The 72089-nt window shown below is 48.0% G+C and overlaps 1 protein-coding gene across 2 annotated transcripts; it reads right to left on the bottom strand.

Annotated features, from left to right (window-relative positions):
* Positions 1-21203: 21203 nt before the first annotated feature.
* Positions 21204-57885, bottom strand: LOC119390638 (uncharacterized). Of its 2 annotated transcripts, none has more exons than XM_037658246.2 (3): positions 57784-57885; positions 52071-52420; positions 21204-21925 (listed from the first exon to the last, which is right to left on the bottom strand). In XM_037658246.2, the coding sequence occupies exons 2-3, from the start codon at positions 52317-52319 to the stop codon at positions 21647-21649; spliced, it is 528 nt and encodes a 175-aa protein (XP_037514174.1). In that variant the 5' UTR covers positions 52320-52420; positions 57784-57885; the 3' UTR covers positions 21204-21646. The 2 variants fall into 2 exon arrangements, with proteins under 2 accessions (XP_037514174.1, XP_037514175.1); XM_037658247.2 differs by having other exon boundaries at positions 52071-52392.
* Positions 57886-72089: the final 14204 nt, after the last annotated feature.

The following is a 72089-nucleotide window of genomic DNA, read 5'->3' as shown; positions in this document are numbered from 1 at the left end:
CCTACTTCAAGTGACATCATGAAACTACAGTCTTTTGATGTACAGTCAAGCATGGTCTGCATATCATTTCAGATAGCTGACTAGCACATGTCAAAAAGCTTATGAAGAGCAAGCACTGCCACGAAATATTGCAGTGTCAGTTTCTCTGGAGAGAAAGGCTATGCTTACAGGCTTGCCGCATGAAATGACGGCACATGATATGTGTTGTGTGCATCATTTCACAAGGCTGACGATCACATGTCAAAGCAACTTGTGAAGACGTGCTCACACTACCACAAGAAAGTGGAGTATCGATTTAAAAACACTTATGCCCTACACTTGTCACACCAAAAAGATGACACGCAAGTAAAGAAACGCGAAACAAAGAACAGAAAAATGAAGAAAAGTTAAAACAGAAATAAAGTCTTAATGTTCATGGCCGACGAGGTGGCTACAGCAGCAGTGAAGACTGGGGAACTCCAGGCCCAATGGGAACCAGGATATGTTAGGGGTGCATGCGATGCATTAGGTAGCCGAACGCATGCCTCTCACTCCATCGACAAGCTGTGGATACTGCAGCTAGAGAAATGCACATAATGTATTACAGGCCACTTAATTCAAGAACACACAGGAAAATAAACTAATGCTCCATCGGTTTCATTCGGATAGGCAGCGATGACAAGGAATTTGTCATTGAGCTGGAGAACAAATCCAACCGTTTTTTGTTATTTATACGTTTAAACCAGGGCTCAACCACAAGAAGTCAAATAGATTTGAAGTGTTGGTTTCACTTATTTTGTTCCATGAAAATATGACCCTGAATTGACTCCTCTTCTTCCGAACCTCGTTACAAGCACTTCAGGGTAGCATCGTTAAGTCCCCACACTTGAGCCTCCTTTACGTGGCAAAAAAAATCTCAGAACTTGGCGAAAAACTCGTAGCACTTCTAGCCAAACACGCCAAAAACAGGCCTGCCGCTGCTGGAACAGCCGGATAGGTGGCTCCGTAAATTCTCCCCCCTTTTTTTTCTTCAGAGTTCTCGCCGCAACACGGTTAAGCAATGCAGCATATATCATATGGTTCTCTGCCGACTACAACAATTATACTTATCAAATCTATTCGCTATATCATCACAAATGAAACACCGTGGTGTGCATTTTAAGAAAAATGTCTTACGCAACAAGTTTCTCCTGTGCAAGTTCGTTTCAGCAGAAATGTACGTAAAATGCACACGGGAAACAACTGAACGTAACACGTCCATGTACGCTGTAACTACGCTCGCTCACGCACTATCGTTCACGAAATCAGAAGGTGAAGCTTACTAGATATTAGACGATAGAAGTACAGAAGCTTCCGCAGTTTGTAACATTTTTTTTTTGTTTTTCGCTACCTGTAAGAACCAAAGCAAAGTAAACATAACGCAGCAACGGCATGCTCGGCATTGTTTACTCACCTTGCGGCTGGAATTCCATGTTTTCCTTGTTCTTCGCAGCTTCCGATATTCCCATACGACGAAAATACTACTACCCCGGTAGTCGCGATCACATTCTTTTCGCAGCACTATAGGTGACAAAAGAGAAAACACGGCTCGCAGAAACGATCAGCTGTTTTTCTCGCAACGGCCACCTTAGGCGACTTGGATTGAATTCAAAAGCGACATCGATGTGGCTACGACTCTGAAAATACGTTTGTTTTGCGTTTACTTCGCAATACGCTTGATTAACCTTAGCACCAGAAGCTCATAAAACAAATTTATTTTCATTTGCGTACGATTGTTCTTTTGTCACACGCTCGCGGACGAAGTAAAAGAGTTATACGGCCCCTTTGCAGCCCTTAGCCAAAAAGTCACTAAAGCCCCTAAATTTTCCCCCTAAAAATACCTACAAAATACTAGGGATTGCCCCCGAATTCCTACGTCAAAAACGCCAACTGCCGCACTTGTCTTGCTCAACAAGCTATGGGCGGCTATGAGCGCTTTTCATTGGCCAACTTCGAAAAACGTCACGGCTTGCGGCGTGGGCGGTGCCCCAAGCGTGACGTAACAGGGAAAACGGAATACGGAACACGGAATAAAATTAAATTATCTGCTGTGTGGTGAAGGAGCTGGAGACGAAAGTAAGATCAAGGCAGCTACCGTACGTCACACCTCGAAGCAACGTTGGACTGCCATCATTCAGGAGAGAAAGGCCATGATTCGAGGCGAAACATGCCAATCGTCGTCCTCTTGCGTTTGTCCTTGTACTTCCCCACGCTAGATGATGCGAATTAAAATTTCCTATAATGACCCATGGAGCAGGACGTACAGTCAATATAGGTTCTAAGCTTCGTGAATTAAAAGTACGCGAAGGCGAAATGTAAACCCCTATTAAAGTAAACATGAGTTTGCTCTTTTTAACAGTTAGACACACATACTGATTGTCGTCATCAGGCTCAGTTGGCTGTAGCAAATATGTGAGTTCACGCCGAACATAAACGATGATTTTGCTGCATGCTCGATTTGTCAAGGACATGACAGCTTCGTACCCCGATAACCTGACTGGTTTCGATATGTTGGACTCGCAAATGACGATGATGGGGAAACCGTCAGTGTGCACAAATTTACGAAAATCAGAAAGGCGCGATTTGAGCCCTCTCGCATTCCACTGTATGACGGACGCTGTCTTGACTTCCGTTCGAAAAGAAGGGTGGTTGGTAGCCATGGCTCCACTCAAGAGATTCAAGCACTGGGCTCAAGGCGTCCAGTATTTTGACTGCACTCCGTGCAGGCGTTGTCCCCGTGTCCAATAAGACCTCTCGAATGGCGCTCATGAGGGAACAACGCATAGAGATCACTTGACGGTGTGCCCTAAGTATGTCATTAGCGGCGGGTGGCCTCGAGAGGGCGCGTCCCCTCCTGAGGTTCTTTGGCAAGTAAGCGGTTCGGAAGCGCAGGCCATTCCTTTGGGGAAAGATTCCTATCCGCTGGTGTCTTTGAACTGATTGGCCCATTCGTAGTTTGTCTGTGTGGTACCGCATGGGAGTGGGCGCTGTCGTTTCGTGCATGAGCCTTTTTTGAGGTCGAACGATGGCGCCGCCACCCGCGCCGACGTCGGACTGCTTCAGAAGCCTCTCTATGGGTCGAGTTGTCTCTCGCCATTTGTTTGAGAACAGCACGCTCCTTCTTGATGCGTGGGTAGTCTTTCGACGAGGCAGCGTGAGAGCCATTACAGTTGGCGCACTTCAGAACACCGGAGCGGCAGGTCTCTTCCGCGTGTGGTTCAGTGCACGGGGGGCACAATAACGAGTTGGGGCACACGCCCTTGACGTGCCGTAACCTGAAGCACTGATGGCATTGAAGTGGCTTCTGTATGAATGGGCAAACAGGGTGTCGGAAATGCCCGACTTTAACGTGGGATGGAATACAGTTCCGCTTGAATATCACTTGTATACACCGTGTCTGACCAAGACGGCGCACTTGCGTGATGACGATGCCCTCATTTGCCGGTTTGATGAGGGTAGGTAGGTCCGCGTTGGGAATTGCAACATCGATGTCGTAAACCACACCGGCTATGGATGTACCGTCCACTGGGATAAAAGGACGCATTTTGATGCCGCCTAGCTCCGTGATTTGCTGAAGTTTTGCGAGCGCACTCACATGAATCACGTCTATAGCAAGAATATTTTTTTTGTATTGATTCTAATGTCTTTAATCTCATTGGGCCCCTCACATTCTAGATAAGCGGATAGGGTTTGCCTGTTCAGCAATCGTAGCTTGCCTGATTCTTCCGGCACGCTTGGCTTCACAGTCGCTGTACTTGCAGGAGTTGACGGAGTCGCGTTGAAGATCTTCCTCTTCGCCCTCTTTCTCTGGACGGGGATAAAGCCGTAGTCTGATGTGTCATCTCCCGAGACTGAGTACAGTTCTGTTTCCTCGGTGTCACTGAGGAAGCTTACTCATTTCCTTGCGGTTGACAGCCGTGATGACTTTTGGGCAGGTGGGCCTCGGGATGGCTCCGCGTCCATGGCTGCGAGACGGGGAGGCGATGCACCATAAGAAACCGCAGATTTCATCGAAAGCGCAGAGAGCACTGAGAGAAGCGCTCGGTTATTAGGTAGAATTTATTGAAAAACCGAGTTGCCAGGTGTGTACTGAGCAAGTCTGGCAAAGCGCACAGTGTTACCACGAGGAAACAAGAATTGAATTGGGAATCATTGTCGTGACGTCGACAAATATTGAGGCTGAAACAATTTTTTTTCAAACACAATACAATAAGCTAAGAATTATTAAGAAAGCTTACCTAAAGTACTATACTAAATTTCTTAGCGTAGCGATTACAGTCTAAAAATGCGTGATACCCGCACAAGACGTGCATGTTCACTAGTTCCTTTTTGTTTGAAGTGTGTAGCGGAATGGAACAGGCTGTCCGAGTAGCACGTTTGTTGTGAACGTGATGAATTGCTTGTATATATGCTATACCACCGTGCTGTAACGTCCAAGGGTAATGCGGTGTCATTCTCTAATAAACAGAGGAGATCCGTAAATATTAAACACTACACATGTACCTACTACTTTGCGCGGTTTGCGCAAGGTGGTAGTTACACGTGTAATTGGCCGATTACATAAAACATAGAAGATAGGAGCGCGCGTGGAATTGCCCCCCACTGAAAAAGCATCGTCCCGACTCTTATAGACGTCAGACTCTGGGGTTTCCAAGATGTGTGGCGCCACCTGTCGGAGAAGTATTGAGTAGTGCATAGACCGACTCTCTCGTACAGTTTGCTATGGGACCAGGTGCAACTAGCGAGTGCGAAACAACGATTGAGCTTAATATCGCGTGTGTTCGCGCATTTAGCACTCAGAACGAGAGATGTGAATTGCTCTCCGCTAGTCGGACGCGCCACCGAACCGTCGTGAAGTGCTTGCTGGATCACTCGCCTGGACGACGGCGAAAACAGCAGCAGACGAGAGCCCTCCGCACGCTACGAAGAAACTCCGCAAAAGACGCACTGTTGCGTTGTGAATTGCCACGGACGTAAAAGACTGAATAACAACGTTCAGTTTTACCGATTTCTATAGTTGTCGTACGAAGAAGAAAGGCGAGAGCGCTGGATACGGGCCCTTGCGAGCGTGTTGGGCAAGCGATGTACCCGCGTTCTCCACAGCCGGTGGCATGAATGTGTGGCTCTGCTGTTGTTTTGCGTAGCCCTGATGCAAAACCGTGGTAACCTTGACTATGAAGCTCAGCAGAGGCTCTGACTGCGGTGCTTGTCGTGTAACACGAAGTGAGCAGCTAGAGGCAGACTGGAGACGCGTGATACGCACACCGCGACGAGTTGGTCGTCACAACACAGCATCGCGGACGTATGTACGTTTTGAAGGCTCAGAGTTCTGGTTCTAACTAGCTAACACCACGTGCGTCATACAAGTAAATCGCAGAATGTTGGTCGTGACCCCCTTCAGGTTTGTTTCGGCCGTTTCCTCCGCGGTTGCCGTAGATATATCTCGGAGGCCATGGTTTTGCCTTTGGTTGTACCCCGCGAAAGTGGACATGCGCGTATCCCCATTTGCAGCACATACAAACGGAAGACGACCATCAAGAGACCATTTGAGGATGAGTAATAAAACACTCCAATGCACAGGGAGCGAAAGATGAATTAAGGGAGAATGCAACTGAAAAGGCGAAAATCGCCGGAGCCATTCGCCCCTGATGAACCGAGTTTTGTACCACTGATCGTAAGATGCATAGCTAAGTAAATTGATCGTGTATGTAGGTACTTTATCGCTGTGGTATACGTATATACCCGATTTTAACGCTTTTAGGCTCTAGAGAACGGATGTCGGAGGGCTTGCCTCGAACTCGGTGTCGTGCGATGCTCGCTTGTACTTGCGAGTTGCAGCGCGCGGGAATAACTAAAACTTATTTTGCATTGTACTCCCAGTTCGCTTTGATCAGCTTCCTTTGTTTCTGAAACGTGGATTGGCGGAAGAAGCTTTCCAGGTCCTTGATTTTCAGGAAACCGCGCCTCGACACCAACGAAAGAGGAGGGTTATATTGCGGCCTATGCACATTCGCTTGCGGGCGGCTCTCCTTGCACTACCCAGTTAGTGCCAGGGCTACGATGAGGGCGTTGGTGGCGGTGTTTCTCGCAGCGCCGCCTGGGCAGAGTCTGACGTCTATAACAGAACATGGAAGGCAACAAAAATATGCATACACAAAACAAAGAACAATAATAAAGAAAAAAAAATAGAGTCCTTAGGCTCGGCAACGCGTATAAAACGGCTTGAGGCGCACGACATGCACGAGTTCAGGTGGTGTGTGGCGCCGCTGAAAGTTCGTAATGCCTAAAATCACTGGAACGGGAAATGTGCCGCGACCGTCCTGCCCGCCGCCATATTTGGTCCAGCGCGGCCGAAGCTGCGGTGGCGCGGTGTTGATTTCACGCGGAGTAACGCATGTTTTACGCATTGCGTGCGCTTTTGCAGCCCGGAATGAAGCATACCGTTGTTCTCTAACTGATTAGGAAAGAAATAGCGGCAGTTTTCACTTGCCTACACGCGCACGCACGCGCACTAACGCGATAAAGAAATGCGAACCGCGCTGCATTTACGCGCTCGGCTGTCGGCATTTATTAAAAGGAGTGGTGCCACAAAAAATCGGACACATTTTGACTGTTGCTTCACACTAATGGGTGCATATAGGTGCCGTCTGTACAATATCAGCCATAAATACAGGCTAGAAAGTATTATAATTCAGTTTTGAAGTTTGTGAAAGTGCCGAATCGGAAATAGCAGCAAAAAGCGATCGTGTCAGCGAGTGGGGCCTTTTTGCAAACAAGGTACGTCACAAGTTCTGGCCGGGTTACGAGTGGCATGTGCGAGACGGACAACGTTGGTAGCGACACCTGATGATGCATAGCCTAACCAGAGATCTATAAAATAACATTGCAGCGACTTACCCGCTTACTGACTCTGTGTAAAGCATTAGCAGTGAGATAATTAGCAACGCACAGTATACTCATTGCTTTTTTTGCGATAAGAACAGCAGCGCTATTATTTTCATGTTACCACCTGGCATTCATGTTCGTCATAGAGTCGCGTCACGCAATACCGATTGTGGTGCATATCAAGCCAGCGAACCGGCCGCAAGTGCACCATGGGCTTGGCATGGAAATCATTTCTTACATGACATGCTTGCCATTTTTTCATGTTACCACCTGGCATTCATGTTCGTCATAGAGTCGCGTCACGCAATACCGATTTTGGTGCATATCAAGCCAGCGAACCGGCCGCGAGTGCACCATGAGCGTGGCATGTAATTGATGCCTTAGATGAGATGCTTGCCAATATTTTCATGGTTCACACTGTTACTTATGTTCGTCATACAGTCACGTCACGCAATACCAATCTGTAGCAGTCAGTTTTCCTGGCGCACTGATCGTTATATGTGAGCCCAAAGGTGTCAGTTTTACGCCAAACATAATTAAGAGCTGCCCTGGCAATGTTATTGTGCAAGAACCTTCTGCGGCAACCACGCGAAACAAGCTACACTAGTGCAGCGGAGACGCAAACATTCCCCAAAACAACATTGGCGAATTCTCAATGAAACGCTTGCCTCACAAAGGCGGATATCAGTTGTGGAAACAAATTTTTCGCGCCGTATTCTGTGCAGCCACAAAGCCCGTCGCTTGGCATCCTTTTTTCCGCTGGGAATAGCAAAGAGGGCTTTGCCCGTTTCCCACCGGTTGCTGCACCCAAAAGCGCAGCACCCAGGCCTTCTTCGATGCCTCGACAGGCTTAAGATGAAATGTCAAAATGATACGGGATGTCGTAATGTTCCTGCACGCTTTTTTGAGGCTCTAAAAACAATCGCCCTTCAAAGCACCGTGCGTCGTCAAAGCACCCTTTGTGTGGCGAAGCCGCCGAAAGGGCGCGGCGGTGAAGAGAAAACGAACGCGGTACTTTTCCCGTTCCAGTTACTTTAGTAATGCCATCCGGGATGACCTCGTAGCCCAGTGCGCCGAGACGTCGAATGAGCGTGTATGGCCAGTAGTATCGCCGAAGTTTTATTGCGATAGCAATTATATGGATAGTCTCGGCTGGTTTTTGTCCGTCCCCGTCGCCGCCGTCATTCACCGTATATGTATAAGTATGTATATATATATAAACGCCCCGGAGAAAAATATTTCAGAAAAACGCTTCCGAAGCGCGGAATCGAACCCAGGGACCTCTCGCTCGGTAGCGCGTAGCGCTAGCCACTACGCCACGGAACGCAGATCGTCTACGTAGCTGACGGCGAGCGTTATATACACACCCTTTACCGCTGGCCGGACTCAGAGACGGCAGGCGCCTATAAGCGTTTCTTCATTACCAGCGAGATGGCGCGAGGAGCGCGCTGGGCGAGGAGCACGCCGATGCTTTTTGCCCTACAGGGCGTGGTCGCCTTCGTGCGCTTATCTCAAGGAAAGAAGGGGGCGGGCGCGGGGTAGAGCGGGGGCTTGTATGTCTTGTGCTTTCCCCACGATGTCCGCGCTGAAGTCATAGAGCGTACGACCGTCACTTCGCACGCTGCAGCGGCCGCGTTTGCGAAAGGAGCGCGCTGTTCAAACAGAAATAAGTAACAGCTGCGACGTTTAGTTCGCACTCGTCCTGTGTATACCTGTTCGTTCGTTTCGTGCGTCCTGCTTTATTTGAACTGGTGTAGCGCATTACGGGGAAGAAGAAACGGCCGAGCAGACCGACACAAGAGGACAGAGCGCTACCTCTTGTGTCGTCTGCTCGGCCTTCCTTAATCAAGGAAACCGTCTATGAATGTGTGGCGTGTGACGGTGCGATGGTGTGCCTAATCTTGGCGTTGCGTTAGGGTGTTTTTAAGTGCGAATGCACTTTATAAGCGAGCCTGAATCCGCCGTCCCATAGCAACGGCGCGAGGAGCGGAGAGGAGCGTCTGTAGCAACGGCGCAGCGACGTCACGCCCCACGTGACTGCGCGCGCTCCGCCCTCCGCTCCGTGGCTGCGCGCGCCCCGCGCATTGCCTGTGGTGATGAAGGCCGGCGGCGAGACGCCGAACGAAAGCGTGCGAAGCGAGCCGAGCACCCCGAAGCCGATCTGGCGCGGGGACGCGCGATGCGTGAGCGAGCGCGGGCCCTCGAATTCGATCGGCCGGACGCGCGCTTCAAGCGAGACTTCCTGGACCGCAGCTTCGAATATAGCTGCGCGGTGTGCGATCGACTGTGGTTCGACAACAACCTGAGCCCCATCTCGGGCGTGCGCAACGCTGCCAACAAGTTCAACGCGTTGCGGGTTCTTTGGAACGAGTTCGGAAGACAGATCATCATCATCAGTAAAAGTGCTTTGCACTTAAAAACGGCCAGACCTCCGTGGGTCGGTTGGCGCGTGCTCTCTCGCTGCCGTCTCCTTCGCTCGGCTCTGCAGTTTAGTCGCGCGCGCCCCCTCATAGCATCACCCCGTGCTTCGCACTTCCTCATACTCCCCTTCGGGGAAATGCGGGTTTTTTTGTATGCTTGCGCAAGTCTACATATTTGATGCATTTTCACAATAAAGCTCAGTTGGAAGTTAGCGCTCTGTCCTCTTGTGTCGGTCTGCTCGGCCGTTTCTTCTGCCCCGTAATGCGCTATACCAGTTCAAGTACGACGAACCAACTCGCCCAATCTTCAACACTTGTGTCCTGCTTTATGTTTCAGCAGTGCGCTTCAAGTATTGAGCTCTGACGCATGATAGTTCGTGCTCATCCTGTGTGCGTTCTTTTCGTACGTCATTTGGGCTCGAGCAACGCGCTGACAATTTCGAGCTGCTTTCCGTTCTTCGCGTTACATTACAATTTATTGCTATCGCATTCATTGCTTCGCCGTTGCGGTGAAACTGTGACTTTTTTTCGCTGAGTCCACGTCATCGTGTTGGTGTCCAGAACGAAACGTCTGCATGTTGGTATTTCAGGATGCGTCGTCGAAGATTGCAGCAACGGCTGTCGACCCTCTGTTCATTCTTGATGCGCAGGCGGGCGAGCTGCCGAGTTTCTTCGGCGCGCAGCATGTGGGTAGCAACGTCGAGATTTCTTCATCGCTGATGTTCGGGAGCATAGCGTAAAGCGTCGTCTGAGATTTTCGACGCTGAAACTCTTCGAAGTTTGACATTCCAGACTTTCTATTGAGACTACATAACCTAAAGCCGCCACGCTGCCCCGTTGATCATCTCGCAGGCTTGATCCAGCGCTGTTGCGAGTAGATCAGCTTGCGGTCGAAGCGTGTTTCAAAAGTCAGCTTTGCCGCATCACCGAAACGCTATGCGAAGAAACATACCGTGAATCCGAAGGGGCTACTGTCACGGTTTGGGTCAACACCACCTTGGTAAGGAGCGGAGAATCACATGTTCGGAGGGGGGGGAAGTGCTCGCCGAGGCATCAGTGCTCCCTAACAGTGCGCCTGCAAACTATATGCGATCGGAAGAGGAGCGGTTATCGCTTCAGCTGCCCCAAGCAACAAGAAGTGCGTCATCACACGGCCACCATCGTTTTCGCTGACCGGTGGCCTGTTGACACTTTCCGGTCCGCGGGAAAATAGGCCATTTTTGGGTACTTTAGTAAATAATATTTCTACTGCCGCACTACAATATTGATAGTACATTGTATAGTATAAATTCGTAGAACAAAAAAATGCGCTTTCTAACAGTATTGTATTTAAAGCAAAAAATGCTAAAAGTATCGCAAGAAAAACAACTTTAATTGGAAAATAACAAAAACGAGAACACTCTGTAAGTACATCAATGCTGCTTTGCACTAAGCAAACATAAAAACATTTCGAAACGAACATTTCGACCGAAAATGTCGTATCCAATGTTTCTGAAAAGCTAAGCATTCCATCTGTAGCCGTTATTTAGATACAAAATAAAAAATGCCACCACCTCCCCGAAGGGAATCGTGAGGAAATGCGAACGCATTTCTTGCGCCGAGAGAGGGTACCGTTGCCGTCAGACATTCGCCTTCACTGACTTCTGCCATCGCCTTGAGAGGCGCCCAGCCAGCGAACGGTCGAGAGTGAGGCGCGAGCGGACGGGAGAGTGGGGCACAGGAAGGAGAGAGAGCGAACGGCGAGAGAAGGAGCGGTGAAGCACTGCACCTACCCTCTCCTACACTCTCTCGCACCACATGCTCCGGTTGCTAGGGGCGAGGATAAGCGCGCGCGCCCGCAGCTGTTGCTATGGGAGAAGGCGCCACGGACAACGCCGGATGCCTGACATAGCCCAAGTGGCTATAGTGAACCGCGCAAAGCAGTTACGTGATGCGGTGAAGCACAAGTTTGCGCAGCGTATCTTGCAGATAACTGAAAACGGCAGATAACATTCGTTGTCTGTTCTATTTTTGGCTCAAGAGTATGCACCCATGCATATTCATTAGTTGTGTTTCACATCTGGGTGGTTCTTGCTCAGGTAACGAACAGCACGAACAAATCGACGGGTCAGACGAAACACCGCGCGGCACTACGGAGCACCATGCCGAAGTCCAGTGCGGGTCCCCTTCTCGCTTTAAACTCTACTTGTTGAGCAGCCGCCGGCAAGCTGTCCCTCACAAACGGTGTTCACAACATGCAGATAAGAGCCCTGACCTTTAGAACACGCCAGCTATCTTTAGAACGGAGCCTTTGTTGGTTTTAGACATGATTAGTTTTGGAATACACAGTCTTCAAGTGCGTCCGCACATAAGCGATAAATAGCACCGGAATAGTTTCTCGGCAACGGGCGCCGTGGCACGGAGAATCGACGTGACAGTTCGAGCACATCGGGAACTCACCACATTGCCTCTAGGCCGACGGATGCCAACTGGGCGCATTGCCTGAACAGCGGCAGACGGCGCAATTTCTACGCTATGAGCATGTTTTAAGGCGAAAGCCCTAGATGCCTCATGAAACACAAAAATTGACCGTCGGCTTCTGCGGGGTAAGCACGGATCAACACGGCGGGATCATCACGTGATGACGTAATCATGACGTCGCATAACGTGACTTAACATGCACACGTAATGACACGATATCGTTGCTTTGCACTGACCCCGTGATCGCTCCACCGGTCACGGAGGATGTGCGAAATCAGGGGGCGTGCAGAGAGCTTGGAGTGCCTCCGATCCTGGAACGAGTGCAAGTACCACGTTAGGTGCAGAAAGCTTTCGGAGGGGCGGATCAGTGGATTGACTGAATGAAAAAGTCACAGCTTCGTCGCAAAGGCGAAGCAATGAATGCGATAGCAAGAAATTGGAATGTCACACGAAGAACGAGAAGCAGCTCGATACTTGCGCAGGCATGCACAGGGCAAGTGTGAACTAACAACTGCCGCAGTTGTTACGTCTTAGTGCTTGAGCAACGCGCTGCAAGTGTCGACAATAGAGAATCAGACGCTCTTAGATGTCTTTTTCTTTTAAACGACGGCGCGTGGAGTAACGCCCTGCGTCTCCTCCCACACGGTGTTGATGTAAGGGCTGATGTACGGGCTGATGTAAGGTGTGTCCGGTGTCTTCGTTTTTTTCCCTTCCACATCACGAGTGGGAACAGAAAAGGGCCACTTTGTCGTGCGCGTCTCAAGGGCAGTTTTAAAATTGAAAGAAAATTAGGAGCGTTTCGTGATAGAAAACACGCTCAAGCTCCTCCGAGGTTTGCTTACCACCAGCGGTAAATGGTGCGTATAAATAGTACGCCGTTATTTCGCCGGCGCATGCATACGGCATGGTTGAGTTGTCTAATGCAGCGTGCTGGGGAGCGAGAGTTCGATGGTTCGAATCCCCGGTCGGGTGCTTCGGAATTTTTTTTCTCCTGCTTTATTTTTCTTTGTGCCTTTTCAGTAGATATACATACTATATATATATATATATATATATATATATATATATATATATATATATATATATATATATATATATATATCCGGGACATGACGGCGACGGCAAAAAGTAGCCGAGAGTGTCCATATAATTGCTATGCCAATAATACAAGAAGACGGCTTTCGCCTTCGTGCTGTGTAAAGAGAATGCATGAGGAAGCCTGTGAGTTCTTTCTTGCCAAAGGTAGGTGGCTGTGAGTGCTACTCTGCGCACGCTGTGCATTGTTATTGCTGCATGCCTTGTCGCCAAGGGAAATTGAATGCCGCGGTGCTGAATATACTGTTGGAGTTGCGTTGAATCTGTTCCCGCACGACGTTTCTGAATAGTTTAATCGCTTCTGTTAATAAGTGCTGGTATATGTGACACGGACGCACTACCCGCCGTAAATATTCACTGAAAGCATAGATAAGTATTTTAGCCTGAAAGGCGCTCGCCTTGCACACGAATTTAGCACTGCTCACTACACTTGGAATAACGTATAATGAAACCGAAACTGCTGCATCTGTGCTAAAAAAAACCAAAGAATTAATTTATACAGCCATCACGTTGTGCTCTGACAGAATCAGCCAGGCGCGATAAGTTGCATTTGCCGATGCTTGCTTAGCGTGTATTTTGTGTCATTAGGTAATGTAACACTGAACACTGGCTATGCGAGGACTGTAGTTCATTCATAATTTTTTCATGTCGGAAATAATGAGGAAATGTTAAAATCCACGCCTATGATACTCAAGAGTGATTCGGGGGAGAGGGGAGTCACCAATAAAGTACGAGTTGAAAAGAAATTCGGCAGATCCCACGTACCGTGGGAGTCGATGTTATGCGAAGCATGCTGCGGGAAGGTGACTGTGGCATAATTTTCTTACTGAGTGACACGTCACAAAACGACGCTAAAGATTTGTATAAATTTTATAGGCACACATATATGTTGAAGAGCCGCATACGTGTTATATAACCAGTTGTTTACGATTGGGTAACGCTGCCAACGGCAACGTGGGTATTGCCAACACCAGAAGCGGTAAGCTTATATGTAGTGCTTATACTTGTCCGTTATGATGAAGAACGTACGTACGTTTCACGAACCCGTGCTCATGTCTGGAAGAAGTTCTTGACAGTTCTTGAACAAGGTCATCATCACCGTGATCAGTGAGCACCAGCAGCTGATCATGACTTGTTATAGAATTCGGTCGTGATCGCGGTGACGCGGGGTCCATGTGTAGTGAAGTATGTGATATAGTAGAGCTCTTAGAATTCGTGGATGCCTCGGTCATTTCGTCGACAAATTGTGAGTCGATAGATCCGGCGACATATCAGAACCTGAAGCCACCCTTCGCGTTGGTGGGGTGTAGGCCGTCCAGGCTGGTGGGCCTGGATAGTGCCACGTAGACCAACATCAGTGGATGGCGCTTTTATTCGTAGACTACCTGGGCGTATGTGGCCTACGTTGCCTAGTCTACAACGCGGCTGTCAATCAATCTGGCATCATCCCCGGTCATCATGAGGCCATCGCCCAGCCTCGTAAGAAATGAAAGGACACTGCGTCATTCTGGCGGACGAAGTGCGCTTTATGGTGCGGTGATGTGGATATCGTATGTAACTTTCGTTAATATATTCCTCCGGGTCGAGCAATGCTTCAATATAGCTTGCTGAATCATAGGAATACAAATGTATTGTTTATTAGACTGCTATAAAAGCGGAGCAAACACTGGAACCACAGACGTTAATCTGATATGACGCCTGTACTGTAGGAGTACACATCGTAGAAGTATCATGTAGTGCTCATTGCTTTCTTGTAAAATTAGATAGCAAGCACCACAACCACAAGTGACGTTGCACCGATATTACGCTTGCGTAGGCCGTTTTTCCTAACAGTTTATAGACCTGGCGTGGCTCAGTGGTAGAATGCCTGATTGCCACGCAGAATGCTTGGGTTCGATTCCTGCTGGGATCCAAATTTTTATTCGTTTCATTCGTCAAGTCAACGCTGCCGATGTTGGTTTTTCTTAACGCTATCGCTTTTAAGTTACCAATGTCTGTTCTCGCCGTTCCTGGGTAGATATAAACTGTCAATCACCTGTGGAGCATACCCGTACACCGCGGCCCGTGGCAGACGGGTATGTGCCACACGTGTCTAGTGGAAAGGGTTTGACGACGTACGCGACAGGATTTCCACGTTATTCATGTCATGACCCGACAATCATATTCGTCAAATTCTCTTACCCTCTCTTGCCAAGTTTGGTCTACACAAGGTTAAAGAGGCGATCATGAGAGCACCCAGACGTAGGCGGCTAGATAGATAGATAGATAGATACGTAGATAGAAACGCTCAAAGTGCCAGAGGTTCGGTAAGAAATGCTTCGCATTGAATAGCTGGCTGCCGCCATCGCCCACTGTGAGTTTGATTTGCCGCGGCAACGTTCGAAAGTTTAGGCTGTTGTTTCACCAACAGTTCGTTGCGTTTTTGATTTTTTTTTTCTTGTTGAGCGCGGCCAAGCCAATCGCACAATCATTTTGCGAGGGGAAAGTTACTTGCCGACAAAACTAGCCCGCCTGTGGTTTTAAAGAGATTTATTTCAAGAGCTGCAATCAAGGTAACACTGCCGGCATATTGCGAGGGCAGATAATTATCGTGGCGCTGAATGCCGAAACTATTCTTCCATTTACGGCAGGTGGCGAGACCAAACATCCAGTAATAGCAGAACATGTAGTGATTTGTGGCATGATTTTCCTGCATTGTGAAAGAAGTGGCTTAGTTGTAACAAGGGCTGACTAAATTTATTTCCTTGTACGAAAGCAGCAATGTAAGGCACATCATTATACTGGTTTGCCTAAACAAGACATCTATAACTAATCTCAAACTGCATTTCTTAGTGACGCTTTTGAAATCTTTTCAAGTTGCTTGAGAAATACATGTAGACGTTTTGTAGACGTTTCAGTTAGAACCACCGAGGAACTAACGTAATGCAGTGGTGAGGGTTTTCTGCAGACCTGTTCGTCAAGGCAAAAGATCGAGCCCAATGCCAAGAAATGTAGAAAAGTAAATAAGCTAATTCACTGAGCCATGCATTTTGCTGCTCAGTGCAATTGTGGTGACTGTTCGGCCTGATAGCACATTTGGAACAAAAGCTGGGAGTGAACAATTTATTTTCTGTGGTTAGCTTGTGTGCTTTCTTTAACCACAATGTTTTCGAATGGCGCTACAAGATCATTAAAAGGAAAATGTTTAACTGACAATTATGCCCGACATCTCTGTACCTGCCACCCATCACGTACACCGCCGTCTTTCTATCCGCCATCCATTCACCTACGCTACCACACTCTATCTACCCACCTCGCCCACTATTCACCATCCGAAGCAACTGCCCACTATCCAGGGTTGCCACTGACTTTCGTGTAAATGTCGCCAAACGATGACCCAAAAGTCGCCAAAAGTCGCCATTCTTGTACAAATTTCGCCAAAAAAGTCGCCATTCTAGATATGTGCGGCATACCTAGTAATAAAAATTTCCACTCACGTATAGCCCCGTAGAATACAGTACCATCCAAGACCCTGAAGTTGTATTGACGTTTCTCAATGCCAGTCGTATCGCCCGCTTCACCATGGGAGTGCATGGTGCTGCTTCTCGAACTAGCCGCAAGATGTGCGTGGTGGCGCAAGGGTGAATGAATGAAACGCTCATGATATTGTTCCATCCCTGTCCGCTCGTGTCAAAGGTAAAAGTGTGGTAAACCTTGGGCGAAAACCGTGAAAGCATTGTTTGTAGACAGCTTTACGTACCCTTATATGAATTAAAAGTATTAAAAGGTTTATTGAAGGTAACACGACAGAATTCTTACAGGAACCGACCATTAGTGAGTCTTACACCTTTTCATTGTGAACTAATATGATACCGGACGCCACCGACCCTTTCTTAAAGTCACCTATATCTACACGCGTGAATCCGATGCTTTATTAATGAGCAGGTAGAAAATGTAAAATATTATATAACAATTGTTTTCATTGCACACGCTCACCGAGAAAGTGGGAAATATCTCATTAAATATTGCAGGAATAGCCGCGTATCCGCCTCTCTTCGCTATTCCAAAACGGTCTTTGCGAGCTGAAGGGGGGGTACTGCAACAGCGAATAAGTCGCCAAGCTATTCAGAACAGTTGGGGCTTTGGCTGAACAAATGGTCGGAACACGCGGCCAACCCGTCGTCTAGCTACTTCAGAAGCGAAACTTCAGAGAAGCTTAAAGCACCTACAGCCATAAACTTATAGTCAAACACTGCCCCTCGCGGTTTCCAAGGCAGTCCGCCAACTTACATTTTGCTAGAATGTCGCTGGGGGACTTTCCAGTACCTCCTGAATCTAGATGAATTGATGAGATACACACGAGTCACAGGACGGACATACCGAATGACGCGTAATGTACACATTCTACTCGTGGGTCTAAACCCAAGAAAAATACAGAGAATGTTGCCGCTCATTCGTTGGGAACACACTGAGCTTAAGATGCATAACTCAGTGGAGACCTATGCCGAAAATCGCCAAAAATTCGCCATATTGCCATTCATACTTTTAGGTCGCCACGGGCCTCTCAAATTCGCCAATATGGCGAAAAGTAGCCACCATTGGCAACCCTGCCACTATCCAGCCAGCTAGTCCACTACCAACCCGCCACCTACATACCTTGCTCGCTACACACTATCCACCCACCACCCATTCACTACATTATTCCACTATAATGTCAGATGGTGGTTTCCACTATTTCCACTATTTGTGTTTTAAATGCGAAGCATTTCTTAGTGAACCCTAGGCACTTTGAGAGCGTTTCTATCTATCTATCTATCTATCTATCTATCTATCTATCTATCTATCTATCTATCTATCTATCTATCTATCTATCTATCTATCTATCTATCTATCTATCTATCTATCTATCTATCTATCTATCTATCTATCTATCTATCTATCTATCCATCTAGCCGCCTACGTCTGGGTGCTCTCGTGATCGCCTCCTTAGCTTGGGTAGACCAAAATTTGTATGGGAGGGTAAGCGGGTTTGACTGTCTGGTCATGACATGTCTAACGTGAAAATCCCGTCGCGTACATCGTCAAACGCTTTTCTCCAGACACGTGCGGCACATTCCCGTTTACCACGGGCCACGGTAAGCGGTATGCGCACCGGAACCCTTCTCGCCGTTCCTGTGAAGATATAAACTGTGAATCACGTGTGGCGCATACCCACTTACCGTGGCCCGTGGTAAACGGGAATGTGCCGCACGTGTCTGGAGGAAAGGATTTGACGACGTACGCGACAGGATTTTCTCGTTAGTCATGTCGTGACGAGACAGTGATATTCGTCGAACCTTCTTACCCTCCCATACAAATTTTTGTCTACAGCAAGCTAAGGAGACGATCACGAGAGCACCCAGACGTAGGCGGCTAGATAGCGAAGCAAGGTCTGGGTACGGGCTAGTTGGTATTCCATTTTTTTTAAATTGTGCTAACAGCGCAAAGTAAGACACGAGACGGAGAGCAACGAAGACGAGCGCTGACTTCCAACTAAAATTTTATTGCGAACAACAGGCAATTTATGAAAAAACGACATGCGATAAAAACAGCATATGATAAAAGATCGACGCCCCCTCCGAAACACGAAGCCAACATGATCAAGCACTCTAAAGCACCAAAACGGGAACAGCCTGTCAAAAAGCAACCTAGCGCATGTGTAGGTGCAAGAAAGCAAGTCCTTTATCAGTCAAAGCTATCGAAGGCTTACTAACAGAGCCACCTTCAGCGATTGCTGCGGCCTCTATGATGAGTCTTGTACTCTCGTTGGGATGCCTTGCTAATATAGCCGTCTTTTCAAAGATCGGAATACAGCCGCATTGTGCGCAATGCACACCTAGAAAGCCCTCTCTCCCTCTCCTCACTTTGTTGTTGTGTTCCTGCAGTCGGATATTCAGGCATCTACCTGTCTGCCCTATGTAAGACAGACCACAAGACAGAGGTATCTTGTACACTACCCCTTTTGAACAAGGAACGTACTTCTTGTTATGGTTAATGCTACATGAACTACGCGCCTTGGCAACAGGATTAGTCCTAACACAAAGCTGTGAAAGTTTCTTAGGAGCCGAAAAGACCAGGTCAACACCCACTTTTTTTCCTATTTTCTTCAGTTTGTGGGATACGCCATGAATATACGGAAGAACGGTTATTTTTCTGCGGTCATGTGATGCAGGCTCGACGCTCTGGGGCCCATCACCTGACTTACTGCGCAGCTTTTCTGCGACTGAAACCAGAAGTTTGTCAGGATACCCGGCCGCCTTCAACCGAGCGATTTGCGAACGGAAACTTAAATCAATTGAATGATGACAGGACTTTACCAAAGCATTATGCAGGCCGCCATAGGCAATTCCTCTTTTGATTAGTTTCGAATGGGCCGACGCATATGATAACAGAGGCTTGTGTGCACGTGGCTCATACATCCAGCATGCATGATGCTGCAAAAAGGATAGCTTCAAATCTAAGAACCTAAGCACACCATTCGTCGGTAGTTCATGTGTAATTAAAAGAGGGTTGAGGCATTCCTGAAATAAAGCCAACGTCTGATGAACGGAGGTTTCAAAAGAGCGGTCACCACAATCAAACAGAATTAAGTAGTCATCTACGAAACGAAAGCATTTCACAATTTTTGTATCGCACAACCGAGAGTCGACGTTTCTGTTGACATGCGCCAAAAACAAATCACTCAACACGGGAGCGATGCAAGATCCGATACTTATACCACTTTTTTGAAGAAAGAACATGTCATTCCACTCGGCGAAGGTTGAGGTGAGGTAAAACTGAAGCACTTTTATAAAGTCCGACGTAGAAACACCGCACTCGTTTTGAAACGCTACAGCGTCAAATCTTAAGATCGCTTCTTCAACAACTTGCAACAGTTCTTGATGTGGTATAGAATAATATAGATCTTTTATATCTATGGACATAGCGTGAAATGTGACATTGGAATTTTGAGACAGGTATTCAATGACATCGGAAGAACCTTTGACTAGAAATGGGTCATCGACCTCAAGCTTTTTAGGATGGCCCTGAAGCCAGCAGGAAAGGGTATTCTACCACGTGCCTTTTTCTGAAACAATGACGCGAAAAGGCGTATCAGGTTTATGAGTTTTTGCTGAGAAAAACATCATTAAGGCTAACCCTTACTTTTTGTCTACAGACTGTGCAAGACCGCCCAGATTAAGATCCGTTAACATGCGTTTTGCCTTAGTTTTCACTTTCTTGAGATCAACGTCTGTTCGCTTAACAAACACGGCATCTAAAGAAGCTTGCGCTTTTTCCAGGAAATTGCTTCGAGGTGTGACGAAAAACCCACCTTCTTTGTCAGCAGCTGTCAGACACAGCGTCTTCTCGGTGAGGTAAGATAGCACTCTCTTAATGGGAACGGGGTCTGGACGAGGAGAGTATAACCGGAGCACATCGACACCCTCTGACACGCAACGATCACTCTCACTTTCCGGAGCACGTCTAGACACATCACGCACCAGTGTCAACAGTTCCGCTGGAGAGTTCTTTCCCACAGTGGCGAACTTGGGCCCAAGAGCGAGAGTCTGAGTGACGAAGTCCGGAAGGGTCACTCCTGCGTCTGTGTGTACCTGTTGTGGTGCCTTGGGAGTAGGCCTGTTGTTCGCAATAAAATTTTAGTTGGAAGTCAGCGCTCGTCTTCGTTGCTCTCCGTCTCGTGTCTTACTTTGCGCTGTTAGCACAGGCTAGATAGCCACTGCCTCGCGCAGCCCCAGCCTCGGCGACCAAGTTTGGCCTCTCCAGCAGGCCCGCGAGGCGGCGGTGAGGCAAGGCCTCGACGTCCCCACGTGAGAGACCAAAGACCCGGTCGGCGAGAGCTCTGCAGGACTATCAGTAAAGTTGCTACCAACCAACCAACGGCGAGAACATATGCTGGTAATTTAAATGCGAGAGCGGAAAGAAGAAGCGACATCGGCAACGTTGACCCGATGAATGTGAAGAATAAAAATCAGAAACCCAGCAGGATTCGAAGCCAGGCATTCTGCGTGGCAGTCAGCTATTCTACCACAGAGCCACGCCACGTCTTCAAACTGCTTTGGAAAAAGGCCCTATGCAGGCGTATTGTAGGTGCAACGTCAATTGTGGTTTAAGTGCTGGCTATCTAATATTATAACAAAGCAAGAAACATTGCATATGTTATCTTATGATACTGGCGTCATGCCGGGTTAACGTCAATTGCGATTATAGTTCTGGCTCCGCTCTGAGAGTACTCTAATAATTACGAGTGAAAAACAGCGCTAAAAAGACGGTACAAGAAAGGACACGAGACCACGGCCCTGACTAACAACCAAATGTGTTTTATTCACCATAAGTGTATAAAACATAGGAATACATAAAAACATACAAAATGGTCTTTAAACGAAAGTGTTGTTGACGTGCCTGGTAAGCCCACGATGAGCACACAACTACTAAAGTTACAAAAACACGCAAATACAATCGTAACGCTTGGGTCAAAGCGAAAAAATCCAGCATAGAACTACTCGGTGACTGCTTTGCATAAAACAGATTCCCACAAGGCGAGTGGTCTGCCAAATGTTTTCAATACGTATTACAATAAGAGAAAAGATGGCGAAACTGCGACAGAAAAAGAATTTAGGGCATTAACTTCTGTATTGCTATGTTTATAAACAAAAGGCTATAATTGCGAAACTGCGACAGAAAAGAAATTTAGGCCATTAATTTCTGTACAGCCATGTTTAAAAAGAAAAACGCATGAAGGCGTGCGCCTTCTACTCCCGCTTGTTCCGACAGGACATGTAAATGAGGACGCCGATCCCGCAGACTCCCACGACTGTCCCACCAGCGAAGGCTGCCGGTTGTATGTAGTTGGTCACTACTGTGCGGGCGTCGACTTCGTCAGCGGGCATTTCAATGTCAAGTTCACGCAGCAGGTCTTGGGCCCATTTCTGGCAGTTGTTGTCCGTGTAATGGTACTGGCCGGAGTCGCCCCTCTTCCTCACTAAGCTGTAAATGCGCTCTTCTGGAATGTTGCGCTTTCCAAGATATATCTGCAAAAAAAAAAATCACAGCATATCCACGGAGTGAATGATGATGAGTGGGCGAAGCTGCGGAGGTTCATCGGTAAACAGTGAATCTTCCGTGAATTCTGCCCAGTACATCATCACCGACGTGAGATCGGGCGCGTTTATACTAAAGGTTCGATGAGAGTTATGACGACTTGCAGCTCACTTTAATTTTACATGTACGCTGTGAATTTTCATTGTTTAGAAAACCATTGCTTTAGAAAACATCTGGCGTCTTTCGTTAAGCAGCTGGCGTCTTTTCGTTTTGCTTTAGAAACATCTGGCGTCTTTTCGTTTTGCTTTTAGAAAACATCTGGCGTCTTTCGTTGGTTTATTTCATCAATCAACGGCGTTTTGAACAAAATTTTTATTGTTTAATCACGCACAGGAGAAATCTCACCAGGCGCTACCTTGGAGGTAAACAATGGCTGCTAATGGGAATGAGAGACAGAAGAACTTGGCTTTTAGTTAACGCGCACGCTGCGAATTTTTTATTGTTCAACAACGCACAGGAGAAATCTCCCACCGGCACCACCTTGGAGGTCAAGATCTGGTACTAGCGTTACGACTGGTTACGCACTACGACTACGAGGGACGAACGGGTGCCGCTTTAAGGAGCTTCGCCCCTAAAAGGGAGGAGAGTAAGAGACAGCTTAGTTTCCAGTACTCAAGTTAGACGACGCAAATAGCCTGGGGCACAAAGAACGCAAACGGAGACGACACAACGCGCGTGGAAGGTGTGTTTTGGAACGCTGAGACATCATACGGCGCACCATCTGCAAGTAGCCATATTGACTGTGCAAGAGCTTGACTATGCGTCAGACGACCAGAGGCATCCGATATTTGCGCATGTTGAGTCCTTGCTTCACGTTATCTAGTGCAGCCGCTACTGCGCTCACGGTCTTGTTTCTTATATCTATCATGGCACACACTTTAGATGTACTTCTCCTGTAACCTGTGAAGACATTACTGCTCAAATAATGCTTCTGGCAAAGAAGTGCAAGCAGTGAGCGGTGGTGAGTGGTTAACTTGCCTTCCTAGCCTTTGTCTGCGGCACACATCGCCTATGTTCATCCTAGGCGGAACAACTAAAACAGCCTTCGCGCCACGTTAAACGCATATTTGCAAATCACAAAAGAGACGGGCATGCTGCGATTGCAAGGATTGAAAAAAATTAAGGCCGCTTCGCACTAGTGGTTCCAAACGTGAGGGAAGTGCGGAGCTGGGCAGCCATGATAACTTAGACATGATGATTTTGCGAGTGTTTATAGCGGACGTGAGGTGATTAACTGATGTACAACATGCGCATTTTGGTTTTTGCTGTTCTTTTCGTTTGTCCTGAGGCCAGGATTCCGGCCCACGAGAGGCTAGTTCCCGAAACGTCCACCACGTGCCGCATAACTTTGAACCCTCCCCCTCGTTCTCGCTTTTCTCCTCCCACTACCGAGCAGACGGGCTCCGAGAGGAACAGCTTTTCCCGATGACTGCCGTGTCAGCACGGAAACCCCCGCCGCGCACTCTCCACACCGCCGCCGCCCGCAGCACTGTGAACACAGCGCCCGTGGCGCTTTACTGTTTGAAGCGTAATCGGGTTGCCTTAGAACGCGTAGTTATAACGCGAGATTCAGTAAAGAAGAACAATGCACATGCTGCGGGGAAGTTAAGGAAAAGGCGGAGCATGTTCTGATTGAATGTGGAAATATCCACCCAGGTGTACGTTTGGGCGCGAGCCTACATGAAGCCTTGGGTTTTAGAGACGACAGTGGAAAGCTGAACACACCCGCGATCGAAATAAATAAGAGAAGGTTAGAGTATTGGTGGCAGAAAATTGGAGAGAAAGGACAAAAATAAATATTGGGAAAAAAATGACATTCTGCCGTAAAGGGCAGAGAACTGGGCTGAGAATTTACGTTTTTTTTTTCGTGTAGTAAGATAGATTTAATTGAAGTAGAGACATTAGGCCAACACTAAGAAAAAGAAGAGTAAAGGGAATTTTTTTTTTGTCGAGCCTGGTGGCACACTTGTCACCGCCCCGTTATAAAGGGGACGCTCATAGCATCCATCCATCCATCCATCCATCCATCCATCCATCCATCCGTGGGGTGGTTTCCAAAGAGACAGGATTCACTTCGATAAGAGGTTTGGTCATGCGGTGGAGTGGCGCCTTCCCCGCTCTTCTCGCTGTCTCTGTCCTTCCCGCGCTTTTCGCACTCTCCTTTTTGGCCACAGGTATGAACACACATACAAATGGTTTCGCGAAGTCGTGGGGGGCTGTTCTTCGATTCGCTACTCGAGCTAACCGTGGTTTCGAACAGCGGCTGCAGACCAGGCTCCCCTCTCGCCTTGGAGCATGGGTCTGGTCAGCTATTGAGGGCCCGAGCGTAAACATCATGTCAGTCCGAGACTCATAAATCTGCGGTCCGAAGCCCACATTCGACACATTCTCGGAAAATAGGCGTCGAAGCCCCCCCCCTCCCCCCCCCCCCCCCCTGGGCACGTAGGCGCAAAGTGTCGCATTTCGCCTGCTGTGCCAGCGGCACGGCCGGGAGCTGTTTCGACGAGTTCAAAGTCGCGTGCCTCCTCTTGTATTCGAACAGCATAGCGCAGCGAAGGGGAACTCGCCCATCTGCGCGGCCCATAGAGGAGGAGGAGGTCCCTTCTTGTGGCCAACGAATACACGTAGGACAGAACACTAAAAATGAGCATAAAACAAAACTCACACATGGGGAGCATGTATGGGGAGGACAGTCATTAAAGCCCTGGTTAATGGAAGCAAAAAATTATAAAAAAGAAAGAACGCGCAAGCCGATACACGTATTGGTTCGCTACCTTCGCAAGAGAGAAAAAAACTGTTTAAGTAAGACTTTGGTCTGGGCGAGTTGGTTCATAGCAATGGGAAGGCACAGCGCAACTGAGACAATGGACAAGAACACGCAACACAAACGAGCGCTGACTTACAACTGGATTTATTTTGCAACCAACTGCCTTATAAATGCGCTTAAACTTGACAAATGACACATCGGTAGTCAAACAGAAATGGTCGTTTTATCAACCACGATATACTGACAACTTGGTTTTTGCTCCTTCCAAGAGCCAAATGATCAACATACCAAGCTAACAAAACCCAGAAATGGACACTTATCAACACATGGCTGACAGCAATATCACAATGCTCACAATGGTACAAATATTCAAACCGCTGGCGCAAGAAGAAAAAGAAAAGAGAAAAAGAAAACTAAAAGGCACAAAAAAGCGGGAGAAAGCAAGAACATATGCATTGGTGAAACACTGTCGCCCGCCAGTTTCACAGGAAGCCCGAATGGATCGCGGCCATCGTAAAAAAAAAAGTATCGGCCGGAGATCTTGGCTCGTTGAAGTGAACGGGGGTACTGAGCGAGACACAGCGCGCTTAGACGGTACAAAAAGTTACTCGAAGCACACAGAGCCCCGCGTGACACATGCGTGCAGACCGAGCATTCCCTCTTACAGCCAGCTGCAAGGATGCGCCCCCCCTCCCCCCCCCCCCCCCTCACACACACACACACCTTCTATGTGTGCTGCCGGACGACACTTGACACCGCGCGCCCGGGGACTGACTGACTGCCGGGGTGGTGACACCCGCGTACTGATTGCCTGTCCTTTGTGCTCCTCTCCCCGTTTATGGCCCACAACGGACTCGAAAGCCAGCACTCGGACCATTCGGACCGCGCTGCGCGCCAAATGCCTTTCTTAAAAGTAATAAACTCCGTTCCCTGTTACGTATGCCTGTTATTCCGGCTACCGTAGGCATAACACAGTGCAAATAGGGTTATTTATTCCTAAAAAATTTAACCTCCCCGCCTTTCAGCGCTACATCTCTATCTCTTTTAACTTACTTCCCTTAATGTTTTAATTTCTATCGTTTGTTTCAAGAGTTGCGTAATAAAAAAGCCCAAGTGGATTTATTTATTTATTTACCCATCTTGATCAGACTGATTGTTTGAGGTTCCATGTCTGGCTTCTGCAGTTTTGTATTATTTTCACTACGGTTGGTTTTGGGGGCCACTTCTTTTTACTTTTTACGCAAACAACATAACCTAGTGTGCACTGTTTCTTTATAACTTTTGTTTTGTTTTGTGTATTATGGCTATTCTTGGGATTGTGGACCGTATTTCGTGTTGCTTCTTTTTCTTTTCTTTTTTTGCGTTGTGAATCATCGCGTTACGCTGTTACACTGTTACGTTCACTGCACCGCCCACCCCTGCCCAAAGTCTGGCACTCATACTGGCAGTTTTTCCCTAAAATAAATAAATAAATAAATAAATAAATAAATAAATAAATAAATAAATAACGTTGAGGCATTGAATATGAATCTCGGAGCTTTTCGCTGTACTGATTCAAGTTTATCTATGTTAGCTTGCGTGTGCGGATCCCAGACAGCCGATGAATATTCTAGTATTGGTATTACGTACGTTTCATATGCGAGTAATTTAGTTTCGCCGGATGCCTTAGCGAGTGCCCGTCTGAGGTAGCCTAGTTTTGTCAAAGCCTTTTTCCCTGTATAATACACATGTTCGTTTCATCCTAAATCAGATGTTGTGACAAGGCCAAGGTACGTATACTACGAGACAAAGGACAAGGGTTGATTGCTTAGGTTGTATTGAAATTTTAATTGATCTTTTTTGCGGGTTATGGTCATCGCCATAGTTTTTCTCGGGATAATGGTCATCTGCCATTTTGCGCACCAATCTTGAATCATAGATAAAGAGTTATATAAAAAAAACCCGGTCGCTGGAGCGTTAACTACTTTAAAGCACGCAGTCATCTGCGAAAAGCCTTAGATTTACTGGTATATCACGGGTGATATTACTGATATAAACCGAAAAGAAAAGAGGCCCGAGGACTGATCCCTGAGGTACGCCGGATTTAAGCGGCGCGGACGGCGAGTTGATACCACCGTCCGTGGTATCGCGGTCGGTGAATATTAATCGCAATTTCAAAGCCTAATCTGGGATGCATTAGTTAATTAGCACTAACTAATTAGTAGTTAACTATAACTACCATTTAACCTGTAAAGCTCGAGAACGTGCTGTAAATTCAGGGGTCTTTGTGATACAGACACTGAATGTTCGGAAACGTGCATTTCGTCCTTTATTAACAATACCCTATTGATGCGCCATACTATCGATCTTTACCTTAACGAACCCTAAATATTGTTTCGCGGGGCCATAAAAGTACCTTCTACAGGAATCCTCTCTTAACACGCGTACCCTAATTCAATTTTTACGTGGCACCGTAGAGTACACCATCTCAACGCGAGATGGAGCTACGAGGGTTTGACGGCTGTCGCACCCTGAACAAAACCGGCCGGGGAACTTTTTTTTACCACGCGAATAAAACATGCTCTATACCATCATGACCTAAAGACATGCCAGTATCTAAATCCCAGAAAGCAATTAGATATCTCCAAGCACGTCTCCACGGTAGCGATTCAAATGCGGTAAAACGGTCGACTTTTCAGAGAGCGCCCATAGGCGCTGTGCATTATATTTTAATAAGCCGTGGAACTCGCACTATTACAACCACGGTACTGTAACTCCGGCAAAAGAAAGGTTCATACACTTGCTACTTGTAACCGGGAAAGCAATGAGAAAATCGGAAAGGGAGAGGAGTTATTATCGTTTTGCTCTCCGGTCCCATAGAGTGACGCGGGGCCCCGCCCCCAACGTGCGGGAAAGCGCGCCTCCCGTGCGTGAGCCGGAATCCTGGGGACTTTCTGTTTTCGTGTTGTACATAAGGATGTGTCTGGCACAGCGATAAACCAGTTAGTGCGCGCATCACCCTGTGTGTGTCTATTTCTTTTGTCTTTTCGTCCAGTCCCAGGAAGCGCGAATAAGCCATGAAGTCGCACCAAATGGCCCCCATAGCAGCTTTACTGAGCAGCCTTCTTCGGTTTCTCCTCGGTTTCCTCTTTCTTTCCTCCAACTTCTTTTCCTCTTTTCCAGTTTTTTTCTTTCTTTTCTTTCTTCCTTTATTTCTATTTATTTCTATTTGTTTTTATACCTTGTCCATTTCTTTCTCTCTCTTTCTATTGCTCCCTTGCTTCCTCTATTTTCTTGATATTTTTATAGGTGATTCTGCCTGCCTTACGCCAGGCGACGACAGCATACGACAGCCCGGGCGCCTAAAGTGCTCCACGCCTAAAAACTCACAGGGTCTCTTATGTATTTCGCCTCAGATGAAACCAGAGAATATGGCGGTCTGTGACGTCATCATAACGTCATATGGTGTCGTAATCACGTTATTATTTTTCGCATCACTCGTGTTGACGCCGCCAGCGCGGGACGCGACGCTGCCGACGGTCAATTTTCGGGTTTGATGAGACATCTAAGGCTTCCGCCTTAAAATATATTGGTGCACGGAAGCTCATCTATACATTAGTCAACCGTCAGTGTGGTGCAAGTTAGCTCTCCGGAGGAACGCCTACTCGCCTCACGAAGGAGGAACAGAAGAGCTGGGAGAATTCATTGAATAAAAGACACGCGCACTTAAATGTATTTCGCCGCAAGAGGCTATCTAGGTTAGGCGCAGTATCATTAGTCTTAATAAAAAATGGCTGCGTAATAATGGTGGCGCCTGCTGAGGAAGAAAGGCCTATGATCAAAATGTAGCTTAGAATAACAGAGAGCTGATCTAGTTGGTAAGTATTCATTCTAAAAAGACAGGGCGTGTAAACGCGGACACAAGAAAGAAGTCAGGACACCACAAACGCCGACTAACAACTGAAGAGACGCACAACGGCTGAAAAGAAAGAAGGCACAAAAACTTATCTGCGCATGCCCATGCAATAGGCGAACCTATCAATCCGGCGGCGGCGGTGGTGGTGGTGGTGGTGGTGGTGGTGGTGGTGGTGGTGGTGGTGATGTTGCAGCAGGCGGGGTTAGCCTGGCCTGCATGGCCGGCAATCGTTCCGCCTGAGCATCTCCTGAATTGTAGGGGTATGTCACTAAGTGCCGAACAGCCCAGTGTCTCGCAGGAAAGCCAACAAAATTCGTTGCACGCTCTTCCTCGTTGCCGCGGGCCCTTCAGGAAAATGACGTCTTCAAATGTCCGGTGCCTATGACAACCTTTTTGCAAGGTGCGGACCATCGCTGCTCTTTCCACATCAAACTGCGGGCAAAGCCAAATAAAATGTTCAATGTCCCCGATGTCACCGCAGAAGGCACAAAACGGGGAAGCGTATCGCCCAGTCTTGAATGACCACGCCGGGGTGTGTGCGGAGCCGGTTCTTATGCGGTACAACAGCGTCGCTTGTTCACGAGAAAGTCCGGTAATTACACATGCTTGGTGTGGAAACTTGTAGATCGCCTTGAAATGATTGCGTATCGCATCTTTGTTGTTCTGGTAAGTTTTAGGAGTTCTTACTGTTGGAACAGATGTCCGCGCTTCGCATGCAAGGGCATCAGCCTTTTCATTGCCTTCAATGCCAACGTGGGGTGGTATCCACTGAAACTTTATATTAAAGCTCTTGCCAATAAGGTGTTTAATGAGCGGCAGAGATTGCCTGGTGAATGTTTCTTGAGGTAGGCCACGATGCAGTCTTTGTAGCGCCGACTTGGAGTCCGTCAGCACTACATCTCGTGCAGAAAAGGATCCCAATTTTCGCAAAGCCGCAGTGATTGCAGCGCTTTCTACCGTTGTGGACGAAACTACACGATCCAGGCGGCCCGACCATGATACGCCAAGGCAGGGTATGCAGAAGGCCGCTGCGCAGCTATCCGTTTGTGTCCACACTGATCCATCGGTGTACACTTGTAGGTGGCCGTGGTACATGGTACTCAAGTGGTCCAGCACAAGAAACTTTGCTTCCGCGGCTGGAATGGTGCGTTTCGCTGGTAGCTTGGGTACGCTGTAGTTACAGGCAACATCCACAAAAGACCATGGCGGGTCCATAGGCCGTCGTTTAGGCAATTTCAAGCCTAACTATCGAAATGTGTTCAGCGCCGCGTTGAAATGTGAGCCAGTTCTTGCTCTGAGCCGCCGGAGAAGCGCCGTGCCTGCGAAGGACTCTCCCAGTCTTGACAGCTGCGTCAATAAGGCCTGGGACGCCAAAAGGCGGAGCGGAAGACTCGGCTTCATTGGTTACCTTCTTGTTTGAAGCCGCCTGAGGAACTCCCATCGCCAAGCGGAGACCCTTTCTGTGCACTGCTTCTAAGCGTTCGAACTGGCTCGGTGATGGTGATATCAGCGACAGCTGATAAAGAATGCGGCTTGTTATGAGCGCAGCGTTCAATTTAAGCATGGAGATAGGATTGTTACCCCAACGTACCCCTGCCATGCGACGAAGAGCGTTGATCCTTTGCACTGATGCAGTGACTATACCATCAACCGCACGTCGCCATAGTAGCTTGTTGTCGATGGTAACGCCCAGGAAACGGACACTTCTTGCACAACGAATTGGGTGGCCTCGAATATTCAGCGACAGACGTGTTGACTTCCGTCTCACTCCCGGGAAGAGCATGAAGGTCGATTTTTCCGCTGATAAAGACAGGCCAAGTGTCGACAAGTGGCGTTCAATGATTGGAATGGCACCCTATGCTATCCGGGCCAAACGTTTGTGCTGGTACCCTGAGATCCAATATTTTAACTGCTTTCAGAGCTAAGTGCAGAGTGTCAGGAAGGCTGACCATGGCAGCGTTAAAAAGCAAGGGAGATAGAACGCTTCCTTGTGGGACGCCGAGGGAAACGCGTCGCTCTTCGCTCGTTACATTTCCAAGCTTAACCCGGACAGAGCGGTCTCTGAGAAATTCATGTACGAACTGCATTTCCCGACACACCCATGGCTTGTAGCCCGTTGACGATGCCTGCCTGAAGCACACAATCATAAGCCTTGGCAACATCCATGAAGACCGCGAGTGTCGAGAGGCCGCTGACATGGTAGTGCTCGATGTGGCTTAATAGGTCCTAAACACTGTCCTGTGCACTCAGTCGTGGGCGAAATCCCGTCATACTAGATGGCCATCGTCTTTCTTGCTCAAGGTACCAAGTTTATCTTGTACATATCAATCTTTCCATCAACTTAGATACACATGATGTAAGGGATACCGGTCGATATGATGCGAGGCTCGCAGGATCCTTTCCGGGCTTAAGGACTGGCACCACCCATGCTGTCTTCCAAACAATTGGGATCTCTCCCGTGCTCCAGACATGACTAAATATGCCCAAAAGGGCCCTTTTTCGCTCATATGACAGATTTGTCAGCATGGTTGCTGATCAAATCGGGACCCACTGCACAGCGTCTTCTTAATTTGCTAAGTGCCATACCCAGCTCTCGAAAGGTGAATGGCGTATCCATCGTGTGGAGTCCATGAGGTGACAGAGGAATCGCCGCTCCTGCTGATCTGCCAGTTGTGTACGCGTCTGCGAAATCCTCTGCAAGGGTTTGCAAATCTTTCGCTTGTTTCAAAGCGAGTGCTTCGAATGGCCTGTGTGAGCGGATCTCCCCAGAAAGACTGTTTATTACTGCCCATATCCTTGTCAAGGGTGTAAACGTCGATAAACTCTCACAGAAAGCGGCCCATTGAATTCGTCTTACTTTTTTTGTGTGGCGACGGGTCGCAGCATTTATCCTGTTATATTCAGTTTTCGCAGAAGGATTTTCTTTTTTTTCTTATGAGTTTCCGCTCCGCTCGTCTACGTGCTGCGCAGAGGTTCTTTAACTTCAAGTCAGGAGCAGGGAAATGATCGGGCAGTTTCAGCAACGAAGTTGCCACTCGCTTGCTTTGTAACATATCTGCAAACAGCTCACCAGTGGATTCCTCCAACGCTTCTCTGTAAGTGTCCCAGCGAGTCACATTGCAGAATTTTCGACCAGCAGTCCGAAATCCCAGGATATTGGTGAAGATGGGGAAATGGTCGCTACCCATCCTGTCTGGAGCTGTGGTCGATGATACCAGAAGGTTCGGCTTATGTACACCGATATCACGCTCAGTTTTCGGTTTCCCAGGCACACTTGCACAGCAGCGACTTCCAATGAGTTGGAACAGAGATCTTGCACTGGTAAGGCGACGTGAGGCATTTCCCGCCTTATGTATATCGTAGCGCTTCCATTTGCAAATGACGGTATTCTCGGATTGCCGTGTCGGATGTACCCTGGGAGCGTCCTTCCATTTGGGAGACCGGCTTCTGAGAGGGCTAGAATTGGTATAGGAATGTCTCGCAGGAAAAGGTTGAGTTCGCACAGACGTTGCAGAAGACCAGCGCAGTTCCATTGCATGATTAAGGGCACTTTGGAGGACGGAATGGATCAGGCGGGCGAGATATTGCCATTTTTCTACTGTGTGTATGTGGAAGCAGAGCATAGTATCACTGACTCTAGAGCCAGTACTGCTTCCAACATGTCCTTCGTTGAACTCGCAGGCATCTTAGCGACGTGTGAGCGTAGTGCGGTGAACAAAGCGCGAATAACGTGCTCGAAGGTTTCTTGCTGATTGCTTCCACTTGGCACTTGAGGTGGGCTCAATGCATCAGCATAGGTGCGCTTGGCGGACTCTTTTTGTGATACGTTGTTCAGCAGCGTTGAGCACTTGCGTTGACTCAGTACCAGCTCTTGTCGGTTTCAGGCGCGGAAAATTCCCGGCATACTCATTTTGCAAACCACCATGTTGTGGCCCGCCAGACGTCTTCCTTGTGTTCGATGGTTCGTTCACAGTCTTCGGGCCGAGGACAAACGTCTTATTCCTTCGCTGCGCAGCTGTTCGTGCTGGACATCGGCCGTAGCTCGCTGGGTGGTCGCCGCCACAGTTTGCACACACCATTTTTTCTTTACTGGTACACGTCTTAAAGTCATGAGGCCCTCCACAGCGCTTACACTTCTGTTCCCCACGACAATGCTTAGCAACATGTCCAAAACGCTGACATTTAAAACAGCGTGGCGGCGTCTCCACGTAGTCTACAAGCTCGTGTCTGGTGAAGCCAAGGTTGATCTTGTCTGGGCGTTCCGAATTGGGAGCGAATGTGAGAACCACAGAGCCAGTGCGCCTTGATTCCCACTCGGAGGGCGAAGTTTGGACCCGTCGCATGACTCTTCTTGCGTGGTATACTCCCTGAGGTCTCAGGTAGGTTAGCAGCTCTTCGTCCGAGTACCATCGTGGGACCCCTTTTATAATGCACGTATTTTTCATATAGCTATGGGGTACACGGGCAGATATGGCTAGGCGGCAGATAGTCTTGGTCTCTAGAAGCATGTTAGCTTCATCTTCCGTCTCTATATCCAAGAGCAAGGCTCCCTCTGCTGTGAAATGGCTCTTAACTGGGGATCCGCCGAGAATCGTTTCAACTTCAGAATATAGGGCAATAGGGTTCACTTGCCTCGAGTTAGCTCCTTCGGATGTTGGAGCGATTAACACAGGAATGCCCACCGTCCTATCTTTGCGATGGCGCACAAGCCGAAAACCACCCTCGTCCATGTCTAGATCTGTGAGGTTCGCCACGTTGTGGTCCCCGATGACAGTTGACTCGTCCTCAGATTCAGTGCTGTGTTGTCGTTTGCAGTCAGGCATGCTTGCGCAAACCAGCTGGTGCTTCTGACCCGGTGTCACTCCTTGGGAGGTCATGGCGGCGCTAGCACTGACGCTTGTTTCGGTCCTTCGAGCACCTTTCGACGCGGCGGGCTGCGCAGCAACCGTCGGTCTCCGATACGGAAGGCACCTTTTCGAGTCGTCCGACGTCTTGAGCAGTTCTGAGCCGTAATATAAACAAAAATATCGATAAATGCAGACAGAGCTACTTAGACAGGCAGCAACAGCTTCGTCGTCTTCTTCCTCAACCCTATCGATCCGGCACGCGTGGTGGTCTACGTGGAAGGTAACTGTTAAGGCATTTGATTTCATCTTTATGCAAGTTAATCGACGGTTGGCTCACGCGTGCTCTACCACTATTCTCGATATGCCATGCTTCAATCATCAGGCGCGTTTCTTCATATCTATGCCGGTACAACACTGCGCATTCATTGAATTTTGGCGTGCACTTACAATCTCGCCAATGTAAAGATAGATTAGAAGGTGAGCCTCCTGTTAGCGATCTCTTATGTTCCAACAATCTCTGGTTGATACATCGTCCCGTCTGTCCTACGTAGAAGCGGCCGCAGCTGAAAGGGACCTTATACACCAAACTCGTACGGCAATCAGTGAATTTGTTGGTGTGTTTTACGAAACAAATATCGGTCCGCTTCTTGTCTCTTACTCGCTCATTCTTCCTCTGCACAGCGGCACAAATCTTACCTAGGTTATTGGCAGCCGTGAAAACAACATTAACGCCGTATTTAGTTCCTACTTTCTTTAGCCTGTGAGATACGCGATGAATGTACGGTATACCTACGACACGTTTCTTCCTATTGCTTTCTGCAACCATGCTCGGACTTTTAAACGTTCAGCGACCGTGGCCACTGCATCACGAGGATACCCTACATCTAAAAGACGTCCGTGTTTGCACGCCCTGTCTTTTTAGGATGAAAATGTGTCGCACGCTTTGCACTCTAGTATAATTCAAGCAGTATATTCCGCATATTCGACGTTGAGTACATGCGTTAAAGTGCATAGAATTTATCTCTCGAAAGAGCATGTGATGCAGCGTACACGATGTCATGGAAATAATGCAGGAAAGGATACAAATTAAAGATTTAAAGCCAACTGTATAAAACAAAAGGTTACATGTCGTTCTTCTTGCTGCCCCGCTATCCGTCCATGTTCGTGCCTTGAGCTAACTGCCTTGCCAGGCCGGCTCCGGCCTGGCTCCTCGGTCGATAGGGGCTTTTGACCCCACGGGGACCACACCGCTGCAGGCAGCGCGCAACACAGAATTCGTGGTATACACTAGTAGAAAGCCCGTGAGTTAGAACGTCTCGAATTTCGGCGGCGCGTTGCACAGGAAACATAAACACTGCCCCACGCACGGCTAGAACACGAAAGGAGGCACACACATGGAGCGGCAGTGCTCCGACACTGACAACAAAAGGAAAAAAAGAGTGTAATGTGACATATTCATTGCGACGAAGATACAATACTACGCACCTTACCTGTAAAATAAAACGCCTACATTGCTGAATTGGCAGCTGACATTTTTTTGGGAACAGTGGCTTATCCTATATTGCTTGTGCACATTCCGGACTAAGCGAAATAAACATGCGCATGGTTTTTTGATGGAGGAGGAGGAGCAGGAATAACCATTATTGAAACGAGCAGTTTGGTTGCCTGGGCCTGGGCCTCCCACGTGGGGACGTCAATAATTATTCATTTATCCGAAAAACACAGGCATTAGATATTCGTTTCTTAAATGCTGGGGTTCTTTGCGCATACGCAAACCGAAATAATCGCACCGTTGATAATTTTCAGGCAATGATTGCGTCCTTGCACGTATGCAAAAGAGCGGTAATGCTTTTGGGAGTACCGTCGTTCAGGGAAGAAGTCGGATTCCCATTTGTATGGTCGGTATTTTAGGGGCGGAGCTCCTTATGCCGTGAGTCTGTCCATCCTCCGTTTGTTTGTAGCGTTGTTGTAGCCACCTCTAGCTCGTGAGAAGCGCGCATTCTGGTATGCAGTAGAAGAAGAACACGACGTTGACGAGTGAGACTCTCGTGCGTGTTCGCCTGTGTGGCATTCTTTCTTCTTTACTACGTCTCGTGTTTTCAACGACACCCGAAGACAACATTTCAGAAGTAACGCGCCATGAGGCTCCCTCTTGGCACGCTTTCTCTTTAGCTCGGAGTTCCCAGGTGGAAGACAAGGCTGCGGAACGGAGGGCACGGAAGGCGGCGGCAGCGCGCGCTCGCAGACAGAATCCTGAGGTGAGAGCCCGCGAGGCCGAAGCTGCAAGTCGACGCCGCGAAGCAGATTCCGCCGTTCGAGCCTGCGAAGCCGAAGCTGCTCGACAAGCTGCACGGCTGCGGCGAGAAGACCCCGCCGTTCGAGCCCGCGAGGTCGAAGCTGCTCGACAAGCTGCAGGGCTGCGCCGAGAAGACCTCGCCGTTCGAGCCCGCGAGGCCGAAGCTGCTCGACAAGCTGCACGGCTGCGGCGCGAAGACCCCGCCGTTCGAGCCCGCGAGGCCGAAGGTGCTCGACAAGCTGCATGGCTGCGGCGCGAAGACCCCGCCGTTCGATCCCGCGAGGCCGAAGATGCACGGCTGCGGCGCGAATCGGATCTTCCAAATGTGAAGGACCGTGAAGCGGAGAGAAAGCGCGCGTACCGGCAGGCAGATCCCGAGGCTGTGCGAGCACGTGAAGTGGCTGCAAAACGCATCAGGCGGGCTCTGCCAGAAGGCGCCGACGCGTGCTTCCAGCGGGACTTCCTTGATAACATTTTCGGCCATGCTTGCGGTGTGTGAAACAGATTGTAGTTCTCAAACAATCTAGTCACAATATCTTCCACCAAGAAGGACCACGCTCGCGCCAATGCCATCGCCGTGCTGCAGCGCGAGTTCGCTTCGCCCCACTCATCATCATTCACCACGTGGATATGCTGTGATTTTTTTTTTCATATTTACTGCATATGTAGCGTCTATAGAAAGCGCCCGTATCCGAAGTTGCGTGTGGGAAAGCGTATGCGTTTTATTGTGCGCCCTTAACTAATAACTTAAAACTGCTTGCGCACAAATAAATGCAGAAAGTCGAAACCGTTGCAGCCTACAGTGAAAGACAACATTCGCCGTGATCATCTGCAGCGCTTGTAAACATCAAGAAATAAGCTGAGTGATGCGCAGTTTCGTTCATACCTGTTGTATATGAAAGAAGATTAGGATGGTCGCGTGGGGACATGAAATAAAGAAGACGATGTTCAGGCATCGGATGCATGTTCCTCTGTGTTCTAAATACAACATATTGGCGACGAGGCTTCAACCCATGCAAGAGCAAGAGTCCTGGTGATTTCTGCCACATCACCACAATGAGCATTCCGGGATTGAAACCGCCACCGCCTTTCCTGCCTTCGCCTGGTCATCCGGCTGTCCCATGGGACCAGTGGAAGCAGGCCTTTCAGACGTACACGGTGGCTTCTGGAGCTTCAGGGCTTCCAGCCGAACGCCGAAAAGCTATCCTGCTAACGTCTTGGTATGGAGGGGCAGCGGATCTTCTCTACACTGAAGCCAGCGGACTTGCAGTTGGCCCTGCTCCCGCTACTAGTCCTTCGAGCACAGGTGACACCGGGTCGACGAATGACGCGTATGACTCTGCAATCGCCATGCATTCGGACCATTTCAAGCATTCAGTCAACGTCATGTTGGCTCGACAACGGTTCAGTCGCCGTGCTCAGCATGCAGGTGAGACAGCGGAATACATCGCTGCTTTACAAATCCTCATTGCCGACTGTAATTTTGGAAGCCTCGCTGATGAGATGCTACGTGATCAGCTCGTCTCGAAAACGACGAATCATCATTTACGTTAGCGGTTACTTCTTGAGGGCTCCTCACTGACGCTCTCACGAGCTATAACAATTGCTCATGAATACAAAGAAGCCGTGAGTCATGCTAAGGAGTTTTACGACGATGCTTCAGTTCGGGACTTTAAAACAGCGCAAAGCTCTTCTCGGTCGTCTGAACAACCAAATGAACGCACAACTTGTAATAAGTACAAAGCCAAAGCATCTGAGCATCCCGTACAAGGTACCACGAACTTTCGAGCTCACTATCGTTTTGGAGCGACTGATCACCTTGCAAACAGTCCTGCATGTAAGGCCCGCAAGCGCAGATGTCGTCGCTGCGAGGGGATTGGGCACTTAGATTTTATGTGCAGGTCGTCTGGATATTCAGCGAAAGTTCGCCAAGTTGATGACGACGAGGACGCTAGCTCCCAGAGTAGCGGAAGAACAGTTGGCGTTGTCAATGGACACAAGCATGACATTTACGCATTCGTCGCTGTGGAAGGTCACACTATCTCGTTTCTAGTTGATACGGGATCTTCTCACTATTCTGGCTGAAGAACTCTATCATCAGTTTTTCGCAAGACTTTCCCTTTGAAAGCTACCTCAGTGCACCTTTTCGACTACTCAAAATCAAAGAGTCCGAGGATGTTTTGTCGCTTGAGCTGCGTTCCAAGGCAGAACTGCTTGTATTCTTCTGTATGTTGTATCTGAAGGCACCACTGTGCTGTGCTTAGACGCCGTTGCGGCACTACAGGTGAATATTGAAGGTAAATCGCTTCAGTGTCTTGCACTGGCCTCAAGCACTCCTACATTGCCAACTGAGCTACGTTCAGAGTACGAACACCTCTTTGAAAAACAGCTCGGACTTGCCAAAGGATTCAAACACAAAGTTAAGGTTAGTGATTCCGTTCCACCAGTTGCCAGCAAGCTACGACGGCTGCCGTTTACCCTTCGTGAGCAGATGCCGGCTAACCTGCAGAAACTTGAAGCTCAAGACATAATCGAGCGCGTTGTCGCCTCTCAGTGGGTTTCTCCTATAGTGGTTGTTCACAAGGAGGATGGTTCAATACGAATGTGTGTTCATCTGCGAGAGCCTGATAAAGCTATAATTGTTTATTGCTTTCCACTACCACAGACAGACGAGCTGCTGCACAGTTTAGCTGGCGCCAAGCGATTTTCGAAGCTGGACTTGGTGTCTGCCTACCATCAACTAGAACTCGATCCTGAAAGTCGTGATCTGACTACCTTCATCACGCACGACGGGTTTTTTCGCTTTAAGAGAGTATGTTTCGGCTTGGCTTCAGCTCCGTCAGCATTTCAAAAGATGATGCATCTCATATTGAAAGGGTGCAAAGGTGTATTTTTTTACATCGACGACATTATCGTCTATGGTCGTTCTCGAGAAGACCATCATGCAAATCTTCGCACCGTTTTGCAACGACTTTCTAAAGTGGGCCTGAAACTCAACCAGAAGTGCGTTTTCGACGTCACGGAACTAACGTTTCTGGGACGTGTTGTGAACGGCAAAGGACTCTTTCCACTAGCGTCATCTATCCAAGCGATGAAGGAAGCTCGGGCGCCTTCAAACATCAATGAACTTCGTTCCCTGCTTGGTCTGGCGGGATTTTACTCCAAGTTCGTTTCCCATTTTTCGGATGCTGTGGAACCTTTACGGGCATTGCTTCGAGGCAACGAGCCATTTGCTTGGACGTCAGCTGCCAAAGAGAGTTTCGTCCGTTTAAAACCACTGCTGACAACTTGCAAGGTTCTAAATTTCCTTGACCCGAACCTACCCGTCATCGTCACGACCGATGCCTCCGTGTGTGGACTGGGAGCTGTGCTGCAACAAGATAACAAGGGAATTCTGCAGAGTGTTGTCTTTGCCTCCATACCTTGAGCCCACAAGAAAGGAGATACTCTCCAGGCGAACGTGAAGCCTTAGCATGTGTTTGGGCCTGTGAACATTGGCACGTGTACCTTCGGGGTCGCCCCTTTGACTTGCGAACGGACCACAGTGCTCTTGTCACTTTGCTGTCAACCGAAGGCGCTGGACATCGGCCATTGCGAATTTCATGTTGCTCAGCGCGACTTCTTTGTCACAACTACACCGTAGAGTACCGTAAGGGAAGCGATAATGTGGTGACTGATGCGCTCTCTCGACTGCCTTTGCAAGTAGAAACCAATCAGGTTGCTGAAGATGAGTTTGTTTGCCTTCTTTCTCCGATGCTAACCATGGCAGAACTGCAAGCAGAGACTGAATCTGACAGTACAATCGCAAAGTCATGGACTTCGTTTTGTCATCTTGGCCTGATAAAAAATCTCTGGAAGCGGAGCTAATGCCACATTTTCATGTACGTGCAGAACTATCCATTATACACGACCTGCTTTGCCGTGGTAACAGGATCGTAAATCCAAGTATCCTTACTCGTCGGTTGATGGAAGTCGCACACGAATCACATCCGGGGATCAGTCGTACTAAAGGCCGTTTGCGAGAGTTGTACTGGTGGCCTCGAATGGATGACCACGTAGAACAACCGGTTAAAACATGTGCTGTTTGCCAGTCATGTGACAAATCAGCACGGCCAACCGCAGCACCTATGCAGCCAGTAGCTTTCCCTGACAACCCTTGGGAGAAGATTGCCACTGATATTATTGGCCCATTTGAGCAAGCTCCCATCGATTTCCGTTATGCAGTGACGCTTATTGATTATCACAGCAAATAGCCAGAAGTTTTTTTTTCAAGACAAGTTACTACGGCGACGGTCAAGAACTTTCTGCTACAAGTGTTTGCTCGTTAAGGCTACCCGAGTGAAATAGTTTCCGACCACAGACCGCAGTTCAGCTCGGCTGAATTTGAAGAGTTCCTTCAGGAACGTGGCATACGTCATTGCTTTTCTTCTGTTTACCACCCGCAAGCAAACGGGCATGTGGAAAGGTTCAACAGCGTCCTCAAATCTGTTGTCCAGGTGGCAGTATACGAGCGGCGTGATATTGGTGTCGCCGTGACAGACTATATGGGGGTCTACCGCTGCGCACCTCATACCACAACGAGAGTTGCACCCGCCGTTTTGCTGCACGGACGACTACCACCAACACGATTAAGGATTGTTGGATTACCGGATTCATTTCACGAAAATCCAGTACAGGCGATGAAATGGCTGCGTCAGCCTGTCAGACAGAACCAAGCTTCTTCCAAACTTTACACAGACTGCCGCCGCGGAGCCCTCCCACGTGAAAATGGGATGTGAATTCCCAGCTGGAAATCGGGTTTCCAGCCTGGTTTTCAGCTGGAAATGGCTTTTCGGGCTGGAAATTTTCCATCCCCAGCTGGAAATTGTATTTCCAGCTGGGAATGAAACCCATTCCCGGCTGGAAATGGTATTTCCAGCATGGATATGGAAATAATTCCCGACTGGAAAGCCATTTCCAGCTTGACGTTTCCAGTTCCAGTTGGGAAGTTATATTTCCAGCTGGAAATTTTTCCAGCTTCAGTTGGGAAATAATTTGCTCAGCATGAAATTTTCCTGTTCGAGCGATGAAGTGGTTTAGTTGACAAAAGGAATTCCAGCTGCCCAAATATTGATCTGCATGCAAGTGATAGCAGATTAAGTGTATAATGCAGAGCGTGCATTTAGACATGACTTAGAACAGTGGTTCTCAAATGGGGGTCCGCGAGGTCATTCTTCGGGGTCTGCAAAACCCAATTAAGCTTGCAAAAAAAGAGTTTTTTGAAGGCCCACTATATGTCCGCAGTGGCCCCTTCTGTTTTTTTTGTATGCTTCACTGCATTACATTTGTGCAGTGCGACGGAGCTGACTTATGTTTCTTCTTTATGAGGTGGCTGTAAAGTTTCTATTGCAGTTTTCTATGACATATGCGAGCATGCTTTTTCCAGGCTTGCATATTTGAAAAACAAACATCGCGATAAAGAGGTTGAATGTGGCTGCAGACTAGAGAACTTATTGACAAGTTGTTCAGATCGAATTGACGTGGCACTTTTGCCTGACCATTCTTTGCCACGTAGAAATAAAAGGCACCTATTTCACACGCTGCATATTTCGTATAACCCACCCACCCCCTCTTCCTCTGACTGCAAGGGGTCCCCCTGAAACATCCATGTCTGAGAACCACATTGAATATTCATCACATGGCACATAGGATACATTTTAAAACCGTTATCTTCCGCACCCCGTACGGCTGGGTTGCAAAAAAAAATTGAAAAATATGTATGGCTGGGGTAACACGCACTTTTATTTGACCTTTTCAGTAGTCGTGCGCCCGGTTGACACGGTATTACAAATGTTACAACTGTATACGTCCAACCAGGTGCTTGCTCAGTTCCTCATTGAGCCGTTGCGCCAATAGCTAGTGTTTAAACAATAGTAGTTACTTCCTTGTGAAAAGGGGCATTATTTTCAGCATTCGCCATTGACTGCCACGACCGAATAGCAGTGAACTTTGCCAACTTGCTCCCTCCGACGCCGCGGCTACAGGCACTGCTACACTATACCGCGGCCATGAAAAATGCCGCACTGCCGCGATGTTTGTTGGCATCACAGTAGCTCTATTCTCGTATCATTTCTCGGTGACTTATGACGTTAATGCTAAATAATAACCTACTCTGTAATATAAATACAGCGTACAAAAGTTATATTTCTTTTTTTAAAGTTAACACCAATAAAGACAGCGGTCCGATAGACCGCATAAATTATTATGTCGCCGCAGTCAGCCACAGTTTCGTACAGCACATGGCAGTTAGTCGTGGTGATATTGGTGATATCTGTGCGTGTGTGTGCTCGGTGTTCGCTACTCTAGGGAGTTTCCTTGATGAATATCTGTGCGACAGTTACATGGAATAGTTCTTTGTGGTCAGGTTTATCTCTGGAAAGTGTTACGAGTGACGACCAGCATGTTCGAGCGGTTTTTATTGCTGTACTGTGTGCGATGTCTTGGATACACCAGCGCCGATCAAGGAACAGCGATTTTCTCAGCTCTAATTGTTCCATTTGGAGGTAAGTTGCACTTATGTATTTCAAGTATAAGTGAACGTTTGTCCCGAATGTTTGTGGGCTTCGTTATCACGGTGTCATGTTACCTGGTAATGTTTATATATGCGCGAAGTACACTACAGGCCAGTTTGTGTATGCATCCTTTGTCTCCAGTAGCCCTGTGCCGTGCAATGCTTGTGTCTACTGGTGCGCATGCGTCTATGCAACAAACGCGAGTAATTACATATGTTCGAGTGTACTCATTGGACGCCTATTCGGAGTAGTTTAAGGTCGATATAAATAATCGTTACATAGCACCTACAGTATGAACCGCAGTGCTCATCAGATCTTGCTCACCTTTGCTTTGCACTGCATTGACTTTTGTGGTACTGCTTTTGAAAGCTGTATTGATGCTGTTCATGTGATTTGGTAAAACTATACTTTTGCTAGAATTGAGTTTTATGGGTCATTGTGGTTTTGATGTTTGCTCACTATGTATATTTTTTTTCAGGTGGTGTACGAGGATATGAGCAAACTCATTCTACATCTCGAGATATGTTCCAACACTTGCTACAAGCGTTCAAGTAAATGCTGTTAAATTTCACCACCATGTTCTTTGACTGTGTGCAGTTCACTGGACGAACAGGTCCTGTAGGAACCATGCTAAGACGCATGCGATAGCCGCGAGGTCAAATCTGGAAACTCTTCCATTTCCAGCTGGGAATGAAGGATTCCAACTAGAAATTTTGCCATTTCCTGCTGGAAATATTTGCTGGAAATATTTCCATTCCCAGCTGGGTTATGGAACCTGGAAATTTTTCCAGGCTGGAAATTTTCCCATCTCCAGCTGGGAAATTTTCCAGCCTGGAAAAATTTCCAGGTTTCATAACCCAGTTGGGAATGGGAATCATTTTCACCTGGGCTCACAAGACATTTTGCCGCCGGCGACTACGTCCGCGTGAGACGGTCGTTAGTTCACGGGAAAACATCTTGGCGATTTCAGGAACCAAAGAAGATTATTGAGCAACGAGGGCCAGCTTCATTTCTTTTGGATGACGGTCGAGTGTGGAACGCCTCCAAATTTCAAGCGAAACACCCAGAACCTGCGGAAAAGCTCACAGGCAATCGACCTGGTATTCTAGAGGTGAACTCTACTACTGCCTGACGAGCCTCTTCAAGGTAGTACATTTCCTGCGAGTGAACAACATGCTGACTGCCCATCTACATCACAGCAAGAAATAGCAGCACAAGCCAGCTGTGAATCAATTATTCAGCCGTCTTCACTGCAGGACAAAATGACAGACCATCTACCACGGAAAAGCGCACGAGTTAAAAAAACTCCGTTGAAGCTCAGGGACTATGCGTTACTCAAGCGATAGTTTTTTACCACGAAAGTGTTTTATGCCGGGGTCCACCAAGTACTTCCGTTACAGGATATGACGTTCATAAAATGGACGCCATCGGGTGAGAAAGAAAAAAACCAGGAAAAAGATCCGCCACTGGGAATCAAACACACGACGTTGCGACCGCGACGGTAAGCGCCCGACGCTAGACCGACTAAGCTAGCTGGAAGATGCTGGACACTTCACGAACGCACCTTATATCTTTCACACATTCGCTCTCGCACTGTGCTCTCTGTTGGCGGTGTAGGTAGGCGGGGCGGAGCGGGACGGTGCCGCCGTCTGTGAGAGGTCAAAAGATGTAATGCGTCACGATCGGCACTTACTAGCGCTTACTCCGAGATTGCTCGCGATATCAGAGGTCATGATTAAATCGCCTCTATACCAGCGAGGGACACTGGCCGCGCTAACGTCGCCGAAGCACCCTAGACGCAGTTACGTTCTTTGCCTTTCGCTTCGCGTTAGCGTGCGCCGGCTCACCGGAGTAGTGCAGCTTCCACATGCACCAATGGAATTCTCCGCCGCCAAATACTTTGATTGCGAGAGCACGGACTAACAAAACTGCTTCAATACGCGTTGATGAAAGGACACGATTTCGACGGGCGAATGTCGTGCCTTGGTGGAGCGAGAGAGAGGCCAGCAGGACGCACGCGTTTGCGGCTCAAGCTAAAAACGTCTACGAACTAGGCGTCAACATGGGTGCACCCACGCCAATCGATGCTACAGCTGCCAAACACGAATAGACATTGTACAAGCTCTCACATATCACTACACGACAAGCGATACATCTGTGTAGACACGTTTCACTTTCGTGTTATACCGATTCCTATGACGGATGGATCAGCCGTGTTTTTTTTGATTAACCGGGGAAATGTTGTATATGAAAGAGGATGAAGATAGTCGCGTGGGGACATGAAATGATGCAGATAATGTTCAGGCATCATGCATCGTTCCTCTGTGTTTTAAATACAACAATACCGGAGTAAATAGTACTGCACGTCGTTGTGTTGTTCCCTAGCTTCATGGAAGTCTACCGCGCATGACACTCTCTTATAGTGCACGCAGGCACGTTTATTATGCGATATTACGCATACCTGTCATAAATAAGGTCTATCCATACAAATAATTTAGCTCTATGACATTGCTGGAAGAGAAAAATCTAGGAGTCCTTGCCCTATCGGGAAAATGGGGGCAAGCGAACGTTGGCGTGTGCATGCCTGACGCACTACTTCTCTTCTCTTCCTTTCTTTCGCATGGCGCAATGCTCCCTTTTAGATGTTTCTTTTCTCCAAGCTAGAAAGTGGACGTCATCCACGCGTCTTGAAGCGCAACACATCAGTTGCTACAGGCAACAAAGACGGTCATGCGTTCATAACCAGGCAACAATGAAATGGCAAGTCACCTAGATAAAAGGTCAGATTGCCATATCACAAACGGCTGATCGCCGACAAGCCCGTAATCGAGAGAGCATCAATTATTGAAAAACTGCGCATACAAATGCCTTAGTGACCGGCGCACTTTAGAGAGGCAGATTTGTGTACAACCGCATTTCGGAGCACCGGCGGGCACCGCGTTTTAAGGCGAAAGCCTTAAATGCCTCATCGAATGCGAAAATTGATCGTCGGCCTCGAACGTTGGTCCGCGGCGTTGGCGTCAAACGACTGATGCAAAAAGTCATCACGTGATGACTTAGCCTTATGACATCATCAGGACGTCAGACATCGCCAAAATTTGTGACGTTACCATTAAGTCATCTCTTAACGTCATCAAATGATATCATGCCTTGGTGAAAGGTGGGCTGGTCACGGAGGCAGTGCAAAACTAGGTGACGTGCAGAAAGCTTGCAATGCCTTCGATCTTGGAGGCAGTGCGAAACCACGTTAGGTGCCGAACGCTTCGGAGGGGGTGGGCGGTGGATCAATGCATTGACTAATAAGAAAAAGAAGAGGATGGCTTTCGCCTCCGAGCTCTCTGAGGTGAATGTATAAGGGGCCGTCTGAGTTTCTTTCTATCAGTGTTCACACCTACAACGCCATTTTGTGGGGCGATGAAGCTTCTCTTGAAACTTATACAGAACAAGTCGATTGGCGTCAATTGCCCATCTTTATGCGAATAGTTGGACGCAGACTCAGAGTCAGCGTTGTTTACAACCCAAGCGTCTCAAACCGATTGGTTGAACCAAAATAAATTCTTGAGTAAACCAGCAGCGCGGTCGAAAACGCGACATGCTTCTGAACGCGATTGCTTCCACGCGCAGTTTTAAAGGCGTCATATTCCACCTGACTGGCCATGAGCATTGGGAGTGGTTCTCAGAGGGACATTTGACCTTGAGTCTTATTAGAAAAAGTCACAGTTTCGCCGCAACGGCGAAGCAATGATTGCGATAGCAATAAATTGTAATGTAACGCGAAGAACGGAAAGCAGCTCGAAATTGCCAGCGCGTCGCTCGAGCCCAAAGGACGCACGAAAAGAACGCACACAGGACGAGCGCGAACTAATGCGTCACAGCTCGACACTTGAAGCGCACTGCTCAAACATAAAGCAGGACGCACGAAACAAACGAACAGGTGCACACAAGACGAGCGCGAACTAATTGTCACAGTTGTTACTTATTTCTGTTTGAACAGCGCGCTCCTTTCGCAAACGCGGCCGCTGCAGCGAGCGAAGCGAAGCACCCCACCGGCCGCCCCTTCTTTCCTCGAGATAAGCGCACGAAAGCCACCACGCCCTGTAGAGCGAAGAGCAACGGCGTTCGCAGGAGCGGGGCGACGATCTTTAAAGCGCGCCACACGCGCGCACGTCGCGCCATCTATGTGGCCACTAAGAGAGCATGCTGAATTACATGGTGTATATAAGTAGCTCGCCGTTAGCAGGCTGAAAGACGGTGCTGTCGTGGCCTAACGTCTGAAGCGGAGGGCTGCAATGCGACAGGTCGCCCGTTCGATTCCGCGCGTCGGAAAGAATTTCTGAATTATTTTTCTTTGTGGCTTTTCTATATATATAATAGTTATATATATACGGTGAATGACGGCGACGGGGACGGACATTTTCCAGCCGAGAATGCCCATATAATTGCTATCGCAATAAAAAAAATTGTTAACAATTTCACGCGATGTCAGTTACATGTATGCAGTAGACATCCACACTTACCACCTGGTCTTGTAACTACTGAGCCTGCATATTGCATGGCAAGTAGTATACTTCATATCACGGCCATGTCAATGCGTGTCATTTCAAGAACAAGGTTCACAATTTAGCTTAGATGCGTCAAGTGTGCCGAGCACAGGAAGTAAAACCAGAATGGTTGTCGGCATTCGAGGATTTTGTGAACTAAACGTTGTTTGAAGTAGTCAAGTAAACGGAGCGAAACTGTCTCACTGTAGTAAAATGACCTAAACTGCCATTCCTACTGTAGTCTAGATTTTGTGAAAACAAAGAGAAAATAAAAATCACAGTTTCACTGCTAGGGCGAGGCAAGGAATGCGATAGCAAAACATAGGAGTGTTTCACCAAGTAAGGATGGCAGCTTTTGGATCCGGTCTCGCATAACTCTAGAAAACGCTGCTTTAAGAGAACACGGCCGCTCCAGGGAAACAAGCGGCATTCGCGCTGCCAGTCCTCTCATCGCCCCCTTTATGTCTAGAACGGACCTTGGTCCTCTAAACGCGATAATAATATGTGGGGTTTTACGTCCCAAAACCACGAGGTGATTATGTGTAGAGACCGGATTTTAGGCAATTGCATATTTTGTTCCTTGCGGTCCTATCACCACACTTTGATAAATGAGCATGAATTAGAGGTTAAGAAAAGCTTTTATGGTGTTTTTATAGTGCCTAAATGCCTATTTGTGGCGTTTGCGCATAAATGCCTATAAGCGCCTATAAATGAATATTTTTCAATACCGGGACCTTGATGACGACTATTTAGCATCAAGTTTCGCTTTCGAGAGCAGTTTGATACCGGTATTTATGTTACCGGGCAACATGGACTGCTCCAGGGGCGTAGCCAGGGGGGGGGGGGGGGGGTTGGGGGGGTTCAAACCGCCCCCCGAAATTTTTCAGTTTTGCTTGCGTATACATACATGCACACATACAAACGCACGCACGAACATACATAAAGCATGGTTGAACCCCCCCCCCCCCCGAAAAAAATTTCTGGCTACGTCCCTGGACTGCTCAGGACTGCTCAGCGCGAACCGCCGCGCTGATATGGCGCGAGCGGTTCGCGAATGCTAAACAGCAAAGAGCACTAAAGACGAAAGAAAAATTACGGCAGTTTCGCACTAGTGGCGCCAAGAGTGAAGCTGGATTAGGCTGTATGGCCTTACTTGTTTCTCTCTTTTTCTCTCTGTATCTTGTATCTCTTTTTTGTATCTTTTTTTTCAATTTCTTTCTTTCGCTCTCTATTTCCTTCTCTTTCTCGCTTTTTCTATCATTCTTCCCTCTAATTCTCTCTCTTTCTCTCTCTCTATTTACCGATTCCTCTTCCTATTTCTTTCAGCCTTTCTCTCTGCTTTTCTCTCTCTTTCTTTCTCTCTTTCTTCTGTCGTTTTGTCTTGCTCTCTATGTTTTTCTTGTATCTACTTTTTGTGCCTGTTTCTCCCTATCTCTTTCTATGTCTTTGTCGGTCTTTCAATTTTTACGTCTTTCTTCCCTTCAGTTCTCTCTATTTTTCTTTCTTTTTATCGACTACTCTATCTTTTCTCTTTCTCTCTATTTCTCTCTCTCAAGTGTTTCACGTGCTTCACTTCGCCAAGCATAGTGTTCGTTTAACGCTCACACATGCTGCACTCGTTAGTGGGGCTTCCCGATGCTTGTAGCGCACACCCACCTAAGTAGCACCGCATGAGAGAGCACAAGTTACCGATAGCTTAAACAGCTTCACTGCCAAAAATTTTGTGCAATCGCAACAAATTTGGATAGACCCCCGTTTGAACTCTACGGAGGTCCACTGCGTCTTCCCCTTTAAGAGATTTGTGGGGGACGCCATATTTCTGCCGTGCGCATCGCTGATGAGCAAGAAGCTCTCGCGGAGCCATCCGAGCAGGGTCACTGTCTTCCTCCTCGCGAAGGCCATCGTGTGTAGTGTGGAGTGGTGGTAATTGGGAGGGAGGCTGGTGCTCCGCTCGACGTTGTATGGGCGCGATTGTCCGTGGTGTCGCGACTCGCCACCAACCCTCTACCATATCTCATGGGGTTGCAGTAAAAGGCCAAATAAACTCAACTGCCTACAGCATAAGTACCACATAGAAAACTCTTTGGAGCAATGGGAGGCACTCCTCGCTAGCTCGGACCCGGAGGTGCAACTAGCGCTCCTGGACCATGTCCGGCTGGCGGCACAAGCCAGTGGAGCCTTGGACATGGGGCCCCACCCATCTAGCTCCTAGACTCCTTCCCTTTTCCCCAATAAAAGTTATTCTTCTTCACTGCCAAGAAAATGAAGATAGCGCGTGCCTGTTCGCGATAATGTTAGGTTTTATTACGACAGCATTTAATGAACACTCTCGGCAAACTTTTTCCGTCGCCGCCATGTCCCGCAATAGTATGTATGTATAAATAAAAGCAACAAATAAAAATAATTCTGAAGAAAAAAAATCCGAAGAGAACGACCGGGGATTCGGACTAGAGGTGTGCACGGGCTCCGGGTAGCCCGAAAGCCCGAGCCCGACCCGGCCCGCGGGCCGGGCTCGGGCGGGCCGACGTATTTTCACCTCGGGCCCGGGCCTGGCTCGGCAACCTGGAGTTTTATCGGGCCGGACTCGGGCCCGGCGCAAAGCCCGACTCAAGCCCGAAATATAGAAAATGAGCGGGAATTGTTTTCCAGCACGCATACAGCGCCTTTTCCGCCACCGCCCTTTACCGCTTTTCCTTTCCATTCCTACTTTAAACAAAAGGGGAGCAGGTAAAGCACTGCCTCTGTTGCACTCCGACCAACAGAGAACACCACCTGGGCTAGTGACGGCGCCACGCGACTGTTCGCGTTAAATTTAAGGCCAAATCCCATATGAGTGATAATCCACGCTACCCGACGTAGATCGCCTTCGTGCAAGCTGACGCTTGCATGGGCATACCCCATACACGTGACGGCTTTGGCGGGCGAACTCCATTCTTGCTGGCATGAGGCCGTCTACTTGTAATTTCTAATCTGTGTAATAGAGACTGTTCGTCGTGTGTCGTATGATCATATCTGATAGGCTCAATAAAATGCCAAATTACCGGAAAATGATGTTTTGTTTTCGCAGCGTACCTTCAAAAAGCCGGTCCGTGTTCGGGATTGTGTTTTTGTACGTCGGGCCGGGCCGGGCGGGCTCGCAGCCCTTTGCCGTCGGGCTCGGGCGGGCCTTCGACAAAGTCAGCGGGCCCGGGCCGGGCTCGGGCTAGGAATTACGGCCTATGCACAGCTCTAATTCGGACCTACAGCCCCTGGCTCCGCAGCGCGCTGCCTAATGGCCCGCTCTCGCTAGGTGTCGTATTTGTCGAATATTGGGAAGCGGCCCCCCACTTCGGAGCAGCTTTAATTGGAAAACCCCGCGGCGAAAAGGAGGAAGAAGGGCAACTCGGGGGGACGCGTTTTCGGCGTTGCAAACGCAGCGGCCCGCAATCTGGAGGCGACGGCCGGTACGGGAGAACGTCTGTGACATCGTCGTTTTACGACCTACGCAGCCCGTGAAAGAACACTGAACGCCTCATGTGCCGTGTTACGATCAGTCTCTGCGCTGAAAAAGGAAGCGGCGTCCCTGTTCTTCGACCCGGGTGTCGAAGGGCTGCTTGCCTGTTGACAGCGGTTTAGGCACTTGTATTGTCCTCCCGAGACGAGAAGCGAGGCGCCATGCAGTCCGACATACCAAGGTTCGACGAGTCAACCGGATTGGTTTCCTGTCGCCAAATCTACCTTGACGAGACAGCGGCGTCCGCGCGGATGACAATCAGCCCCACTTATATCGACAAGGTGCTTCGGAGCTGCAGACCTTTTGTTGCGGCCGGCTGTCCGAGAGTGGGACCCATCGCCCTACGGCCTTCACATGGCGGGGACCACAGGTTGCACCCTTTGGTGCAACAGCAGCAGACTGCGGTGGCCTACGCCCCAGTCGACGACGCTGACCTGGGCGAGTGTGGGTGGCACCCTCATTAGTGCTGTGTGGGACGCGATTCGACTGTCCCAACTTGCAGAAATTCCACCGTCTAGGGATCTGGAAAAAGAGACCCTTTAAAACGAGCCCCCGCGGGCTCATTCGACGCGCAATCGTCGTGATGTAGACACGAAATCCTCGTCCTGTAGGACGAAATCGTCATGTAGAAACAAACTGCTCGCCCATGTAAATAAAACCTCTGTTAAGTTTGCCTTCCTCAGGCCTCTTCCTCCGGAGTCTCTGGTGCCTCCAAAGGCCGCTCGCAACAGCCGTCATCCAACACAGGGAAAGCGTTTTCTGCATCTGCTCTTCAAGTGTGTTGCACGTGCGGGGTGCAGAGAAAGCTCTTTTGACTGTGCTTGTGCCTTTGTATTTCTATTTTCCTTTTCATTTTCTCTATCTACGAGAGCACTGCAAATAGTGTACAAATAAAGCAGTCTTCGTGATGTGTTCGAACTGAGCGGACGTGTTGATCCTCTGTCGTCGTCCAACCTACTAAAGAAAGTTTTGCCTCCCTGCTATTCCGCCACAGTAAGAGGAAAGCCTGCCGCAACGGCGCGGTGCCCTAGAATGCAAAGCATAAACATCAGGATCCCAGCAGGAATCGAACCCCAGCATTCTGCGAGGCTGTCAGGCATTCTACCACAGAACTACGCCACGTGTTGAAACTGCTTTGGAAGAAGACCCTGTGCAGGCGTAATGTCGGTGCAGCGTCGATTGTGGTGAAAGCGCTGGCTCTCTAATTTTGTAACAAAGCAACAAAGATCACATATATACTGATATGACACAGGAGACATGCCGAGTTAACGTCAGTTGTGGTTCTAGTGTTGGTTCTGCTTTCACAGAAGTCTGATAAACGTTACATTGGTATTCCTATAATTCAGCAAGCTATATTCAAGCGTTGTTCGACCCCGGAGGAATACGCTAACGACAGTTACTTATGATATTCACACATCATCGCACTGTAAAGTGCACTTCTTTTCGATAATACTCTGGTCTGTGCTCTAAAGCGATTGCTGACGTTACGTCAGATCATAATTTGTCCTTTAAACGCCAGTGTATCGACGTGGCTCGGAATGTCACGATGTGCACACAACTACTGCGCTTACAAAAACACGTCGATCCACCTCCGTCACGCTTGGCTAAAAGCCAAAAAAAATGCAGCATAGACAACTACGCGCCGATTGCTTCGCATGAAACCGCATTTTACCTTCGGATCTTACCTTCTTTTCGTAGTTCTCTAGCGCAGCCCTCTTTTTCCAGTAGGTGCGACCCGTCAGCTCTCCTCCGTGGTTGTCGGCGTCGCAGATCAGCACGTCGTTCTGGCCGTAGTCGAACACGAGCAGCCAGTGCTGGGCCCACGAGTTGCCTTTGGAAAACGAGTTGATGGCGTCATTGATGCAGTTTCCCGGCTGTAGCGACGTACAACAGAGGTACACCTTGCACCGGCCGGAAGAACGGTTATTCGACATGCTTGTCTTCGTCAATCTCTTCGTTGCCCGCGCAGTTTCTCAGTGACCACTCTGTAGCGCTGCTGGCAGCTATCTGCAGAGCGAAGGCGGAACCGAATGGTCTAAGAGAGAAGAAAAAGCGGGTATTACACGTATCCACGCAAAGCGGGTTCAAGAAACAGGACGTGAGTCATCGTGCAGATAAAACCGTCTGGCTTGCGGAGATAGCGCAGCAGCAGAACGAGCATCAGAAAATTGCACGCGGTATGAGCGTTATTTCATGGATAACATGAACAGGACACTACCCTTTCCACGGCTACACCTTCTTTGCACTGCCTTCCTCAGTGCTGTATCACACTGTAAGGGACTATTACTTGGCTTGGGCCTAAATATTTTTACTACTCATAAATACGCACCTCTCTTTAGGGTCACAAATAAAGGGCATTGATTCAAACTATAACACGTTTGTTTTGCTGCCTACGTTAAGTACGTGGAGCTGTTGCAGAGCTGTCAAGTCTGAGTTGGTATCTGTCCCGAATGTGGCGAGAAACAGGAATTCCTTAATACAACTAAAACAAAGGCGAGTTGGCTGATGCAATTTGTCTTGATACTATTATAATAATTCCAAGCGGGATTGGTGAATTCCTAACAGTAATGTTTGTTTAAAAACTTAGTTTCAAAAAGGAAATGGGTAAAGTGCGGAACCTGTTTGAGTCAAAATGAACGATACTGATTTGCCGAATGGGCGGGCTGAGCATACAGGTCGTGACTATAAACAGTAAACCTAGCCGCCCTGAAACCGTTTCTGTGTGGTTGCAAAATTTCCGGAAATTTTTGCGCCGTGGAGACAAACTAAACAAAAGGAAATCTTTGCTTCGGAGAAATATTGAAACCGTGAATAATTGTCGCACCCTTTTTTGGATATATGGAAGTGAAAAAAGCAGTACACAAGGTGCATCCGAAGACTTGTTAAGTGGTTTGGCATGACTTTGACGGCAAAGAACGTATTTTTACAGTGGAAGCTGTTATGAGATCATTTCACCGGCCGTTTTTGGCGCCGTAGCTGTCCGCCGCCGCCGCTGCCGGTGTCCGTAACCAGTATCGCTCGAAATAAGAAAAAAAAAACGAAATAAGAAAAACATTTCAGGAGGGAACGAGGTTCGTACCTGGGCCCTCTGCGTGGGAGCCCAGTATTCAACCTCTGAGCCATGCCGGTGCTTGAAACTGCTTTGCAAAAAGGTCCTATACAGGCTTCATGTCGGGAAGGAACCACATTAGCAAATGCAATATAGCGTGGTAGAAGAGTAAAATGAGCACCAAGCGTCGCACAACGCGAATTCTGTAACCAGGCGTCACACAAAGCGAATTGCGCAACGAGTAGGTTGTTGAATGCTTCCAACCCATTGCAAAGGGCTCTGCCATAATTCTTCATCGTCATCAGGCACAGCATCAATAAAGTGCGCATAATGCCTTACATGCGTTAAGCAGGTACCAACGTTCTCCGTAGAATGACGAAAAATGGCACAGTGCCTGCTGCCCTACTTCTAAAAAATTACAATGATTTATAGCGTAGTGGGTTCTCGCAAGTGCACTTGTATTGGTTGCCAAGGAAGCCCATAAGCGCATGAGCCATTTCCTCGGGGTCTCAGTAAAATTACAATGATTTATAGCGGAGTGGGTTCCTCGCAAGTGCACTTGTATTGGTTGCCAAGGAAGCCCATAAGCGCATGATCCATTTCCTCGGGGTCTCAGTAAAGTTCTTCACGCCCCCCCCCCCCTCTCCCACGTCAACGTATGTTATACAGCATGACGGGAGAGGGAAATAGCGACTGGGTGCCACCCAATGCAAATTACGTAACTGGTGGGCCGTTTAAAGCGTCCAACCCATTACAAAGAGCTGAGCCATAATTCTTCATCGTCATTAGTCGTCGCGTCAACAAAGTTCACATAATGCCTTACAGGCGTGTAGCTGGTGCCTCGCTTCTCCGCAGAATGACAAATAATGGCTTAGAAGGTGCTTCCCAACTTCACAAAAATTGTGATTTATGGTGTTGTGGGTACCTATCTAGTGTACTTGTACTGTAGCCCCAAGAGAGCTTACAACGGGCTCTAGAAACGCCGCTCTTCCAGCTTTCGCTGTGACTGTGCTGCGGTTTCAGCGCAGGCCTGGCGTTTTTTTTTGTTTATTCTCTGAGGCATCCTTTTGCATTTCGACAGATCGGCCATGAAAGCTGCGCTCTGTCAGTGAGAGGAGCATGGTGTAGTGTATTCATACTTCTGGAAGTTTAGTTCTTTGAATTCAGAAACTGAGATATACCAGGATGCTGACGTCGCCTGAAGTCATTTGTTTTTGATTGTCAACTTGCCCTTGTACCGAAAACTGATAAAACGTGTGTGCTGTGTTCACTCAGAAAATAAATAATAAATAGCGTTTGGGTAACGTTCCCATTCAGGTCAAAAATATTTTTTCTAGTTTTTCATTCTCTTCCGACACAATGCCCAAAATAAAGTGTTCGAATGGTAATGAGCTAAATGCCAATAATATGCAAGATTAAGTACTGAATACAGCCTGTGTTTGGCTTCCCACACTTGCATTGCAACGAAGGTTTGACCTGCTTTCGTGAGATGAACGTATTGCCAAAAATTGTTGGAGCAGGCTTGACCTTATTAAACTAGGAAACTATTGCATTTTTATCCATTTGGTTTGCTGAGAAAAAAAACTATCTGATATGAGCGGTAGCACTGTCCGCATATTGACCATGCCTTTGGCGTTGAAATTTTTATTTGGGCGAACCTGTGCCCCGGAAACAAAAAGCCAGTCGTGCAACGCACTAGTTCATAAAAAATGAGAGAAGAAGCGTGCGTGGCATTGCCCCCGCTGAAAAAGAACCGTTCCGTTGCTTGTAACAGAACGTGGAAGGGGAAAAGAAAGAGCATACACACATAAAGTACAATGATCAAGCCCACAGTAGAGTCCTACACTCTAAGAAAAAAAAAACAGTATAGGTGACTCTTTTCGGAGAGTTCTGACTTGCCACGTAGACGACTTTTTTTAAGGAGTCACGGTGTTTATCTTGGTGCGTCCGAGTGTTCCTGACCCTCTCGGAAGAGTGGAAGGACTCCTATCCGAAGGATCACACTACCACTCATGAGGCAGTCAGACGACTCTTGCCGATAACACTCCTACGGGGGTCAAATGACACACACAGAAGCGTTTTTAAGTTACTCAGTTGACCCATTCTCTACTTTTTCGCGACTAATGTTGGAAATAGTGAAGTACTCATTTTAAGCAAGTCCGGTTGGGCCCAGTGACTACGAAAAAAGAATAGTTCAATAAATATATAAAAATAAAATTTCAAGAAACAAACGTTGTGTGATAAAAATCCTTACTTTTTGTTGAATATGTGCGTTAAAACATGTAAGCTCACGCAAGGGAAACTAAAGCTATTTCGAATTATATCTCTTAAAGAGACGCTCGCTGCGTAACAAATGTTAGCAGAGAAACAATCGGTGCAATTGAGATTTGAAAGTAATAATTACGTTCATAATTAAATATAAGTTAATCAAATCAGACATTGGAAAACATCCGACAGTGGACAATGGTTCTTTTAGAGGATGAGGGACGAATCAAGGACAGTAACTGTGCGAATAAGGAAACAGACAAAAGGAGTATGGCAAACCTCATCATCATCACTTTACACAAGAAAACAATGCTCCAATAGACAGTCAAAATATTTCTAATTGTTCGACAACGCCATTTCGCAAAGTATAATTATGAAGCTGGCAATTGCAAATACTCATGTCATATTGCCGATTGGGTCAGTGGGCACAACAGTAATGCCGCGCTCAATATGATGTGTAACGCGAGGCGTAGAAGGGTCGACGCCCTCGAGATAAAAGTGAGTCATTCCACCTATGGCTGCCACGCACAGACGCCATCAGCAGTCTGCTCTCTTCGCGGAGCGAAAAGGTTTGCGCGGAAGAGGGTGTGTATCGCTGATATCTGGACTGACAAATGCCTCTCCAATTTTTTTTCTCGGTACCATCTTTCCTCCCAATTGTGAACTGAAGAAGCTTCGGGATTCGTTTAAATTAAAACGTGCATTTGTGTGCGGAAACGAAGGATAATGCCAAAATATGGCATATGCGAGAGATTGAGCCGGGTCGGGCTTCACTGTGCACACGCACGCTTTCGACATTAAAAAAAAGCAAAAAAGAGAGGAGGAACGCATAGGGCGATAGAATACTAGAAAACTACCGGTAGACTACTACCGTTTCTAACTGTTCTGTAGGTGTCGTTTTCCTACTAGCAGGAACATATTTATGAGCGAGAAGTCTTAAATATGCCCTGGCTGCGGGGGAACGTGCGATTTAGAGCACATGCTTTGGCGGTGCCCCCCGTTAGGTGGGGATAAGGACCTCACAGAGCAGAACTGGAGCTCGGCCTTCAAGAGTTCGGAATATCGGCAACAAATTTGGGCTGTCCAGAGAGCCTGCGATGCGGCGGTTAGGCTAGGTCTAACTGTCCCCACGTGGGAGCGGCCCGCGGTGTCACCCTAAGGGGTGGCTCTTCTGCGGATCTTTAAATAAAGTTCTGTGTACCGTACCGAAAGTCTTAAAGAAGAAAAAAGAATATTTGAGAAAACATGACGTGGCATCATAGTTTTTTGTTTCACAATAAGATTGGGTTTTACGTGCGGGAACCAAGCCGCCATCATTAGACCCTGCAGAGGGGGGACTCCGCAATCCTTTGGAGCACGCCAGCTGTGCCTCATAGGCGCCCTCGAGGCCTTTCAGGATGGTGCCATATGGTTCATTCATTCCGCCTCTGAACATGATATCAGGATAACGCCTCTAAAATCAGACTTTGACTTGCAGACCAGTCCCGTCGCCGTCTGAATATTAACTTATTCTTAACGTGCACTTAATATAAGTACGCAGGCGTTTCCGCTTTTAGGCTCCATTTAAGTGCGGCCGCCGTGGCTGGAAACCGAATCCGCCCCCTGGAGTTGAGCAGAGGTCGTTCGCCGTTATGCTACCACGACGAATGCGAAGAACAGAGAGCTGTGGAATGTGAAACTGTACGTAACACGTTCGTTATGAACCACAGAATCTGGTTATTTATGCTGACACCGAAAGTTTCGTTTTCGTGAGTACAAATAACACAAGCGCTTGCTCTTCGCGCTAACAGCTAGGGTTTCTTTATATTGAGCAAGAACGCTAAGAACCATGAACACATAACGGGTAGCTAAAGTGACACATACGCACGAACCGCAGAATAATACTTCCCGTTTTGAACGCACACGCACCGAACAAACGAATAAACCCATTTGTGTGCGAATAGTCACAGTTAACTATAATAATTTTTGTTTTGATATTTAATAGCTTGGCGACAATCGAGTTCCAAAACAGACATTTCAAAGCTACAAATAAACCCGCAATACCAGACCCATTAAAAAGATATACGACGTTACGAAATGCTTACCTTATTGTCAGCCGGCGTTTGGGTCATCCACAGACTCACTCGCTGGCGTTGCACATTTATCGCGCGCGGTAAACTCGATCTATATTTTACGCTGCTCCGGAGTAATCTGTCCTCTATGCTACTGAGCAGCTTGCTGTGAGCTGTAGGCGGACGCTTTCAAAACAAGACTAGCGTATGCGCCGGAAACGCGTGACGCCTGGCAAGGAGGTCGCCGTGGCGCCTGATACTTCGCTAGAGTGAGGGATTCTGTCATCGTGGCGCGGCGCCCAGGCCAACTGTCGCGCAGCCCACACATGCTGGCTGCTCGGCTGACGTCACTCGCTAGCGGTAGTAGGCAACATGCGCTTCTCCTGCGCTTCGCCAACTTTATTTGTTTACAGCAGGAGTGTGAACATTTAAGTAGCATAGTCAGATGAAACGCGGTGCTAGATACGAACTGCGCACCATTTCAGCATCCAGCTTTTCAGTGCATCAGTGTGGCATTCCCTCAGCGGCATGGGAGTGTGAGTCATCCTGTGAGGGACGCCTTCGCGCCGGAGCCGAGGTGGTTCACATTGCACGTTCATCGACCCGGGGTCCATGGCCTCGCCATGACGCAACATGATGCAAGGAGGCATTGAATGTCGAGGCGGGCGCTTTCACAATGAATCAACTCTACAGGGAGTGCAGTCCCCCGGCAACACGGCTCTGGGTCTCCCATTGGCCGAAAGTGACGCCACCTGTCTGGGACTGCCGATTGGACGAACATGACATCACTCGCCCCAGTTCTTGATTGGCTGGGAGTGACGTGTTGTAAAGCTTCATAAGAAGCACAACCATCGAACGACGGGTCGTCTTCTACTGGCCGTGGTCCGCAGCGTACGCTATGCTGCCGGCCGAAACTATGTATATCTGCAGTCTATTCACTAGATTCTCCTAATGCGCCTAGTGTAAATAAACCCAAGTTTTTCATCGTACGTCCGCATCATTCAGGGTTAACTTCCGTACTTCGGCGGCGAGATGCAATAACGGGCAAATAATTAGACGAAATTGACGTGCCACTGCAATTTCCTTTCTTCGTTTGAGTCTATAGTAAATAAATAAACCTTTAAAAAATCAGCAAATGGGCAAATAAACACAAGGAAACAAGAAAAAAAAAGAGTATCTGTAAAGTGTACAGTGCTATAACGGGTGTTTCAAGAAATGCTTCCGAAAATCCTCACAAATAAGGGAAGTGCGATATCTGGTTGCCGCTTTCATAATTTTTTTCTGTAGCGCCAGGCAGCGAAACGGGACTAAAACATAGTAATTACAGCATCAATTACAGAAATTCTAATATCAAGCTTTTTATTTAAAGGAGACACGCCATAGCGTGAGACGGGAGAATTGAAGTCCTTCCTGCGAAGAGCAAATTTGCCGCGTTGAGAACTAAAAAAAAAGCGGCTTATGGTAGTTATGATAGTGCAATGAAATTCGACTAATTCATCCGGCAAAAGCGACACCGAAGCGCCAATGAACGCAGCTATCAGACGACCAGAACGTGTGAGCCATTGATAGAGGATATCATCACCATCAAGACAAGTAAAACCTTTCGTGCTGGTCGTGCTGCTTCTACCTGAATACCAGGTTTGCGTCTTGCGAAAATATTGGAATGGCCAATCGCAGTGTCACAAACCAGCACGTTAATTAATACGGCGCGCGCGCGGCCGCTTTCAGACGACAGCGGGAATTCACAGCGCTAGCAGTAGGCTGAACAAGCATGCGAAACGGACAAAAAAAAAAAAAAAAACAAGTATCATGAGACGCCGGCGCGCCACCGCCTCCTCAACCCCCCCCCCCCCCCCCTCGAAACGGCCACTCTCAAAGAGGAGTCTCGGATCAAACTCTTGGCAAAATCTGGGAACACCGCGAAAGAAGCATGACGCGATGCGGAGTGACGCCACTGCACTCTCAAGTCCCGTATAACGTCGGGCACATAAACGGTCTATTTTTATTCCACCACGAGGTACTGCATATAAGCGGCCCTTGAATCGCCATTAAGCGTGACCAATTCTGCGGTGTTGGGCTGAGCCCGCTATGTGCGGCCTCGAGCGGACGCAACACTTATAAGAAGCCCGGTGTTTTTATGGCTCGAAAATGCCTCGAGCGGACGTAACGATTATATAGAGCCCGTTGTTTTGGGGGGTAAATTGAGATCGGCGCCACGGTGAGAAGCGAGAGAGACTTGCAACAGCGCCGAGCGAGCGTGCTCAAGGCTCAAAGTCCACGTTGACGTCGTGTAGGGTGCTGGCGCCGAATGCGGCCGGTGAACTCAAGCTACGGCAAAGCGCATTCCTGACCTTGGCCGATCGTCTGTGTGTATGCGCCCAGGACGTGCGTTGGAAACACGGCGGCCGTGCCCAAGTTACGTCAGTCGCCTCGTCGCTGCTGCCCTGGTCGCCTGGCAACGTTTTTGTTTAAAATATACAAGTTCGTATTGTAGACGTGCCTTTGTTTTTGTTTACTCGTGAATACGCAACATTATGACGCAAACAACGCCCGCGACGTCTACAAACTCAACGTGCGAAGGGGGTTTCCACCTTTGACGGCGTTCTCTCCCTGCTCACGCTGCTGACTTGTTCCCCCTACAGTTCTCTCTCCCATGCGCGTCGAGCGGTGTCTGTCTTGTCCGTCTCTCTTGCGCCCGTTCCTTGCGTTGTTTCTTTGTTTTCGTTGAGAATTCGGTCCCGCGATCGTCTTCGTTTCGGCTGCGCCGATCAGGCCCTGTTCAGTTTGAGATCAGTTTGAGATCTTCGAGATGTGAGCTGCTACATTAAAATGGTGTACCACTGCTTTGGGTAACTTTTTCGCCGTGTCCGCGCGATGCCCGTTTAATCTAACATTAACAGGTTGTCCCGTTTCGCCGATGTGCCGTTTTTGACAATATGAACATTCGATCATGTAGATAATGTTTGAAATAGTGCATGTAAAACTATATTTTATATGATGGACGTAATCACTTCCGGTGCTTTTAAATATAACGTCATCTTGAAGGTGTTTACATGTCTTACATCTTGGACGAGAAAAAGGTGTTATGTGGGCAGTAGAATGAGGGTTTACTTTTGCATGCACTTACATGTCCTTAAGACCTTTGGTACTCCAAGAAACGCTTTCCTAAGGCTCTCGTTGCTTGCCAGTACTGGGTAATACTTACGGAAGATAATATTTGTGTTTGGTAGCGCATTTGAGTATTTGGTTATAAATGCTGGCGGCTGGTTGGGCTGTGCTACGGGGGCTCTTTGAGCTAGAGATGATTTTTTATCTAGTTGACATGCTTCGTTGTAGACCTTGTTTAGAGCATCTTGCGGGTAATTTCTTCTAACTAATGTTTCCTTTAGGTTGCTGAAGTGGTGAACGTAGTCACTGTCTTCGCTACAGATCCTTCTTATACGACTCGACTGTTCTACAAATATCCCTTGTTTGCAGTGTCGCGGGTGATGACTAGTGTAATCTTGGTATTGCTCGCTGTCTGTTGGTTTTCTGTAAAGCATCGCCTTTAATTTTCCTGCTTCAATAGATACCGTCGTGCCTAGGAAGTTAATTTCACTGGAAGAATGGTGCATGGTGAATTTAATACTGGATTGTTACAGTGGTCAATGAATGCGTTTAGTGTACTTACGCCAGGTTCCCATATGATGAATATGTCGTCTATGTATCGGAGATAGGTGCAAGGTTTCACTGGACCTCATTCCAACAGCTCTGATTCTAACTGTGTGCACTGTGTGTTCAGGCTTACTGACTGTGCAAATACAGGTAAGTCATGCTGCTTAAAAAAAAAACTAGTTAAGTTATGCAAAACATTTATAGCTGTTAATGTCTAAAGAAGTACGCAGGTGACTTGCGAGATCACAGAGCTAGTGATAAGACGCATGATTAAATCATTGCAGAATGCATCAATCCGTGCATGCAGATGATGGTACCAAGAGTTGTATAGCAAATGTGGTCAGTACTGGCAGAGAAACTGGTTCGCAATTTCAACTGATGAGTTTGACATGCATAAACTAAATCTCATATTAATACATCCTTGCAATGGTGCATTACTGAATTTGTAAGACTGCTCATAAAGAATTTTTTTACTGATAACCGATAGGCAACGGACTGCTATCACCATACTTGGAATGATGTGTCTTGTAGTTCATGTCGTTTCGGACACCATTGCAAGGAAAGTGCACACGTTCAAGGCCAAATTGCTAAGGTAGCTTACTAGAAAATAACAAGTGGACTGCGTCCCTATTTGTTTTGAAGGGATAAGTTCATGAAATTCAGTTAGCTTAATCTGATCCAATAGCAGCTTTGAAAACCACTTCAGAGAAACTACTGCCGAGATCCTTCAGGGGGTCCTTATGTGCACAGGTGCTGACGTGGAACACGTGCAGGTTGAGAATTGAGCAATAAGGAACATGGCATAAATTTTAGGGTGATTTTATTTTTACATTCATTATTTTGTTCACACAATGCCCTATTACTCCAACCATAGAGCATATATGTGAAGAACCCTTACAATGCATCCTCTTGTATATGTATTGACGCGTGTACTCTGCAGGTGAGAAAAAGTATTGGGAAAATAATGAACATAGATGTCTAATGGGTCTTTCGGATTTTGCTGAGCACATCATATTTATCCTTCATAATTAACCGGCAGTGCAACCACACACGGACATAGGAAAGAAGGTACACAACAGAGTGCTGTGTTTCGTGTACCTTTCCTCTGTCCGTGTGGGGTTGTGCTGCAGGTTCATCATGAAGGACAACCAACTAGCCCAAGTTCCAGTCCTGTTAGACACGTTTGTTCCGGCAATTTTTTTTTTGTGTCAGAAAGCTGTCCTCCTACGATGGTAGAACTTCCCACTGCCTTGTGTTTGCATTGCACCGTGACAATATTATCTATATTATCTTTCGTGGCTTCAGCATCTCATTGTTTTGCTCAGTGGGCTGCTCCGCAGCAGCCTTACATGTTCCTCCATTCGCTTAATGCACTAAATACTGGCATGGGTACTCGAAGAAATGGCATAAAATGTAACAACAATTAGCGGTTCAAGAAGAAACACCTAAATGCCATAGCTGAACAGTAATGGGTGAAGGGAAGGGCTTGGAGCAGAGAACAAAAGAACGTGGAAATAAGGGAGCCATGCATACATAATTAAAAGCCAGGCTGGCACGGTGATGGATTTGGAGTCAATGCCTAACTTATTGTAAAGATTTGTCTCAACACTGCAAGGCAAAGGTCATGTTTTGAAATGGTGCCAGAAAAAGAACAAATACATTTCAGGTCTCAACATGTAGTGAAGGAAAAGCCTAGTAGTATATGCGAATAACCTTTATGTGGCACAACGTATGACAGATGATGTGCCGTGGTAAGTGCCACGGAAGGGGGCTGCATGTAAAGAATAATATAGAAGAATTGATTGCTGGGCAAGTTGGTAATCCGTGACTACAAAGAACTGAGCGAAATAAACTGGCACAAGGAAGACGCTTGTCCGTGCGTCCCCTTGTGCCAGTTTATTTCGCGCAGTTCTTCGTATCGAAGAATATTAGCTGCACATTTAGACATGTGCATGTCTGCATGCTTATATGAGGCACCGCTATATGAGCTGATAATTCTGAAAAAAAAAAGCAGCAACACTTGCGCTTGAACTATTTCTAGAATGTTTTATGTATAGCTAGTGTTGGTGCTGGCAATAAATCCTGAATTCTCAAGCACAGATTGTATTAGCTGCTGTACTAGCCAAAGCTAACGATGTTGTATCTCAGCTGCTTTTTAAATAAAGGTGCACGTAAAGCTACCTTCAGAACTATTTTGGGCCTACTTGATGTATGACTAACGAACTTTTCGAGCGCAGAAAAGGTATGGTTTCATGTCTAACCTTCTTTCGTGCCACATGGAACATAAGGGAGGTTGACTGGAACACTTAAAGGTCAACTTTTATGGGTGTGCTATTTGTGTGAAAGCGTGTTATTAATTTGCACCTGTTATTGGCAATTGATGACACTTATTTAGTATAAGAATTGTTCCTCTATACGTGCTAATAAGTATTATACATTGACATGTTGTGTCCAATGATCCGAATCAAGCAGGATGCTACTGACTGCACATTTTTAAGATAGGCGATTATTTCTTCCTAGAAATCAAGATTACTGCCCGAGTTCAGTCTCTTTTAGCATTTGCTAAATTATACTTTAAGGCGTCGTTAAGCTGAGCGCCTACTCGACTGGATGATGTGGAGTGAAGTTATACTGGCCCTTTTCGCTCCGATCACATCTCGTAGCCAGGGAAAGAATCACTTTCACTCGTCGACAATGGGTGGAATACGAAAACAACCTTCAACCTGCCATGTTCCCCAACACAGGGCCTCCACCAGATCGCTCTTCGGCGCTGATATGCGGTCAACTGAGACATATTGCCGAGCTTAACGTTCATGAACCTTCAAGGTGCAAAACAAATGCGTAATAATTTGTGATTGTTATTTACATTTAACAGCACCGATTAAATATTAGAATGTTTCAAGTTAACCTTTGCATTATTCAGTATAATTGCTCACATGATCCGTCTAAATCCTTCAGGGCACTTCTGACTTTTAAAGAAATAGCATAGTTTTATCCTTGAAAGCTGGATCATATTGTGACTTCATTCAATCTCAAGCATTGCTAGCTTCTTTTTGATGCGACGCTTCGCAGGAAACATATGTTATAACAGGTGATGCACGGGATATCATGCGTGCTCTTTCCGCGCAAATAATGCACTAGAGCCAAGGGGAGCGTCACATTCAACTGTCAACAACGAACGAACCACGAGAACGAACAACCGTCGACCCGCCGTCCTCCCCAGCATGGCAATTCCACTGCATCGCGCTTGGGAGACTGCATTCTTTTCTGCGAATGCTCGTTGTTCTTTCCACTCAACAACAGCGTTTGTCTCTCGTCTAACCTGTCGGTGAGAAATGAGCGCGCCCGATCTGAAAGCTGGCCCGTCGGCCCGTACGCGCTGCACTACGCCAAAGCCATGTGTGGCGATAATAAGCGATTATTTGTTTTAATCCGATTCCCTGAGATAAAACGCTACACGATACTGTCCGTATAAACGCCCCGACATCAACGTGCTGCTCGCGAAGGTCATGGCAGACTGTGCTTCGCCAAGTGGAGATGAGATCAGCTGACTTTTACCGCCTGTACTGCGTCAAACAACGCAGAAAACTTTTCTTTGGAGGCTGGTTGCATATGAGAGCACTTTCGGCTGGTGTATGATGCCGGCAAATGGAAATGCACTCGGAAACTTGTCCACGGTACACCTCTGTCTCCGTGCGGGATGCCCAAGTCGTCGGACGAGAAACATAATTCCACACGGTAACTGACTGTGACTGCCCGCGAGGGTTCGCTCAAGATCGTGCACACGTATACACGCGCATATATAGGCGAACGATGCCTCTCATGTGTGCAAAATATAGCGCTGTAGCCGATCATAAAATCGTCCAAGATAACGTGAAGTGCACATATAAAGACGCGTAAGTCCACCCAGATCGGGTGGTGCGGTGGTGTAGCTGTTATTGGCCTGAGCTCAAATCCCCGTGGTGGAGTGTGTGTGTTGATACATGGCTTATGACTCTCTGTGCAGTGTTCGCGTGATGTGTAAATGCATATTCATGAGTTGGAAAGCTGAAAAAAAGAGAAAGACACGCACGATCAAACAATATGTAGAATTTCTTTTCTAAAAAAATTGCGAAAAGTACCACATATATATTGACCGCATATTGAGCCGTACATAAGCCGGACAGATTTGACCTGAAATACCGCTTAACCAAATCGACGGTATGCGCTACATTCAGCGGTCATTTTTAAACGGCCTTCTGGCAACGAGATGGCCTCGCATATGAAAGAGCCGCATAAACATAGGCCGCATAAGGAGGAGGCGCTTAGCGAGAGGCCGCATAAAGAAGGGCCGCGTAAAAAAAGAGCCGTATAAGTAGGCCGCTTAGAGAGCCATTTATAAGCGTCGAAAATATGATCTGCTTTCCGCCTTATATGCGTTATTTAAAGCGGTCGTTTGCTAAGAGTGTGCGAATGAAACCGACGAGAAGAATGTCGCCCTTTTCCTAGTTTTGGCTGTGCTGCACGCCGAACAACACACAAGACGCTTCTGGAAGCCGGGAGCGAAGAGATATAAGCGTGCACCGACGACGGAAGACCGTCGGTTCGGAGATGGCGAAGAAACTATGATGAGTGTGGTTCCGTTGACCAAAGAAGACGTGTTTATGATGTTGTGCGGTCAGTGGATCGTCGATCTGGAAGAATCGGATGATGACGCCGTGTGAGCAGTGAAAAGTTACTTCAGTGTTTCCTGGAGGAAAAACATTCGGGACCGACGACGGAAGGGAACAACGACGATCGGCGCTGGAGTTTGCGTGAGTGCTTCCTGGAAGCGAAGCATTCAAGTTACGTTCCAAGAATTGTCGACTGGATGCGTTTGGTGAATATTCAGGACTTTAACTGTTCGTGAATATTTTGTAATGCATGCGATTGCATTTGTAGCGTGATCTGTTAGTTTTGCTCCCGTTGTTTTGAACACCATCTAGGTTATATTGTGAGTTCTAATTGATACCAGCCGAGTGTGCATGTTTGTCTGATGCTTGTACTGTCTTAACTGAGAATATATTTTGTTGGTATTATCAACTCTTGGCTCCGACTCGTCTTCGGTCCACAACCGGCGTTTGCTGGCGCACTAAAACGACCTATACTCTAAATTGTCCGCGCTTTTGTTGTGCGTTTCTGGGCGCCCATACGTCAGCCCTTGGAATCTGCCCGGCGATTGCCATCCGATTAACGGGACTAGTGACACGCAGCTGCTGAGGCTGCAAGGCGCATCCTCTCCGAGAGAACTCTCAGGCTGGCGCGAATGTTGTCACATGCGCCGTGACACTTGTGGTAAAACTCACAGGGTCCCTTGTGCCTTTGCACAAGACAACCCCAAGGCGAAGACCACGTCAGTAGGTGCAAAAGCTTTCAAGCGAAGCTTGTATAGACTGACCTGTGTAGATGGTGATGATGGTGCTACCGAAGGCCCTCACCCACAGCTGGCGCGCACCAAAGAAATATTAAATAAAACAATACATGGAGGTAAAAAAAGGAAGTGTAGTGAGCATGCGGTGGATAGACTGACTTCGAGACGAGGCGTCCGTGTGGTATAGTAGTTAATTCTCCGTCTGCTGAGCTGCTGCGGCACGCGAGCGCGGGCCGCCACCGCGAGACGGGAAGGAAAGAGGGAAGAGGGAAGGCGTACAGCAGAGATTGTCTTACGCATACACAAAAGCACAGTGTAAGAAATGATACACAAAGTAAGGTTCGCGGCACCCAGTTTATGTTACCTGCGGGTGCGGAGGCGTGTGAATAATGTAAACACACCTTGGGCTTCCGAGTTCCGACGCTCACCACAAGGCTCCCCCACGAGAGAGGAAAGCGAAGTGACGAACGATTAGTTAGCTCCAGTGAACGCGGCGAGCCGGAGGTATTTCGTGTCGGTCGTAAAGAACTGCAGGCGCTGTACGGGGACGCGTGGCAGATGCTGAAATGCAAGAGACTGGGCCGTCTACGTACGCCGGCTTCAGCTGCTCAAGCGCGACTGCATCGCGCGTTCCATTAAGGTCCACGACGAAAGTTGAGGAACGGCGTTAGAGTACACGGAAAGGCCCAAGATAATATGGTTGCAGGGGACCGCGCACAGGGCCGTAGCGCACGAATACGTGCGTCGCTTTGCATAGGTCTGGAGTCACGTACACAGTTTTTGAGTGGCTTGCTCGCGTTGGCTGTGGTCGAAGGTTGCGGAAGATATCACGCAGCTTGTCGACGTACTCCATTGGTGCTGGAGAGGAGTCGGGTTTAGTGGCGTCGAAGAAATCTGCCGGTAAACGAAGAGGGGCTCCATAAACAAGCTCGGCACTGGCGCACGAAAGGTCTTCCTTGAACGCAGATCGGATTCCAAGCAGTGTGAGTGGGAGAGCGTCAAGTCACTTGGCCGTGGGACCGCGCGCTCTAAGCGCTGCTTTCAGATGACGATGGAAACGTTCTACGAGCCCGTTTGTTTGTGGATGGCAAGAGGCAGTTCGTAGCCGCGCCGCTCCGAGCAGCTTGAGGAGTTCCTTGAAAAGCGATGACTCGAACTGGCGGCCGCGGTCAGTGACGATTGTTGTGGGACAGCCGAATCGGGCCACCCAAGTAGAAACGAAGGCATCGGGGACAGTAGGTAGCCGCTGTGATATCAGGGATCGGCGTTGCCTCAGGCCATCGGGTGAAACGGTCAACATAAGTTAATAAATACCGGTAGCCTTGACAAGGGAGAAGTGGGCCGACGATGTTGATGTGGACCATTGCCAAACGTTGATCGGTCTGCAGGAAACGCTGAAGTGGGGGAGCTGGGTAACGATGTACTTTTGGACGTTGACATGGTGCGCACGCGCGGACCCAGTCGCGAATGTCAGCGTTCATGCGGCACCAGACGAAATGCGATGTTATCAGTCTTTGTGTTGCACGAATTCCAGAGTGCGAAAGGTTGTGCAAGGAATCGAAGATTTTCTTTCGGAAGCAGAGAGGCAGAAACGGTCTCTGTGTGCCTGTAGAGGTATCGCAAATGATTGGCACGTGTTCAAATGGAGACTGTCTCCGGCTTGAGTGAGGTTTGCGTTTCCCTTAGGTGAGATAGCTCTGAGTCGTCTGCCTGTGCTCTTGCCAGTTCATGTATGTCGATGGGATAGGACGAAGAAACTGACATTTTCGAACGACTCCGTGCGATGGCATCTACGCGACTAAGTGCGTCAGCTGGAGTGTTGTAAGCGCCGCTGGTTTGCCTGATGTATAGGTGCCCCAAAAGTAAAACGGAGCACGCGAGCGGTGGCCGAAAGGCGCGAAACTGCATGCCAGCGCACTCTATCAGCAGACGCGTTGCAGATAGCGAGAGTGCTCAGCACGTCCGGCTGACCCATCTCGATATTCTGATGCTGGCCTTATCGGCGGCTCGAGCGAAGCCGCGCTGCTACGGTCACTGCTCGTCAGGGGCGCTTTCAATACTTTACGCATTCGTTTGGCCGCATCGGGCACAAAAGGTAATAAAATAGGCGGCGTGCTCTTTCTGCTTAGTCAGGAATGCGACCACTTTGAATCTGCGCGATCGCTGATGGTCGCGCAGATTGAAAGCGAAAAAAAAAAAGAGCAGCATGCGGGCGTTGGGTGCGTTGTCCTTGCGATACAAATACACGCTCAAAGGAATTGAACATATGAGCCGGCTGACCAAAAGTTACTCCAACACAAATTGGCTTTATGACATGGAAGGAAAAAATGCACGTATTCTCTTGGAAGACAAGGATGTCTGCTTGAGGCATCCGCGATCGCTTACATTTCGCAAACATGCACGGATTGTTAAATCACAGGTGGTGGCAACCAAAAGAAATGGTTGAAATAACGGGTGACAGAACAACAGTTCAATAATGAGTGAAGCTTCCGCTTAATCTAATTACATCGGCCATGCGCCGAGGCAAAAATTCATACAAGGAATCTACGTATCACGGTCGCTCACGGAGGTTGTCCCATTCTTTTGCGACCATGCACCTCCCAAAGGTCATCTCCACTCATGGTTGAAACGAGCTAGCGTGCTTTTGAGGCTTCCCCAGACATTCTCGATTATGTTCATGTCGGCGCCCTTGGGCGTCCACTCCAACAGCCGCACAGCCCGTTCTTCCAGCACGGCTTTCACCGCCCGTGCAGTGTGGACGGGGCTATAGTCTTGCTGCAGCAAGAAAAAGCCATCCTTGAATGGCCCCTCCAAGGCATACGGGAGCACATTTTGCTCTAGCACGTCGCAGTATCTGTCAGCATTGAAGTTCGACGGCAGCCAAACGAGAGGACCAAGGCCTTCTGCGCTGATAGCTCCCCATACGTTTACTGGGCAATGGCCGCTGCTGATGACTTGCGTCGTGAAGCCGGGCAGGTATCTGATATGCGGAAAAAAAGCATGTGACAGTATTCAGCTCAACGATGAAAAAGTGCATTTAACTCAAAACTTTTACTGACAGGGAATTAAGAAATAGAAATAAAGGCTCTGGGATTTAAACAACTTAACTGCTGCAAGAGAACTAGCGAAAAAGAATACAACCAGTTTAATTTATCTACTGTTATTTGTGCACAATTGACTGGGCTTTAAAACAGCATCCAGTTTACTTTGCGATATTTTTACTGGCATACCTGAAATTGTATGGACGCCAAACTCGCCGCTTCTGATCCCATCTGGAGGAGAAGGTCCATTCGTTAGTGAAGATCACCTGTCGCCAGTCATCCACAGTCCACTGCTCGTGGGCGTGAGCACATGCGAGGCGCTGTACCTTCTGTCTCGCCGTTAAATATGGCTTCTGTGCCGCCACGCACCCGCTCACTCTGGCGTCACGGAGACGGTTCCTAATGGTGCCGAGACTGACGTTTATGTTGAGGGCATCTCGAATTTCCTTGGCGCTTTGGAAAGGATCCGCGACGGCTGCGGCGACGATCAGTCGGTCAACTTCAGGTGAAGTACAGCGCGCGCGACCTGGACGTGGAGCATCAGTAAGGCGGCCGTGTTCGTCCCTGAAGGCTTGTATAATTCTGTTGACTGCAGTCATCGACCTTCCAGTCCTGCGGAAAATTTCACGTTGCGGCAAACCTTCCGCGCAGAGAACAACAATTTCCCGCCTAACGTTTAGTGGGACTCTGGACGGCATCTTTCTTCGACTAGGGATTTCTACAATATTCGATTATATATGTGGGCATGTGGGCGTGTCCTATGTTTGCTGTTCTTTATACTTTCTTGCGTTGCTCTTGAGCGAAGCAAGATTTTTACCGCATTCGTGAAATCTAACGCCGGCGTCAAGCAATGCACGCACTACGGCGGTCTTGCTGACTGAAAGCGGTCGCATTCCTGACGATGCAGAAAGAGCACGCCGCCGATTTTATTAACTTCTGTGCCCGATGCGGCCAAACGAATGCGTAAAGTATTGAAAGCGCCCCTGCCGAGCTGTTATAGTAGCAGCGCAGCTTCGCTCGAGCCAGCGATAAGACAAGCATCAGAATATCGAGATGGGTCAGCCGGATGTGCCGACATACCCTCGCTATCTGCAGCGCATCTGCCGATAGATCGCGCTGGCATGCAGTTTCGCGCCTCTAGGCCACCGTTCGCGTGCTTCGTTTTACTTTTGGGGCACCTGTACGTTGTGAATGCGGGGATGAAGGCTAGTTGTCGTACGTCCCGTGGTGTATACAGTGATACAGTACAGCCTATTGAATAGGTGAGCGGCTTGTGATCGGTGAAAATTGTGAACGCTCTGCCTTCGAGTAGGTGGCGAAAGTGACGTACTGCGAGGTACACTGTAAAAAATCTGTGTAAAAGTACAGACATCTTTACACACAAAGTCTGTGGACACACAGAAAATTTCTGTTATTCGTCTTTAACAGAAATACGTACCTGAAAAAAAAAAACAGAAAATTTCTGTCTTTATAGCCGGCGCTTTACAGACCATTGATCACGTGCCTCTTAGTAATTGAAAAACAGCTATAAAAATACACTCCACCGAGTAATAAATTGCTTATATTTTAGGAAGCAAGCCAACTGTAGCAATTAATTTTGTCTCAAGTAATATGCGCATTCGTACATGTTGCGGTCCTTGCTTTCGGCGCGCTTCGATGCACAGATTCAAATTTCATGCTGCATAGGCCTATAGTTTCTTCTTTGTGGGCTGGACCGACTGACGCTCCTCGTTGTTTGCTCGTCGACGGTCTGCTGCCATTGAACCACTGCGCTTTGTTACAGTTCGTCCATCAGGTGAGTGAAAGTTCCCTTGCTGCTTTATGTGATTACTGAACTCTGTTCTCTATTACTGAAGTGCTATTACTCGATAATGTTGTTGCTATAGCGCTCGATGACAGTGGCTCGCGTAGCCATGCACAGTTAGCTGCGTTTTTTGAACGAATGGTTCTGGAAACGTTGATTGCTAGTGCACGTCGTATTTAGCTGTGCTGCTGCGCTTAGCCGTGCGGCAGGAGGTGTAAGCAGAGCAGTGCTGCCATTTCAAATGTGCCAAGCGGCTGCCGCGGTCTGCGCAGTGTGCTTCGTTGTTACCGCGCAGAGCGTACTATCGTGCACGCGATTGCGAGAGATTGCGTCACACTGCAATGTGTTCGACCGTTGTCTCCTCTGTCACCAGCGGCCGTGCCTCTGTGATCCGCTAGTTTAGGCGCACCGAAGCGGGTGCTCCGCTAATGTTGCGATCTAAGAATGTGTT

The sequence above is a fragment of the Rhipicephalus sanguineus genome, chromosome 4, assembly GCF_013339695.2.
Source record: "Rhipicephalus sanguineus isolate Rsan-2018 chromosome 4, BIME_Rsan_1.4, whole genome shotgun sequence".
NCBI classification, from domain to species: domain Eukaryota; kingdom Metazoa; phylum Arthropoda; class Arachnida; order Ixodida; family Ixodidae; genus Rhipicephalus; species Rhipicephalus sanguineus.
This window is presented reverse-complemented; position numbering and strand designations above follow the sequence as displayed.

Excerpts from the sequence above, each read along its gene's own strand:
- LOC119390638 (XM_037658246.2), bottom strand. The coding sequence starts at position 52,319 with ATGTCGAATAACCGTTCTTCCGGCCGGTGCAAGGTGTACCTCTGTTGT. Across the intron at positions 21,926-52,070 it reads TAGAGAACTACGAAAAGAAG|ATATATCTTGGAAAGCGCAA; the intron begins GTAAGATCCGAA and ends TTTTTTTTGCAG.